The 72,089-nt window shown below is 45.8% G+C and overlaps 1 protein-coding gene across 1 annotated transcript; it reads left to right on the top strand.

The window, feature by feature from the left end:
- The first annotated feature begins 44,514 nt into the window (after positions 1 to 44,514).
- Positions 44,515 to 64,544, top strand: LOC119861520 (carcinoembryonic antigen-related cell adhesion molecule 5-like). The gene is made up of 6 exons (XM_043492171.1): positions 44,515 to 44,644; positions 49,123 to 49,222; positions 54,492 to 54,824; positions 57,323 to 57,607; positions 59,482 to 59,607; positions 61,291 to 64,544. The coding sequence occupies exons 2-6, from the start codon at positions 49,156 to 49,158 to the stop codon at positions 61,380 to 61,382; spliced, it is 903 nt and encodes a 300-aa protein (XP_043348106.1). The 5' UTR covers positions 44,515 to 44,644; positions 49,123 to 49,155; the 3' UTR covers positions 61,383 to 64,544.
- Positions 64,545 to 72,089: the final 7,545 nt, after the last annotated feature.

Genomic DNA, 72,089 nt, shown 5'->3' with positions numbered 1-72,089 from the left:
TCTTCTCTTTTCCAAGACAAAAAGTCCCAGTCTTAATCTCTCTTCACCTGGTAGCTGTTCCATACGGGTAATCATTTTTGTTGCCTTTTCTGAACCTTTTCCAATTCCAATATCTCTTTTTTTTTGCTGTGGGGCAACCACATCTGCACACAGTATTCAAGATGTGGGCGTGCCTGAGGGAAGAGTTTAGGGATGCTATAACGAAGAAAGAAGATGTGTGTTTCCAGCTTAGGGAAACCGAGAAACAGCGGGATAACCTAAAGGGGCATCTCAGAGTAGGGCAGAGCATGAGACCTCCCTAGCACTGATGGTTGTAGGCTTGAGGGGAAGGCTGTGTGATAGGGCACCTGCCCTACACTGGGCTCTAAGGGGTTAAGAGAGCCCTACGGAGGCTGCACAGGAGGCAGCCAATCAGGGCCAAGCAGGCCCATATAGAAAGGGAGCTGCAGAGCAGAGGAGGGCAGTTCTCTGTTGGGAGCTCAGTGAGGAAGGACTGTGTCTCTGGAGGGCTGAGCAAACTGCCAACACCCTGGACAGAGAAGTGATGCTAGCAGAGACCGAGGGAGTGAGAAACAGCTTCTGGCTGCCTGCTGGGGTTTGCAGGCTGTGGCCCTGAGACAAGGACAAAGAGGATGCTGGGGTGTGATCATGTTGACATAATCTGGGACTGTATAGATCATTGTTGCAACCAAGGTCCTGTAGTGGCACCAAATCTTGTATAAAGGGGGTGAAATAAGGTGTCTAAGATAAGGTTATGGTTTGCTGGTTATGATTATGCTCTTTATGTGTGTATCATTTTTGTAGTTAAAGTTATGAATATTAGCTCTATGCTATCTGTATTTCAAACTTATGTTATGCTTCCTGCTGACACCCCAGACAAGTTGGTGTCAGCTCTGCCTAGCCTGCTTGCTGTCCCATTAAGGACCAACAGCATACAACTGACTCATTGAGAGAAGGCAGATACACCTTGTGACTCAGCAAGTTATGCAGGGACTTGCCCATGAGACTCCAAACTCCATTTTGCTGTAATTTTCCACAGTAAGAAGAAAGAGGGGTTCTTAGCCTTGGAAAAGGCTGATGTCTCATCTCCATCTTGTCTTCAATCTGGTTTCATACCTCTGGAGGAACTTTGCTGTGCTGAAGCTTTGAACCAAGGACTGAAAGACCCATCCCAACTGTGGAGGTACTCCAGAGACTTAGAATAAACTGCAGGTTCAAATCATCACTGCTACAAGCCTGAACCAAGAACTTTGCCATTACTTATGAAATTTATTCCATTTAATCAATTCTAACTCTCATCTATCTTTTTCCTTTTATGAATAAACCTTTAGATTTTAGATTCTAAAGGATTGGCAACAGTGTGATTTGTGGGTAAGATCTGATTTGTATATTGACTGGGTCTGGGGCTTGGGCCTTTGGGATCAAGAGAATTTTTTTTTTCTTTTACTGGGTATTGGTCTTCATAGCCATTTGTCCCCATAACAAGTGGCACCGGTGGTGATACTGGGAAACTGGAGTGTCTAAGAGAATTGCTTGCATGACTTGTGGTTAGCCAGTGGGGTAAAACCAAAGTCCTCTCTGTCTGCCTGGTTTGGTTTGCCTTAGAGGTGGAAAAACCCGAGCCTTGGGCTGCAACTCCCCTGCTTTAAGCAAGTTGTCCTGCATTGCCACGCTCAGTTGGATCTCGCCAGAACCAGCATTGTTACATCGGGCCACAAGGAAGCAGCAAGAAAATTTGCTGCAGTTGCCACTAAGGGAAGTGGCTGAACGTGGACTGTAGGTCCCCTGGAAGCAGGGAGTACAGCGTGTGGCACGGCCGGAGGGCTCTGTCACTGAAGAGGATGTTGCGGTCCTTGGAGAGACATGGGTCCTAGAGCAGGAGTGACAGCAGCGAGGCACCACCCAAAGCGGGCGCACTAACATGCAGCGCAAATTCCCATGACAGACAACAGGTGGCGCCAGAATGGTGCATGAAGCCCATTACACTTGGGTAGTTCTGAAAATCCCACAAGGACCTACCTGCAACTTGAGGTTCCTAAAAACCTGGCCCCTATTGCTTTTTCTCAGTATCAGTTTGTTCCAGCTCCTGTCCCCCTGCAACATCTGATTCTCTGAGAACCTCATTTTTATTACCAGAAAAGAGTGAGTCTGGTGTAATATCTGCCTAGCACCCTCAGTATGAAGAAATCCTGTAGCTTCTCAGCAACATCTTTATTGCTCCTTTAACCCCTAGTGATCCAGTGGGCTCACCAAGTCTTTCACGGGCTCCCTGCTTCTGATGTACTTAAAGCTTCTCTTATTGTTTGTCATTACATTATTTGCAGGGATTTTGCTTCAAAATCCATTCTGCTCTTTCTAATTTCCCTCTGACGTAACACCTGCTGTAATTTATGTCCCTAGTTTCACTAGGGTTAGCACTACAAATTTTGAAGGATTTCTGTCTGGCTCAAATAACCTCTCAAACCTTGCCATATTCTACCCTTGTCTGGCAGGTTTTCTTTTTGTTCAGTGGTATACATGGCTTTGGAGATTCTCAATACAAATAGGTTTCAGAGTAGCAGCCGTGTTAGTCTGTATTCGCAAAAAGAAAAGGAGTACCCGTGGCACCTTAGAGACTAACAAATTTATTAGAGCATAAGCTTTCGTGAGCTACAGCTCACTTCAATGCATCCGATGAAGTGAGCTGTAGCTCACGAAAGCTTATGCTCTAATAAATTTGTTAGTCTCTAAGGTGCCACGGGTACTCCTTTTCTCAATACAAATAGCTGGTGATTAGTCAGTGCTGAGGAGTTAAACTGAGAGAGAATTCCTACGAACAGCTACTTTAGTAGTTTGGATTTAAAATATTTAGCCCGTAGCAAAAAAATAAAAGTACCCACTGAAGATCTGACAGTATTTTGATTAAAATTGGGCCCTATATTGCAAAAATACTTACCTGAATACTCATTACCCATTGATTTCAAATGCACTACTGGTTGTAAGCTTTGCTGGAGCCCTAGGCATAACCAACCGTGTGAACCAGATTTCAGAGTAGCAGCCGTGTTAGTCTGTATTCGCAAAAAAAGAAAAGGAGTACTTGTGGCACCTTAGAGACTAACAAATTTATTTGAGCATAAGCTTTTGTGAGCACCGAATGCATCTGACGAAGTGAGCTGTAGCTCACGAAAGCTTATGCTCAAATAAATTTGTTAGTCTCTAAGGTGCCCCAAGTACTCCTTTTTTCTTTAGTGTGAACCAGAGTAGCCCTGGCCTTGACAGAATAGCTGACTGCAGGTACGAGCTTGTTGTTAACACCAAGTAAGCACATTCTTGATTAGAGAGGAGGGTACAAAAACACACACATCTCTCAAGTAACTATGGAAACACATTCCTAAGGAATGGTACAAGAACACACCAAGCCCTAAGGATGTTTTGTTCAAACTAGCAAGTACAAGGGTAGTAACTAACACCACCTGGAGTGTAATATTGTACGTAACTTCTTTGTATCAATGTATAAAAGGATGAGTCATAGATGGGGCAACTTTGTGTTCAAAGAGGGGGCTGCAGCGTGGGGTGCGGCGTGAGCACGTACCTTGTCGCAGGCATACATGGTGTTAGTGTACCTGTAACTCCTATGGGACTCTCGGACCATGCTCTCTCAATGGAGGAACTAAAACCTAGTCTAGGCACCACCTATGCCAGGGACCTGAGTCTGCATGCATCAAGCTATTGGCACATCGGTGGCTCTGTGCAGGGCTGCTGCCTGATGTGCCATGGAACTGAGGTAGCAATGCTGCAGGAGTAGAGTCTTATGTACTGATAATGTCTGGGCAAATACTGTCTTGACTCCCATTCCCCCATACTACAGGCTCCCTGTGCAGCCTGCTTTACTGCCTACTTTTCCACAGCCTCACTTGTTCCCTTCCCCCACTCAATACCCCAGTGACTTTCTTTCCTTCTGCATCTCCCTACTTCCAGTGTCTCCCAAGAGCCCCCTTTGCCCTTTATTGTCTATTTCATCTCCCTGGATCCCCAGAGGCCGGAATGAGAATGTATGTGAGGAACTGAGGTGGGGACTCTGATGTGCTGAGCAGTGCTGGAACGTGGAAATCAAAGGGCTGGCAAAAATGACAATTCAGCTGTCTCTTCTCTAGGGAGATGGATAAGAAACCCAGTTCTTCTACTGTTCAATCAGATTAAGGCAGACTTATAAAGGGCATGTCACACAGGAGTAGGGCGATCTCCCTTCTCTTCTTCCTGTGCTACGTTTAGAAAAGGCTTATGGGGATGGCTGGGGAACTACAGAGCAGTAAGCCCAGCATCTGTTTCTGGTGAACAAGTGGTTGAAACAATAGTTTAAAATAGTATAATGAAACACCTGGAAATTGTGATATGACAGAGTCTAACCAAGCATGATATTCTGCAGAGATTCTGCAGAGATATTTATTGGAATTTGTTGAATGTGAGAAAAAAGAACCATTTGATGTAATTTATTTAGACTTTCAATGGGCTTTTGCCATGGTCCTTATCAAGAGGCTACTAAAGTACCTAAGTGTCAAGAGTAAGGACCCACAGCTAGCCTGCTTACCAGCTAGCTCCAGGGTGGGCAAACTTTTTGGCCCAAGGGCCACATCGGGGTGGGGAAATTGTATGCAGAGCCATGAATGTAGGGCTGAGGCAGGGGGTTGGGATGTGGGAGGGAGTGCAGAGTGTGGGAGGGGGAGTGGTGTGCAGGAAGGGGCTCAGGGCAAGGGGTTGGGGTGCATGAGGGGTACAGGAGGGGGCTCAGGGCAGGGATTAGGGTGCAGGAGGGGAGCAGGGTGCAGCAGGTGACTCAAGGCAGGGGGTCGAGGGCTCAGGGAAGGGGACTGGGGTGCAGGAGGAGATTGGGGTGCAGGCTCTGGCCTGGCGCAGTTTACCTCGAGTGGCTCTGGGGTGGCAGTGGCGCACAGTGGGGTAAGGCAGACTCCCTGCCTGCCCTAGTCCCGTGCCACTCCCGGAAGTGTGCAGCATGTCCAGCACCAGCTCCTGGGGGTGGGGCAGGTAGCTCCACCGCACGCTATCCTTGCCTGTGGGTACCACCACCGAAGCTCCTATTGGCCGCAGTTCCCCGTTCCTGGCCAATGGGAGCTGCGGGGGGCGGTGCCTGCAGGCGAGGGCAGCACATGAAGCCCTCTGCCCCCCCAAGGGGCCCCAGGGATGTGGTGCCGGCTGCTTCCAGGAGTGGCACAGGGCCAAGGCAGGCAGGGAGCCTGCCTTAGTCTCACTGTGCCACGGGGCTGGCAATCCCGTGGGCCGGACTGAAAGCCCTGATGGGCTAGATCCAGCCTGTGGCCCATAGTTTGCCCTCCCCTGAGCTAGCTTAACCCTCAGGCACTCTAACAAGTGCAGTGGGGCCCCAGCTCAGCCAGCTGATTGCCCAAACTGCCTGATTGGCTGAAGAGATCAACAGACCTGCTGTTAAGACCAGCAGCACCGTGCTGGCTGCTCTAAGCATTTGTCCACGCCTGCTTGTTCCCAGCCCTGTCCCTGCCCTGCCTCACTCTATGTAACCCTGCCTCACTCTGACCCTCAGCTCCAATTCCTGACTTCTGATTTTCGCTCTACCCCTTGGCTCTGGCATCAGGTCTTACTCCACTTCTGAGCCTCTGTTGTGAATCCTGACTTCTGCTTCCAGCACTGACCCTCAGCTCCGATTAGTGAGTGCCTGACCCGTACTCTATTCACAATACCAGATTTACCATGGTGCCTGGCCCACTCTTCTCTGTCCCCCACTCTCTCCTCTGGGGGCAGAAGCTTGCCGCTGCCGGCTCCTGCTGCAGCAGGGCAGGCTCCACCCACAGCCAAGCTTTTCCCCCACCTCTTCCCCCAGCGTGCTGCGTTCCCTCCCCTCCCACTCCCTGCTGCTGATCAGCTGTTTGCCAGCAGGAGGGAGGGGGAAGAGCGGAGCCTCAGCATGCTCGCTGCTCCAGCAAGGAGGAGGAGGAGGAGTGACGAGGGTGGGACCTTGGGGAAGGGCTGGAATCGGAGCTACCTCTCCAGCCCCTTCCCGCGAGCACCCTCAGGACCCTAGCCCACACCCCCTGCCCTGACCCCTGTACCCCCGCACACATACCCAGCCCCCTGTCCTGACTCCTGCACCCCTCACACAGCCCTGCCCACTAGCTCCTCTCCACTCCCTAGCCCACCTACCACTTACTTTCCCCCCCAACCCACCGCTTAAAAATGATTGCTTCCCCCGCTGGTTTTTCTGGCAGCCCTGTTGCCAGGTATCCAGTTTTACACTGGAAACTCCAGTAAAAACAGGACCTGAGTGTCCGGTTACCAGTGCTGACTGGAAACTAAAAGTCCGGTTATAGGAGTAACCACATTAGCCTCTGCTCCTCCCACTCCCAAAACTCACCCCAGAGGACTGGAAGAGAACCTGTCCTGCTGCTGCGGGAGGAGGGGCAGCTCAGTGCAGAGAGAGATGAAGAGAATGGGCTAGAACCAGGTAGGTACCTGCTCTATGTGGGCAGGGGTGATGGTGGTGGGGATCCTGTTTACCCCCTCCCCAGCCCTGCTGTGCTTGCAGTTTACCCATGCCCCTGCCCCCCTTGCTCCAGGGACCAACCCTGAGACAGCTGTTAGTGGTTGCTGTCAGAGACAGTATTGTGTGACTTGACTCTGTGTCAGTCTGGCAATTCCTGTGTTCCTCTCTGAGAACTTAAGTACGGCCATACTGGGACAGACCAATGGTCCATCTAGCCCAGTATCCTGTCTTCGAACAGTGGCCAATTCTAGGTGCTGCAGAGGGAATCATCAAGTGATTCCATTCATCCTGTCATCTATTCCCAGCTTCTGGCAAACAGAAACTAGGCATACTTCAGAGTATGGTCATACATCTCTGCCCATCCTATCTAATAGCCATTGATGGACCTATCCTCCATGAATGTATCCAGTTCTTTTTGAACTCTATTATAGTCTTGGCCTTTAAAACATCTGCTGGCAAAGAGTTCCACTGGTTGGCTGTGCATTGTGTGAAGAAATACTTCATTTGGTTTGTTTTAAACCTGATGCCTATTAGTTTGTTTGGTGACTCCTAGTTCTTGAGAAGCAGTAAATAACACTTCCTTATTTACTTTCTCCACACCAGTCATGACTTTATAGATCTTTATCATATTCCCCATTAGTCAGAAAAATCCCAATCTTTTTAAATCTCTCCTCATATGGAAGCTGTTCCGTACCCCTAATAATTTTTGTTGCCCTTTTCTGAACCTTTTCCAATTAATCTTTTTTGAGATAGGGTGACCACATCTGCGCACAGTATTCAAGATGTGGACACACTATTGATTTGTAAAGAGACAATATGATATTTTCTGTCTTATTTATCTCTTTCCTAATGATTCCCAACATTCTGTTTGCTTTTTTGACTGCTTCTGCACATTTAGTGGATGTTTTCAGGGAACTATCCACAATGACTCCAAGATCTCTCTCTTGAGTGGTAACAGCTAATTTATCCCCATCATTTTATATGTATAGTTAGGATTATGTTTGACAAGGCCAATTCAGTCAGGGTGGATGCGGTCCACCCCCAATAATTGAGGAGGAGGTGTCAATACCAAGAGAGGGAAAATTGCTTTTGTAGTGAGCCAGCCACTTACAGTCCCTATTAAAGCCCAAATTAATGGTGTTAAGTTTGCAACTGAATTGTAGCTCTGCAGTTTTTCTTTGAAGTCTGTTTTTGAAGTTTTTTTTGTTGAAGGATGGCTACTTTTAAATCTGTTATTGAATGTCCAGGGAGATTGAAGTGTTCTCCTATTGGCTTTTGTATATTACCATTTCTGATGTCTGATTTGTGTCCATTTATCCTTTTATGTAGAGACTGTCCAGTTTGGCCAATGTACATGGCAGAGGGGCATTGCTGGCACATGATGGCATACATCACATTAGTAGATGTGCAGGTAAATGAGCCCCTAATGGTGTGGCTGGTGTGGTTGGGTCCTATGATGGTGTTGCTAAAGTAGATATGAGGACAGAATAGACAACAGGGTTTGTTTCAGGGATTGGTTCCTAGGTTAGTGTTTCTGTGGTGTGGTGTGTAATTGCTGGTATCTGCTTCAGGTTGGGGGTGCTGTCTGTAAGCAAGGATTGGCCTGCCTCCCAAGGTCTGTGAGAGTGAGGGATCGTTTTCCAGGATAGGTTGTAGATCACTGATGATGTGCTGGAGAGGTTTTAGCTGGAGGCTGTACGTGATGGCCAGTGATGTTCTGTTATTTTCCTTGTTGGGCCTGTAGTAGGTGACTTCTGGGTACCAGTCTCGCTCTGTCAATCTGTTTTTTCACTTCCCCGTAGTTTTAAGAATGCTTGATAAAGATCTTGTAGGTGTTTGTCTCTGTCTGAGGGATTGGAACAAATGCGGTTGTATTTTAGGGCTTGGCTGTAGACAATGGATCATGTGATGTGTCCTGGATGGAAGCTGGAAGCATGTAGGTAAGTATAGCGGTCAGTAGGTTTCCGGTATAGGGTGGTGTTTATGTGACCATCACTTATTTGCACTGTAGTGTCCAGGAAGTGGATCTCTTGAGTGGACTGGTCCAGGCTGAGGTTGATGTTGGGGTGGAAGTTGTTGAAATCCAGGTGGAATTCTTCAAGGGCTTCCTTCCCGTGGGTCCATATGATGAAGATGTCATCAATGTAGCACAAATACAGGAGGGGCGCTAGGGGAAATCTATAAACTTCATGAAAAAACTCGCGCAGATACAGACAGATATCATCTTCCTCTCAAGTGCAAACAGATGGACATCATGCCAAATGGACTGAAGATAAAAAATCCATTGCAAACGACATACTACACTGACTAGGGTGAGAGATTGTGCCACATGCTCTCAAAGAAACTGAGGAACCACCTGATCAGCATCCTGTACAGCAAACAGGAGAAGATCAAGAATGAACTCTCAAAACTGGAGACTCATACAAAACCAACCTTCCACACAAACTTCCATATGGCTGGACTTTACAAAAATGAGACAAGCCATTTACAATTGCACACTTCTCTACAGAGGAATAAGGACAGTAAATCAGGAGCTGAGGGAGGGCCAGCCGCATCGGTCACTGCAGAAGTCACAGAGATCCTGGAAAGTCACTGAATCTATGACTTCTGTGACTTCCATGACAAACTTGCAGCCTTATCTATGAACCCTGGCCCTTAGGCAGAATGGGGCACCAACCATCAGGGGCTCTGGCCTGCAGTCAGGGGAGAGCAGCAAAGGTACTGTGAGCCCAGGCCCTCAGTCATGGCAGGGCAGCAAACAGGTAAAGGGCTCTGCCCTCAGAGAGGTCAGAGCAATAAAGGGTCTACCATCCTATAATTCCGGTGGATGGTAGACTAGCAGAGAGCTCCTGGCCTCTGGTGGGGAGGCTGCCACCTCAGCAGGGGGTAGAGGGACTTGGGTCCACCCAACTCCGCCTGGTCCCAGCCCAGGGCCCTAACAGTAGCAGTGTTTCGCCCCTGGGGTCAGCAGGAAGTCCAGCCACAATACCCTGACCTATCAGCAGGCAGCACCACAGCCAGACTACAGTCAGCTGTCCCTGGGCCACTTCTTCCCCTTCCCTTGGGGTGTACCTGCATGTAGGGGTTGCCTTCCTTCTCCGCAGGATACACTGCCAATGGTAGTCCCAGCAGCTTCTCGGGTGTCTGTAGTGGCAGGGTGCACTGGAAGCTCAGGCAAGTCCTCGGGACAGCAGCAGTCCTCCTCAGCATCCTGCTCCGGCAGCAGGGGAGAAGCATCTGTCTCCCTCAGAAAGAAAAGGAGTACTTGTGGCACCTTAGAGACTAACAAATTTATTTGAGCAAAAGCTTTCGTGAGCTACAGCTCACTTCATCGGATGCATTCAGTGGAAAATACAGTGGGGAGATATATGTACTTTCCACTGAATGCATCTGATGAAGTGAGCTGTAGCTCACGAAAGCTTTTGCTCAAATAAATTTGTTAGTCTCTAAGATGCCACAAGTACTCCTTTTCTTTTTGCGAATACAGACTAACACGGCTGCTACTCTGAAATCTGTCTCCCTCAGCAGTTCCAGCCCAACTGAGCTGCAGGGCTCACCTTTTATACTTCCACTTCAACATCCTGTCCCATTCCTTAGCTTCCAGCAGAGCAGGCGGGGCTTCCCTGGCTCTACAACCCAGGGAGTGGGTTGTGGTCCCTCCTGGTCCATCTCTGAGGGAGGCCATGCCTCTTCTCTACACTTTCCCATAAGTATTCTTTTAATATTGGTTTAAAACTGTTCACATGAACATTCCTGACAGTAAACTGGAATATTTAAGCAAAAGAGGAAAAAAAAGTGGGGAGGGGGGAGGACATGAACACAACCAAAACAAATTCGGTATTCAAGACAATATTCACAGAAGGTGAAGTTCACCTCTGTGCAGAAGGGCCATTAAGGTTTACACACTACTTAAACCTTCAAAACTGAGCTTGTGAAGAGCACACATGGTGCAGGCTTTGTGCAGGCCCATGTTGCTAAATGGTAGTGAAGAGCCTCCTCCCACTTAGCCAGAACCTGAGTAGGGGGAGTCCTGGCATGGAAAACATCGTGAAACTATGGATAGACTTGGAAGGTTTATATTGTTATTGATACATGTTAGTTTCACTCTAAGCAACACAAGGTGGATGAGGCAATATCTTCCTCACCAACACAAGTTGGTCCAATAAAAGAAATAACCTCATCCACCTTGTCTCTCTGATACCCTGGGACCAACCCAGCCACAACACCACTGCATGCAACAATGGAAGAGATCAAATTTTACCTCTGAAATGGTAATTTCACTGTACCTACACAAACTGACCCAAAATATTTCTATCGCTAATCACTGAAATTGACAGGTAGGCAAAGTCAGAAAAATGCTGCTTGGGAACATAGAGTCTGACTGAAGGATGTTTCCTTTGTATATTTTCACATGTGATTTGACAATTTGTGTTTGAACGGTTATAAAGCGTTAACTCTTTGAATCTCAATATCTACGCTCATTAAATAATTATCTGACCCCCCTCCCTAATTTCCCACAACAGCAGGAGTGTTGTAAGCCAGACATGAGACGTAATTCTTCCGCTCTACTCAGGCCTCAGCTGGAGTACTGTGTGCAGTTCCGGGCACCACATTTCAGGAAAGATGTGGAGAAAAGTCCAGAGGAGAACAAGAAAAATGATGAAAGGCCTAGAAAACATGACCTAAGAGGGAAAAAATTGGATTTGTTTAGTCTGGACAAGAGAAGATGGGGGGGTGGACATGATGACAGTTTTCAAAAGACATAAAAGCTGTTACGAGGAGGAGAGAGAAAACTGTTCTCATTAACCGCTGAGGACAGGACAAGAAGTAATGGGCTTAAATTGCAGCAAAGGCTGTTTAAGTTGGACATTAGGAAAATCTTTCTGTCAGAGTGGTTAAGCACTGAAATAAATTGCCGAGGGAGGTTGTAGAATCTCCATCATTGGAGGTTTTTAAGAGCAGATTGGACAGACATCTGTCAGGGATGTTCTAGTTAATACTTAGCCCTGCCTTGAGTACAGGGGACTGGCCAAATGACCTCTCAAGGTCCCTTCCAGTTCTATGATTCTATAATTGCAGTGGAGAGGGAGGACTTGATTTAGGCAGTACGTTGATATGGCTGGAGGCAGGACTCTTCTGAAATCCCTGGGACTCATCAGTGGAGGTCTGGAGCATCATCAATGAGGACCAAACCATCTACCAGCACCAATGCCTTGCTCCCTGTGCCAGCCCCCGCCATTCCCTAAGGAAGTTTGACCATACAAAGTGGAATAACATTGGAGTTAATGCTCAGAGGATCAGTGTAGCAGACTAGCATTTGCAGAGGGCTGTGCCTATGGAGTTCTTTCAAAGAAAAAAGAAAGAAACCAGGAGTTTTTCTTCATGGGCAGAGATTGTGGGGGCATGTATGGGCATTCTCCCCCCCCCCAAAAAAAAACTGTATACCACAGATTTTCAACCTGTGGTGCATGACCCCTAGGTGGGTTGCAGAGGAATGTTCATGGGGACCAGCCCCGCATGGCAGGGCTCAGGGAGGAAGCATCAACTCCACCCTGACTCAGCTCAGCGGGCCACCCAGACTGTGGGTCAGTATCAATATCCGCCACGGCCATGCCAATTTCCACTCCCAGCAGCCTCCGAGCCCATGCTGGCTCTGCCCCCCAGAGACCATCGCACCCTGAAAAATTAAGGGGGGCAGGTATTGGGGAGGTGCAACCCCCAATATAGAAGTCAAGCTACATCCTGCCCCCTCCCCCTGCCAATATAGAAGTCAAACTATTCCTATGTTTTTCTTTCTCCCAGACATAACTGCTGAGATATTCAGAGTCCAAAACAAATAAACTACAGCCTGACATTGAAGTTAAAAAAAACCCTCTCCCACAAGCCAGTTCCTTTGTGACGTTCCTGCTGGAGTTACAGACTGACCCCAGAGATCTGGCTGTCAGTGTTCAAAATATAAATAGAATTGCCTTGGCTCTGAGAGAATCTGTCAGCAGCCCCAGTTCTTACCATCATCTCTCCCTGTCATGAAGAAGGACTCTGCCTACATCCTGCCCTGGTGTGGAGGCCTACACACTTTTACAGCCCTGTGACCCCACTTTCCAAGGGTTCCTTCTGGCTGAACAAATAGGGGAACTTTCACCCACCCACCCACTCTTCAAGGCTCCCATTCCTGATCCTAGATAGTCATCAGCCTAGGTTTCTTCACAAACTACAAATTACTAGTCCCAGGCCACTTTCTTCTTCTAGGTGTTTGCTTTCTTTTTCTGATGCATCTAACTTGTCCGTACAACCCGTGAATGGGATAGCATGGCCCTAGATACTTCCCCTCTCCGCCCGTATGTCACAATCTGCATTAGTTCTCACTGGAATTTCCCCACAGTTTAGCTAAGGAATGTTTTTGTTGAGTTTCTACTATTTCCCGCCCATTTCCTGCCCCACCTTGCCAAACTCTCTCCTGCCCATTTCCTGCCACCTTTGAGTAATCACACAGAGTTCATACAGAGAGTTTTCCAGAGGGTGCAATGCCATTCACTCATTTCCCTGCCCTTCCGTTCCCCTCCCCCACAAGACACTTAGGCATTTGAGTAGATTTTTACCATTGTTTCATTCCCTTTCAGTTTCTCCTTAACAGCCTCCTTTGATTTAACTCTATGCATTCAGGCAGGATAATATCAAACAGGTAAACTGAGGGGCAGATGATATTTATAAAAAATAATACCCAGCACTCTGTCATTCTCCATGGGTGCTGCAAGGAGTTAACTAGAAGCAATAGGATTAAACCAAAAATGGATAATCAAAACTTAAAGAGCAGGAAAAGTTTTTGGCTGACAGTTGTCTGTTCCACAGCCCAATGAAGAGAAGAGTCAGAAGCCCCATTGCTTGGTACACTTAAAGTAAGGCTGGACCATGTAATAGTGAGTGTGCTGTAGGGACTACTCCTGCACCGGCAGGGGGACAGATGAGATGAGATGACCTCATTGTTATTTCCAGCTTTATTTCCATGTGATATAATCATAGATTGTTTTGATAACTGGTGCGGATCTGGTACCGTTTCTCTCTTGGCAAGGTTTGCTCAACACCCCAAGATGTTACCCTAGGCTCCTCTCTAGCAGAACATCAAACCCTGTCTCCTGTCCTCCCAGATACACCAGAACAAGGATGTAAAATCAGCTTTGCCTCACTAAGCATAGGTGCTACTGAAACACAGTTAAAGTTAAACACTAATAGAATACCATTTATTTAAGTATTTTTGGATGTTTTCTACATTTTCAAATATATTGATTTCAATTACAACACAGAAAACAAAGTGTACAGTGCTCACTTTATATTTTTATTACAATATTTGCACTGTAAAAAACAAAATAATAGCATTTTTCAATTCACCTAATACAAGTACTGTAGTGCAATCTCTTTATCATGAAAGTTGAAATTACAGATTTAGAATTATGTAAAAAAATGCATTAAAAAATAAAACAATGTAAAATTTTAGAGCCTGCAAGTCCACTCAGGCATACTTCTTGTTCAGCCAATCGTTCAGACAAACAAGTTTGTTTACATTTGCAGAAGATAATGCTGCCCGCTTCTTGTTTACGTCACCTGAAAGTGAGAACAAGCATTCGCATGCCACTGTTGTAGCCGGCATCGCAAGTTGTTTACGTGCCAGATGCACTAAAAATTCATAGATCCCTTCATGCTTCAACCATCATTCTAGGGGACATGCATCCATGCTGATGATGGGTTCTGCTCAGTAACAATCCAAAGCAGTGCGAACCGATGCATGTTCATTTTCATTATCTGAGTCAGATGCCACCAGCAGAAGGTTGATTTTCTTTTTTGGTGGTTTGGGTTCTGTACTTTCCACATTGGAGTGTTGCTCTTTTACGACTTCTGAAAGCATGGTCTACACCTCGCCCCTCTCAGATTTTGGAAGGCACTTCAGATTCTTAAACTTTGGGTTGAATGCTTTAGCTATCTTTAGAAATCGTACCTTCTTTGCGTTTTGTGAAATCTGCAGTGAAAATGTTCTTAAAACGAACAACATGTGCTGGGTCATCATCCGAAACTGCTATAACATGAAATATATGGCAGAATGATGGTAAAACAGAGCAGGGGACATACAATTCTCCCCAAGGAGTTCAGTCACAAGTTTAACACATTATTTTTTTAAATGAGCTTCATAAGCATGAAAGCATGTCCTCTGGAATGGTGGCTGAAGTATGAAGGGGCATACAAATGTTTAGCATATCTGGCATGTAAATACCTTCCAATGCTGGCTAAAAAAGTGCTATGCAGATGCCTGTTCTCACTTTCAGGTGACATTGTAAATAAGAAGCGGGCAGCATTATCTCCTGTAAATGTAAACAAATTTGTTTGTCTTAGTGATTGGCTGAACAAGAAGTAGGACCGAGTTGACTTGTAGGCTCTGAAGTTTCACACTGTTTTGTTATTGAGTGCAGTTATGTGACACACACACACACACACACAAAATCTACATTTGTAAGTTGCATTTTCACCACAAAGAGATTGCACTACAGTACTTGTATGAGGTGAATTGAAAAACACTATTTCTTTTGCTTATCATTTTTACAGTGCAGATGTTTGTAATAAATAATATACACTTTGATTTCAATTACAACACAGAATACAATATATATTAAAATGTAGAAAAACATTCAAAATATTTAATAAATTTCAATTGGTTTAACATTGCAATTAATTGTGATTTTTAAAATTGTGATTAATTTGTTTGCATTCATCGGGTGAGTTAACTGTGATTGACAGCCCTAATTGACTTAGCTCTTTAAGAGTTTTTCCATCGTCAAGCTATGGGAGAAGTTGATTAGTATTGTTATCCACATTTTATAGCTGGGGAAACTGAGGCACACATCAGTGAAGTGACTTGCCAAGGTTCACACAGAAGGTCAGAAGCAGATCCAGGAATAGAACCCAACACACCAGCACTCCAGTCCAATACCGTATCCACTAGATCTGTGTAGTCCTGGCATGTGCATCCTTCCCCATTTGACATACATTACTTCCACTCCACCCAATTGTGTTTCAAAGGACTGAAGGTTGTCATGAGTCATTTGATTTAAACAGCATCAGCTCACTACCAGTAACACTTTAGGATGACTGTACATCTTTTATAAGAAAACATTAATGTTAAAATGTGTTTACATCATTCAAATATAAATACAACATATCAAATACATTTGTGCACCTCCAGCTGCAGGTCATATTATTTTCCAGAGAAAAGTTATGATGTAGAAATGGTGCCTTCTCACTCAGAAGATCTACTTGCTATTCAGATGTAGGTCTGCTGACTTCAATGACAGATGTAAACTATTTTAACTTGTTTGCCCTGCAGACCCAACATGCTCAGAAAGAGAGATCTGGAGTCTATCCTGGCTCGTGCATCCGCAGCAAAATTATTAACTAAGTGCCAGATGCAGAACTTTTACTGCTGGGGAAGATAGGCTAGCTAGGAAGAATCAAACTAGAATCTCAATCCCTGGTTAGTTTTTGCACATTAAAATATAAAAGAGATTCCATTTTTAATGTGTATACTGATCAAATATCAGCTGGCTGGAAGTCTAGAGATCATCAATAATCAAGCCCCATGATGTGCAATTTTTGTTTCTGTGTCCTTTGAAGAGCAGTTTTATAAAAAGGACATGAAACGTGGCTGAAAAACCAATGGTACAACACAGCCATGCTAGCGCCTGTTGCACTGGTTTAATCGGGGCAGATGTCCAAACGTGTGTAAGCAGGGGAATAGTCCCGCTATTGTGGGGAACTTTCCTGGCTTCTACACTACCCCAGTGAAGTGGGCTAGCGAAAGGATCCAAGTCCTCGCTCCCACTTCCTTTACCTAGTGGCCTCCCTGCCCTTGAGGACTCCCTTCCACTCTGTCTGGCAGAGTCCTTGCAACCTCAACAAGGCTGGGCCCAGGATTCCTGGGGGGCTCGACCCCCAACCCTGCTGTGGTCACCTAGGACAGGGGCTAGGGTGTCCCCACTCCGGGGTACTCTCTCTGCACTGGGCACTTCTCTGACCCACTGACCATTACATACAAGTTAAAGCAAATGCAAGTTATTTAATCAACAATTAATTTTAAAAAAAATAAGGAAAAATGGGAAAGGTTAAAGGAAACACATCAACCCGCTCTGTGGCAGGGAACATCACAAACAGTGTCTCTGCAATGTCAGGGCAGTTCACAGTCTGTTCCTTGTAAGTCCCAGGCCGCCTTCTCAGGCCCTGGCTGTGCTGCAGGGATGCTGTGGGTTGGACACTTGCTCTGGTGGTGGCCACACGCTCTCAGGCTCTAAGTGGCAGGACCCTTCTTCCCAGTGTCACCCCCACCCTGTCGGGGTTATGATCCAAGCCTGGCCTGCAGAGCCTCTTGGCTGAGGCGTCTCCCTGTGCTGGGCCCATTGCCCAGGGTCCCCCTTGCTCTCCCCAGCTGTTCACCGCACGCAGCTCCAGACTGCTCCAGCCCCAGCTGCACCACTCTGTCTCTGCGCTGCTGCTCCTCTGCCTCCAGCTCCCTGGGCTGCTTCTTTGGCCCCTCTGGCTCTGGTTGCTGCAGCTCTGCTCCCAGGAAAGGGTCTGCTCTCTCTGGGCTGCTTTTCTGATCCCTCTGGATCTGGCACAGCTCTGCTCCCCAGCTTAGCTTGGGCCCCTGCTTTCTCCTTAGCTCAGCCCCACTCTGTCTGACCCAGGCAAATCCAGCTCACACGGAAGACAGGACCTCCCGGGCCTCCTGATTAGCCTGCCCGCCCTGTCATTCAGGCTGACCTGGAGCATTGGCCTCTCCCCATTGTTCCTGGGACTATCAGTCTCAGGGTCCTGGTTTCCCATAGACCCTTCCCCTTTTAGTACTGGGAGCTAGCCAACCAAAACACCCCCACTGATTGTTAGTAAGGGGGTAGCAGTCCCCTTACACGTGGTAACAATTCCTTAACAGGATGTAGGAACAGGTGCTTCTTGAGACGTTAAAAGAAAAGGAGGACTTGTGGCACTTTAGAGACTAACAAATGTATTTGAGCATAAGCTTTCGTGATGCATCCGATGAAGTGAGCTGTAGCTCACGAAAGCTTATGCTCAGATAAATTTGTTAGTCTCTAAGGTGCCACAAGTCCTCCTTTTCTTTTTGCGAATACAGACTAACACGGCTGCTACTCTGAAATTTATTAGAGCATAAACTTTGGTTGGCTACAGCTCACTTCGGCGTACAACAGCTCAACATTTGCGGAGGAATGTTGCGGGCGGGGCTAACCAGCTGTACCCCAACCTCTCCTAAATTCTGCGGGTACCCTGTGGGGTCAGGGGGTGTTTGCTAGTAAGAGGAAGAATGGGGCGAGTGGGGGGGGTTCTGCTATAGTAATTTTCCAGTCATGACACCTGCAATCACTTGCTTAACCTTTCAAGTTCGGAAAGCTTCGGGGCGGGGGACTGACCAGCTACCTGACTAGTCCAGTCGCTGTGCTGGTTTCTCTCCGGACGCACACGGGCTGGGAAGCTCAGAATGCCCCTGGCGGGGCTGCGGGCTGCGAGGTGCCGGGCGCTGCCCCGCACAAGGCTCCTACTCTCCTCCCAGCGCCGGCGGGACCCCACTCCGGCCGCGCCCATTGACTCCTCGCTGCCCCCGACGGCAGGTCTGCAATGGGCGGGGGAGGCCTTGCTCGACGCAGTCAGTCCCAGCCTTTGCGCCACCTGCTGCTGGGAGTCCCCGCGCCCGGAGCTGGCAGGGGAGCCCGGATCCAGGCCAGCTCGCCCAGCACCGTTGTGGGGCTGCAGCCTGGCTCCCAGGACAGCCTCTGCCAAGGGCCTCGCCGAGTGCTTGGCCACCAGCCGGATTGCGGCTCGTTCGCCCCGGGCCGGGCGGCCCAGCACCCTGGGGGAGGGCAGGGGAGACTTAATGGGGCTACTTCTGCTGCCCTGGGTGCGGTTACCCCCTTTTGGGGAGCAGGGAGTGTACTGTGCTCAGCTCCTGCACGGGGAGGAGAGCCAGGCTGCCTTGCCCCCTACTGGAGCCATAGGTGCTGACACCCCCCCTTGCCTAAAGTCCCAGCCCCACCCAGCCCTTTCCCATCCTAGCCCCGCCCCCTTCCCCCAAGTAACCACCCCTGCCCTGACTCTTTTCCTCCTCCCCCCCCAAGTCTTAAGCCTGCCAAACAGCTGTTAGGCAGCAGGGGGCAAGAAGCACTGGGAGGGGGAGAGGAGGAGCGGGGACTGGGCGTGCTGGGGGGAGAAGGCGAGGAGGGAGAACTTGGCTGCTGGTGGGTACAGAGCACCTGCTAATTTTTCCCTGTGGGTGCTCCAGCCCCGAAGCACCCATAGAGTTGGTGCCCATGACTTGAGCTGTCCTTGATAAGTACAGCCCTGGAAGTGTTCGCCCTGCAAAGCTATAGCAGGAGAGAGAGCCCCAGGCATCTCCCCCAGCCAGGCAGGGTCTGATCTTCTCAACCCTCACTGCTGGTTACAACCCTGATCATAGTTGTTCTTGGCTAAGACCCTTTACAGGGTCCAGAATAGTTAGGGAGGGGCAGGCAGCTCATCTAAAAATAGGCACACAGGTAAAGTTATCTATTTTAGCAGCTGAAAAGTACAAATAAGAATGATTGTTTTTACTGGGCACAAGGTGATAGTTTATTAAAGGCAGCATTCAAACCTGGAGAGAAATGTGAAGAAGAAGAAAAAAAAAGAGAAAGGGGGGGAGGATTTAGCATAGGTATAGTTTGACCTCTATATTTTTTTGGAGGGTGGCTGCAGTCAGGCCAAGGGGACTGTTTGTGGGGGGGGGGGGTGTACCACAGGGGCACCATTACAGGTGGGGGGACAATTTTAACTGGGATTCTAGGGCAACTTAGGCAACTGAAAACTCTAGGGTTTTTTTAGATGATAACTTAGAAATTACCTGACAGGAGCACTGTATCTAGTTCCTATATAAGGAAAGAAACATAAATAGATACTAGACCCACTCAGCTCTAATACTAACAAGTTCTGACATCTTGTGGCAAGTCACTTAACACAGTGGCTCTCAAAGCCAGTCCACTGCTTGTTCAGGGAAAGCGCCTTGTGGGCCAGACTGGTTTGTTTACCTGCCGCCTCCGCAGGTTTGGCCAATCGCGGCTCCCACTGGCCACAGTTCACCGCTCCAGGCCAATGGGGACTGCGGGAAGGGCAGTCAGCACGTCCATTGGCCCGCGCCGCTTCCCACAGCCCCCATTGTCCTGGAGCATCAAACCGCGGCCCGTGGGAGCCGCGATCAGCCACACCTGCGGACATGGCAGGTAAACAGTGCTTTCTCTTAACCAGCGGTGGACCGGCTTTGAGAACCACTGACTTAATGGACACAGGTTAGGTTTAAAATTGTAATGTATATTCCTACTCAGATACTCTTACTAAAAAGTCAGAAGGCACCATTGTGATCATCTAGTCTGACCTCCTGCTCGTTACAGGCCACAGAACCTCACCCATCCACTACAGCAATAGACTCCAACCTCTGGCTGAGTTACTGACATTCTCAAATCATGGTTTAAAGACTTCAAGATAGGGAATTCACCATTTACACTAGTTTAAACCTGCAAGTGACCCATGTCCCAGGCTGCAGAGGAAGGCAAAAAAAACCCAAACTAGGGTCTCTGCCAATCTGACCCAAGGGAAAATTCCTTCCCAACCCCAAATGTGGCGATCAGTTAGACCCTGAGCATCTGGGCAAGGCCCACCAGGCAGATACCTGGGAAAGAATTCTCTGTAGAGAACTCAGAGCCCACCCCATCTAGTGTCCATCCCTGGCTGTTGGGGATTTTTGCTACAGGAAGTCACTGATTGGCCACACGCCACTGTAGGCGGTCTAGTCCTACCATTCCCTCCATAAATTTATCAAGCTCAGTCTTGAAGCCAGTTAAGTTTTTTGCCCCCACTATCCTCTTCACTCCTCTGATGGTCAGAAACCTTCATCTAATTTCAAGCCTAAACTTGTTGATTGACAGTTTATATCCATTTGTTCTGGGGTCTATATTGGTACTTATCTTAAATAACTTCTCTCCCTCCCTGGTATTTATTCCTCTGATGTATTTACAGAGAGCAATCATATCTCCCCTCAGCCGTTGCTTGGCTAGGCTAAACCAGCCAAGCTCTTTGAATCTCCTCTCGTTAGGTAGGTTTTCCATTCCTCAGATCATCCTAGTAGCCCTTGTCTGCAACTGTTCCAGTTTGAATTCATCTTTCTTAAACATGGGAGACCAGAACTGCACACACTATTCCAGGTGCGGTCTCACCAGTGCCTTTGTCAAAGCGGATTCCCCACTCTGGCACTTCAAGTGCAGAAGGTGGGGGCCCTCAAGGACTCTAAAAAATTAATACTGGCCACTCCAGCTTGTATTAAACTCCCAAGGTTACAGCTTTTCTCTGACCTTGGATTGGTAGATGCTGCCACCACCCAAGTGCAGAACCCCTTGGAGAACCCAGAAAGACGCACTTGGGAATTCCTTCCTGTGAGGTACCCTCAAGCCCTTACACACACACACACTGGGGAAAAGCTGAGAAAGAAGGAAAAAAAGGAAATCAGCTGTTGCCACCAGCTAATTAAAGTACATGCAGAAACCTCTTAAGACACAAAAATCCAATCCTGTTCTTTAAAAAGGTAAATTTTATTAATAAAAAAAAGAAGAAAATACATCTGGGAATTTAGGCTTTAGCTAGATTAGAAAAAAACTACAAGGATTAAGCATCAAGAATAGCTCTCTTGAGGTCCAGTTTAAAGGTTACAACCAAAACAAAAGCACCTGGGTTAGCACAGAGGAATCCACAAGGCATAAAGAAATAAAAGGGATAAACCTAATCACGTCTTCCTAGACATTTCCTGATCTACTTACATATCTGGGGTTTTAGATGAGTAGTTTCTAGGTATGATACCGATGATTTTTCATACCTGGCCCAAGCTTCTCACAGCATAACTGCTCCCTGTCTGCCTCTCCCCGAGAACAACAACAGACAGACAAAAGTGGAGTCTTGTTTCAATTTTAAAAAGTTCTAGCCTTTCCATTGGCTCTTTTGGCCAGGTGCCCACTCACTTCCTTTTACCTATGCATAACAGTGAGACTTTTTAACCCTTTACAGCTAGAGCAATTAGAGAACAGCTACTAAGAGGGATTTTATAGCTACTGGCTGGTTGAGTGTCCATAAAAGGGAGCTACCCCAACCCCTTTCATTTATCACAGCCTTTTAGAATTCCAACTTCCCTGTCTCTACTGGAAATACCTCACCTGATACATCCTAGGACTCCATTAGCCCTTTTCACAGTTGCATCACGTTGATGGCTCATAGTTAACCTGTGATCAGCCAACACACCCAGGTCGTTCTCCTCTGTCTCCAGTTTATAGCAAACATTCTTGTTGTTAGTCCCTAAATGCATGACCTTGCACTATTAAATATCATCCCATTTCTATTATTCCATGTTACAAGGTCATCCAGATCTTCTTGTATGATATTCTGGTCCTCCTCCATAATGGCAACACTTCCCAGCTTGGTGTCATCTGAAAATTTTATTAGCACACTCCCACTTTTTATGCCATGTTCAGTAATGAAAATATTAAATAAGGTTGGTCCCAAGACTGATCCCTGAGGAACTCCACTAATAACCTCCCTCTAGCCTAACAGTTCACCTTTCAGTATGACCTGTTGTACTCCTCTTTAACCAATTTCTTATCCACCTTTCAGTTCTCATATTAATCCCCATCTTCTCCAAATTAATAATTTCTCATGTGGAATTGTATCAAATGCCTTACTGACATCCAGGTAGATTAGATCTACTGCATTTCCTTTGTCTAAAAAAATCAGTTTTCTTCTCAAAGAAAGGTATTAGTAACTCTGTTACTACCTCTTAAATACAACAATTGAAACAATTGTAGAAAAATCTACAATTACTTTCTATCATTTAGGCTACTTACTTTTTGCAGTTCACCAAGCTTGGAACAGGTCATTTAACTTTAGGAAACATCTTAACAGCCCTTTCTTATCTTCATCATCATGTTCCTATTACGCCTCTGGCATTTAGGGCAGTGACAAAGCTGCTCCAGTCCTGTCTATTTCTGGAAAGTCTTTCAATATTTCCCCAGCTGTACCCCAGGTTTTTCAGGTCGGTTTCCACAGCTCTTCGCCATGTTGTTTTCAGACAGCCTCGTTTTTGTTTGCCTTCAGGTGTCCATCTTATTGCTTCTCTGATGATGGAATCAGTTTCCATCTGAAGCATATGACTGATCCATCTCCTCCTGTCAATGATGGTGCTCAGATCCTCTTGGCAGCACTGTGTCAATAGATCTTGATTTGAGATTGTTCTGGGCCAAAAGATATGGAGGATTTTTCTGAATCACCTATTAAATTACTCTGTTTATAAAAACAAAATTCTGACTCCCTGCCTCCGGGGGTGCAAGCTGAGAGCAGCCCATCTCCTGTCTCCTCTGCAGAACTCATTACACTGCACACTCAGGCTGCCTGCCTGAGGCTTGCAGTTTGGGGTGGGCAACGCCCGCTCCTCTCCCCCCCCCCGCCATATCCTCCAAACCCTGCCTATAGGATTTAGGAAGATGAATGAAATAATTGATTTAATTCAACCAGCTTTCAAACTGATCTTTCACCTCGTAAATCCACTCAAATGATATATTTATACTCTTCAAACAAATATATACTTTAATGTCTTTAGATTTGGCTTCTTTCTTTGCAGAAATGAATTACAAATAGCCTATAGATAAGAGCATTGTCCATTGCCAATTAAAACAGCTGTACAGTAACTAGATTTTCTTATTTGTTCCCCCACACACACACACACTGAACAATTATTTACTTTAATTTATGTTTACCTTAAGCAAAGTTCTGAGTACAAATTAAAGCCAATGATATTTCAGCTCCTAACAGTAACATACACAGTGTCTTTCCAAATACATAATTGTGGGGCTGATCCTACAGGTTTGTAGCCTCGTATGAGTAAGTCTAGGGCCTAGAAGTGAGGGGGGCTATCATATCAATCATTCTTAGTCCAACTGAAGTCAATGACATGTTTTGACTCCACTAGGGCAGGGTCCAACCCACAGAGTGCCCTTAGTTTTTAAGCAGCTCGTCCAATGGAGTTCAGCTTTGGAGGGTCATGTGTTATTCAAAGTCTGACAGCAGCAGCTCTGTCCCATACTCCCTAGGTTTCTAGTTCTCACGGACGGTTTGAATTTGCCCTTTATAGCTTGTAACATTGGCTTCACTGATGATAAAAGAAAACAGAACAGTGTCACTTTGAACCCAAAGCAGCCCTGGTGGCCTTCTAGAGAGGAGACACTGGATGTCCAGTGAACAGGCAGGGTTTTTCTTGTGGGAGGGAGGGTGCTGGGTACAAACCCTCTCCTCTCCCCTCACACCCAACCTTCCTTCAACAGCCTACCAACCAACCCTACCCCAAAGTAGTCCTCCCTCTGATTTTGGACAGTCACCCTAAAAAAAAATACCTTTCTAAATTGCAGGATATTATTGCCCAGACCCAGCCTTTCCTCCGCCACCACCAGAGACAGCCACAATTGTCTCCTTTAGCTACCAGTTCAGTCGTACTTGACTTACTCTATAACCTCAGCATAGTAAAAAAGAGACACTATGAAACAAGAAAGCTCAACCCTAGAGACTGAGAGCGAGTGTTTTCATATCCAGTGTGCAGTTTCAGATTTCACTGCCACCACCTGGGCGGGGAGGGAGGGGGGGGAGGTGCACCAGACGGGGAAATCTCAGCCCGATTCTGTTACTCTCACAGCTTAAACCCCTTCTGCTTTAGATGCTCGGATAGTTAATAGCCTCCATTCTGCATTGCTGTTCTTAGCAGCTTTCTGATCTTGTCCCCCTGCCAGAGACAGCGATCCATCCACCTGCAGCGTTTGCCTTTGCTTAGACTCCTTTATACTTTGTTCAGCCTATTCCTGCAGTGTTAGTCCATGCCCACTCCAGACATCTCAAGCTAAGCATTCAACAGGGCTCATCGAACCCCAGCTGAGAGTAGAAGTCACTTCCACAAATTTGGTCCAGATCTCAGCTCCGTTGTCAAATACTTCAGGGACTGTCAGATATTTAAAAGATTCAGTCCCCTCATCTACAAACCTTACTCCTGAGTAGTCATCTCACAGCCGTAAGCGTTACTCTCAGAATAGTGTGACATAAGTCCTGTTTTGGCTGGGACAGTCCCTGTTTTAAGCCCTGTCCCAGCTTTCCCGACCTTTTTGGATTAACTGGGTATTTGTCCCATTTGCTCTTGCCAGTTTATCATCACTGGGCAAGAGCAAACTGGACAAATGCAGTTTTGCCAATAAAGTGGAGCGCAATTCCTAGGGAGGCACGAAGGAAAGTGTGGGGGGGGGAGAGGCAACACCAGCCCTGTGTGGGATGGTGGGTTTGGGAAAGTGGCTGGGTCTGGCCAGCCCCATGCAGGCAGGTAGCAGGGGGTCTTGGGCCAGCCGCAGGTGGCAGGGGGTCTTGGGCCAGCCCTAGGCAGGTGGGGCTTGGACCTGTCCAATGCATGGGGAGAACAAGCAGGCCCCACAGGTTTGGGGGGGGGATGAGGGGGCCTTGGGCTCGCCCCCTGTGGTGTCCTGTTTTCCCTTTGGGAAAACATGGTTACCCTATCACAGAAGCAACCCTTGGGGTTTCCTCACTGAAAGGCTTCCACATATATCCCAGTACAATGCTGCCACCTGATGGTCATATTAGTTGTCAGGCGTTTGACTAGGGGGAAAGTAGTTCAATGTATGTCAAAGCTCACAGCACTTTTTTATAAAGTCATCTGTACTCACACGTCTTTGAGTCATCAGTTTTTAACTGAGGTGCAGAATTTAAGTGGATCCTTCCCTTCTCTCGGGGGGACACTGTAGAACTTAGCAAGCTCAAGATTTGAAACCCTTTCCTACTCATTAGATGTTTGAAAATCCAATGTAATTATGTTGTTTTCTGAAGGGCCAAAATCCATTTGCTGTGGATGTAAGATCTTAACTGCAGTTTCTGCTAAGAACTTTTCATATAGGCCCAGAGTCCACAGCTTGGCCTGGACATGAGAGCTAGCTAATAGAGAACAATACATGGCTGTGAGAAAGCTGGAGTAAACAGATAACCTTGTGTTTGTTTCAAGACAGTGAGCAGAGTCAGCATAACTCCGAATGTAATAGGGCATCCTTATCATGAGTTATAGACACATGAAGCACTCAGAAAGGCGTCAAAGTTAACTCCCTAATGCAGGGAGGAGATAGAGGTTCAATACCCCTCAGATCCCAGACAGAGGCCTAATATGATTGACATAAATTATGACACCCTCCCCTCACAGATGAATGCTAATCCTAGCCCACAGAAATGCAAGGGTAAACTTATAAACAATTGTTATTGTTATGTACTAATTACTGCCTTCTTGCTTTAAATCTCCAGGAATGCACCTATTGGTCAACCAGGAGAGCTGCTACCTCATTGCCCTGGACCCCAAAATTAGGATTTAACCTATACATTTTAATAGACATAGTTTGGGGGTAATTACCTGTGTGTCAGCAATATGTTAATTTGGGCCATGGGTGGAGCCATGATGTAATCTTTTAGACCATTGGCTTATTGTGCTTATCTTGTTTTGCTGCTAGAACCTATCCCAGGGCAGGGGAAAAACCATCCCTGTTTCTCCTCTCCGCCCAATGAGCACCATATATAACTTATTGTAATTAATTATTCTGCAGTGTCTCTGAGCCTAATAAGCAAAGTGACAGTCCGCCAGCACTGTGCGTAATAAACTCCTGTGCTTGATTCTACACAGTGTGGATTACAGTTCCTTCATTTTCCCCCATCAAAGTTCTATTAAACTAGCTTACTTAATGGTCCAGTAAAGGATTTACATTTTAAGCAGAATGACAGAGGGTTTGTATTGTTAGCAAGACTTTGTATTACACACTATTGAAAAAAATGTGACTTTTCCTCTCATGGAACTGTGGTATAGTAAAATATGGACAGTCCTTGTAATGGAAAATCTTTCACACCAAGTACGCACACAAGAGAAGCACCAAAGAGAGGCTACATAGCTAGAAATTTGGTCATCCTTTTCAGCGTACTCAGAGGATAATTCCCCACCCAGCAACCAGAATCACTATTCAGGTTCTTTGAATATTAATTGGATCCTGAACAAGTAGTAAGTGATGTACAAAATAGTGTGTTAGATTCCATCTTCTTATTAAGGCAAAGTTACAATAAAATTCTGAGTCTAAGGCCAGAAAGGAATATAATGATCATCTGACTTCTTGCACACTTCAGGCCACAGAACCTCACCCACACACTCCTGTAACAAACCCCTAACCTCTGGCTGAGTTACATGATTTAAAGACTTCAAGTTACAGAGAATCCACCATTTACTCTAATTCAAACCAGCCAGTGACCCATGCCCCATGCTGCAGAGGAAAGCAATCCCCACCCCCCAGTCTCTGTGAGTCCGATCGGGGGGAAATTCCTTCCTGACACCAAATATGGCAATCAATTAGACACTGAGCACATAGGTGAAGACACCTGGGAAAGAATTCTCTGTAGTAACTCAGAACCCTTCCCATCAAGCATCCCATCTCCAGCTGTTGGAGATATTTGCTACTGGCATATGGCCCATCTTCCTCTGCTAATCTCATCATACCTCCCTCTTCATAAACTTCTCAAGCTCAGCCAGAAGATCTCTGTTTCTACTTTCCAGTGAATGACTATCAGCCACCAAGGGGCAGGAAAATTTAAAATATTAAATACCCCACTCTGATTGCTCTTGGAGGCAAACTGAGAACAAATTATTTGTGATCAAAGTAAAAAGTCTCCACATTTGAAAATCCAAGTATTCATTTTTCACTATGATTTCTCCAAAAATCGTGTGAAAATAACTAGCTGTAATGTAGGTCATTAAAATGCACTGGATTAGTCAAGCCATTGGTGCAGTGCATAGATTTTTCACATCTCCCAAGGCAAGTAGTCAGACCACACATAGGAAAGGGATTAATCTGATAAAGGAAAGTGTCTTTCTGGACCTGTATAGTATAAATTGTAGATAGAGGTAAGAGATCAGAGGAAGGCTTCCTACGTGTCAGGTCTTGCCTATATTAAAAGTTGCTGCAATATAACTAGAGGTGATATTTAAACAGGTACAAAGTTCTGCCTGTACACTCTTAATTCGATTTAAAATAAAGTCTATTTGTCAAAACAGATTTAAATCAAATTAAGAGTGTCCAGGCAGAACTTTGCAGCTCGGTAGCTAAGTTGTTTTGTTAAAGAGCTTTAAAGTTAAACTGGTGGAACTGTGACTATAGATGAGGACTGGAAGTTTTCCACATGTAACTTACAGTATGCCAGCTGGTGGGGAAACTAGTTGTCAGCTTCTTGCAGAGGTCACCAATTCTATTTTTAAATGATTTTCATCGAAAAAAAAAAGAAAGAAAGAATTGGGTTCTCCTCTTTGTGTGATCATACTACTTGCTTCTGACTATTCACATCACTCCCAGGTATTCATGAAAATGTAAGTAAGGGAAGAATTCAAACAATTTGTATAGGAAATGCACTATTCACTATTCCTCATTTATTATTATTTTAAAAGTTTACCACCCTGTGACTCAGGGGAACAAGTCAATAGCACGTAGTCAAAGGGAACAGTATTCAAGGTGATAGACAGAGCCTACAGACTAGAGGAAAGTCAGGGGCTTGCACTCCGTCTCTAATAGTAACTGCATTTTTCAGCTCGATTCATTTCTGCAATAATTCTACCAATACAGAGAAAGATGCCAACTAAAATAATGTGTACATTCTAAGTCTAGGTAACTTAAGTGTCTGCCAGTAAAGTCTGTTTAAATTTAAAAGGTTCACAACCACTGAGTGATTTGTGTACAGAAGTACCAACCTCGTGATTTATATTCAACGACATACAGCAGCAGGGTATATAGCTAGAATAAGTGTACCTAAATGGCCTTCATTTAGTGTGGCTACATAGGTCAGAATAAGGCTCAAGCTCTCATTTACACAGCTGTAATCAAGGGCTTGCAAAGTCAACAATGTTACGCATGTGTAATCAAGAGGAGAATCCAGCTCCCTAGTTCTAAAATTAATCTAGATGCTTTGTGCAATGGTGATTGCCTCCAAGAATTCCATACCACTTACTCTACTGTTGATTCTCAATAGGCATTTTGCCTGTATAAGTGGGAAAAGAGACTGCAAAATGGGAGCATTTATCACATTGTTACACCTACCCACTGTCATATCCCAGGATCATTAGGTTACAATTGCTTCTTCCTCCTCATTCAGAAAAGATCACTCCATCTCCACAACAGAACCAGGTACTTAATTATTTTGCATCAGCAGATAGTTTGAAAGAACTGTATTCTCTTCCATGGAGAATCTACTTCAGTGGAAAAGCTTCTTCCATTGTACTCCACAAAGCAGCTCTTAAAGCATAACCACACAGACTTCCCCCCACAAAACTTAGCAGCCAGAAAGACCTTGAGGAGAGACCTTTCTCTGGCCTGTATGTACTCCTTCAGTGAATAGGCTCCAGCTTCGTGTTTCCAGAAAGTAGTGGGCAAATTAGAATCATAGGACTGGAAGGAACCTTGAGAGGTCATCTAGTCCAGTCCCTGGTACTCAAGGCAGGACTAAGTGTTATTCTAGACCATCCCTGACAGGTATTTGTCTAAGCTGCTCTTAAAAGTCTCCCATGATGGAGATTCCACAACCTCCCTAGGCAATTTGTTCCATTGCTTAACCACCCTGACAGCTAGGAAGTTTTTCCTAATGTCCAACCTAAACCACCCTGGCTGCAATTTAAACCCATTGCAGAAGCCAGTTGTGAAACTGGAGCATGAAGCCAAGAGCTTGAACAATCACATTCCAAATGACTCAGCAGGGCAAGTGTCAGACACAAATGGTGGACAGGAGATGGCACTAGATGATGCAAGAGCCTTTGGCAATATTGGTGTGATAGTATCTAGTGTCATGTCTCTTCCAGAAGCAATCTCTCTCAATTCCTGCCATGTACACCCTATGCACAGATCTCTCAGTTTGCTGGCATTCACACCCCTAACAAGGCCTCCAATCCGGCTTTTGTTTTGACAATGCTGTCATTAGCAGCAAAACAGAAGTTGCAAGTGCCATGTGGAATGGAGACAAGTGGCAGGCTCCAATCTTCCACAGAGCCCAATAATGCCACCTGTTGTGGGATCAGACCCTCCACTGGGGTGACACTTCGTACTCTTCTACACTTGAAGAAAGGGCTGTCAAGCGATTAAAAAAATTAATTGCAATTAATCACACAATTAGTCTGCACTGTTAAACAATAATAGAATACCATTCATTTAAATAGTTTTGGATATTTTCTACATTTTCAAATATATTGATTTCAATTACAACACAGAATACAAAGTGTACAGTGCTCATTTTGTTTTTTATTACATATATTTGCACTGTTAAAAACAAAAGAAATAGTATTTTTCAATTCACCTAATAAGAGTACTGTAGTGTAATCATGAAAGTTGATCTTACAAATGTAGAATTATGTGCAAAAAACCTGCATTCAAAAATAAAACAAAGTCCACTCAGTCCTACTTTTTGTTCAACCAATTGCTCAGACAAACAAATCTGTGTACATTTGCAAGAGAATGCTGCCTGCTTTTTGTTTACAATATCACCTGAAAGGTGAGAACAGGCGTTCGCATGACACTGTTGTAGCCGGCATTGCAAAATATTTATGTGCCAGATGCACTAAAGATTCATATGTCCCTTCATGCTTCAACCACCATCCCAGAGGACATGCGTCCATGCTGATGATGGGTTTTGCTCGATAACAATCCAAAGCATGCAGACCGACACATGTTCATTTTCATCATCAGTGTCAGATGCCACCAGGAAAAGGTTGATTTTCTTTTTTGGTGGTTTGGGTACTGTAGTTTACTCATTGGAGTGTTGTTCTTTTAAGACTTCTAAAAGTATGCTCTACACCTCGCCCCTCTCAGATTTTGGAAGGCACTTCAGATTCTTAAACCTTGGGTCGAGCGACGAAGCTATCTGTAGAAATCTCACGATGGTATCTTTTGTGTTTTGTGAAATCTGCAGTGAAAGTGTTCTTAAAATGAACAACATATGCTGGGTCATCATCCGAAACTGCTATAACATGAAATATATGGCAGAATGATGGTAAAACAGAGTAGGAAACATACAATTCTCCCCCAAGGAGTTCAGTCACAAACTTAATTAATGAATTTTTTTTAACGAGCACAATCAGCATGGAAGCATGTCCTCTGGAATGGTGGCTGAAGTATGAAAGGGCATACAAATGTTTAGCATATCTGGTATGTAAATACCTTGCAATGCTGGCTACAAAAGTGCTATGCAAATGCCTGTTCTCACTTTCAGGTGACATTGTAAATAAGAAGCGGGCAGCATTATCTCCTGTAAATGTAAACAAACTTGTTTTTCTTATCAATTGGCTGAACAAGAAGTAGGACTGAGTGGATTTGTAGGCTCTAAAGTTTTACATTGTTTTCTTTTTAAGTGCAGTTATGTAACAACCCCCCCCATATTTGTGAGTTGCACTTACACAATAAAGAGATTGCACTACAGTACCTGTATGAAGTGAATTGAAAAATACTATTTATTTTGTTTGCCATTTTAGTGCAAATATTTCTAATAAAAAATAATAAAGTGAGCACTGTACACTTTGTATATTGTGTTTTAATTGAAATCAATATATTTGAAAAAGTAGAAAAACATCCAAAAATATTTAATAAAGTTCAATTGGTATTCTAAAGTTTAAAAGTGTGATTAAAACTGCGATTAATAGCGATTAATTAATTTTTTTGGGTTATTTGCATGAGTGAACTGTGATTAATCAACAGCCCTACTTGAAGAACAAGTACTCTCAGCTCTGATCCTTCCCTCTTGTCACTGACCTCAAAGCCTCTTCTTAAATCCTCCCTTCTCAGACTTGCACTCCTTCTTGGGGGTCATCCAGCTCTGCAAGAAGCTTTCCTCTCATCCTTGGCATTGATGAGCAGCCTCAGGCACAGGTGACAACTCAGAGCCTGGGGGGGGGGCCTATGGTAAAGAGAGGCAGAGCCTGTTGCAAGGGCTCAGCCCAGGACATGGGGGTACCTTCATAGATGCGTCGAGTCTGACTTGTAAATTCAGCTCTGAAATTGCAGCTTTGTTTCATCCAGGACATCTCAATCCAGGAATGGAGTGGGGGGAGGGAGCGGGAGAGAGAGGGAGGAGAGAGAAGGTCGCAAATATTACAGCTACACAAGCTGCTCTCTGTGCTTAGACCAGAGACCATGGGCTTGCCAGTGGGGATAACCCAGAACTAGCATTGCCAACAGTCCATTATTGGAAGGGACAGCCCTTATTTTTTCATCTCTGTACAACAAGATTGGGAGTTGCCGAGTGGTGCTCTAACTTACACCCAGCTGCCTGAGGCCCTAGTGGTCTGTTCCAGTAGCTGGAGAGTACAAATACTTTTCCCCTGGCCACACCCCACCAGTGTTTTCCCCAGGAATTGAAATGGGGGCGGGGTCAAATTTACAGGGTGAGGGTCAGGGCTGATGAGGGATGAGACTGTGAGGGGAAGGTGGGCTGTATGGCACCATAGTAAAAACTGAAAAAAATGTTTCATGACCATTTTATTAGATTTAACTCATGTTTTAAAATCATCACACAAATTAAAGTTGGCTACTCAAGCCTTCTATGAAGCACTACATCTACATCCTTCTTGGTTTCTTGTTATCATTTTGCACAACTCTGTTAATGAACTTCTTGAATGTAATGTGTTCATCTTTGGTGGCTTCTCGTGTGTCCGGTACTTCCATTCCTTCAATTGATATGCTCATTAGTTCATTCACATGATCAGGCAGAAGGCAACTTCTTTCAGAACACAAAATTCAATTCAATGATGAAAACGAACACTCAACTGTAGCTGTTGTGACTGGGAGAAGCAAAATGATGAATTCCTACTTCCTTCATCCCAGGAAACATAGCATAAAGATTGGGTTGAGCCACTAGTGATGATAAAAAAAGAAGTTGAAGTCAAATCTTCATTCATTCATCGTATGGTATTCCACTCTGTGTTCAAATTCTCTATTTTGTCCTGAGCACATTGCAGCCCCATTGCTGCTAGTGCCTCATTCCACTCAGCTGTCGGTGTTTTATAGGATAGGGATCTGTAAAAGCTACATAGAGATTGAGTAGAATCTAGAAGTCACTGTTGTAGATTTTTAAGAATCTAGTCTGTGTACTTTTTCAGTTGTCTTAACAAACACTTCTTGTCCTCTTCACTTAAGGATTTAATATAAATACCTTCACTGGTCAACTTCTGGACTGAAGTCTTTGCTTCTTCAAGTACTTTTTCAATGGATAGCTCTCTCATTGATCCAAATGTAGCTTCTATTGCTGGACAAAGATCTACTACCATTGTAGCAGATGCCTGGATGGCACTGTTTAATGACCCAAGTGGTTTCAACAGTAGACTTACAAGACAGAGAATGGCAATAGTCTTCTCTGAACGTAGTCGCAAAATTAATCCCCCAGCCTCACTACTTAGATCCATCCCATCTTGGTAGATACTTTCCAAAGTCAGTAATAATGGCTGGAGTAATTTTAAGACAACAGCCAAAGATCACTCATGAGAAAGCCAGAGGGTTTTCCCAGCTTGGACTAATTTGAACTTCAGTCCCAGTGTATCTTCTATATTTTCCAAGATATTCAGTCTTTTTGGACTTTTGCTGAAAAAAGAATATAATGAAGACATTAAATTTATAGCTTTTTAAATGTCTTTTGAAGAGTATGTAGCTTGTACTAGCGCTAGTTGGAGTAGATGGCATCTGCAGTGTGTATAGGAGAGATTAGGGTTACACTTTTCTCTGAGCAAAGCTTGTACTCCACCATGTCTTCCAGAGAAGTTTGCAGCTCCATCAAATGCACAAGCAGCCATCTGTTTGGGGTCCAACTGATAAGCATTTAACTCTTCTAAGATGTGGGTTGTCACAGATGCAGCCGATCTGTCTTCTATAACTTGAACATCTAGAAATGCATCTACTGGTCTACCACTGACACCAAGACAATGTACACAATGACTTAAAACTTGATGCCCATTTGCATCGGTGCATTCATCAGCCATGTATGCAAATTTTTTGAATGTGGTGAGAGTGTTCTTCACTTTTTCAACTCTTGAGTCTTTCACTGTTGCACTACATGCTTCTAGCCAGTCAGCTGAGTTTCTTGCAAAAAGATAGTGGCATTTGCTGGTCTTGTTCAGAACCAGTGTTCAACTTCAGGATGAACAAGTGACAATGCACTTAACATTGGCCTCCAGTTTGTAGTGTGTGGTATCTCTTGCTTAAATAGAAAGTATGATGCCACAGCCATGTTTGTTCACATGAACTGTGTTGTGTCTCCAGTATTCTTAACAGCCTCATTAACACTCACCGGTGTTGTCCTTGGTCAGTGGAGACTCAGAGTTCAGAGGTGCTTTCACATGAGTTCACCTCCCAGGTGAAGAGCAAGAAGGCACTTTGCTCGTTCCTCCAGCTGCTCACTATTCGCTCTGGCCACTGTTGTTCATTGTGCTACCGTTCACTTCATTGCTCTGTTGCCAAAGGTCCTGTGCCGTCACCTTCTGCTGCCACCTGCCACTGTTACCTCTGCGAGTTTGTCTCTTGAGGTTCCACTCAGCTCTCAGTGATTTCAGTTGAGCTCTCAGTGGAGGAACCTCGCTGCTAGTGCAGACTGGGCCATCTCTTCCACAGAAACCCTGTCCCACAGCAGATCTAAGCACTTAGACCTGATTATCATTGATTTCAGCTGAAGTAGTCACTTAACAAAACAAAAAACTATCTATGGAGCCTAATCAGCTCTGTCTTTGAACAGTGGAGAGGGGCAGGTCAAATAGTACTTGTGACTCAGACAGACCATCAAACAAAACACCTGGCCCCACCCTCTCTCTTGATGCCCTCAATCAGCACAGGCTAAGTACAGTTCTACTGCCCTTTACTCATACAATAAGAACAATATTTCATTACCTCCACATTCAAGTGATTTGTAACCCAACCCCAGCCAAAATCTATCACTTGGGCAACACAGCTTTGTTTGCTGGATACCTAGGTAGATTAGTTGTGAATGTAAATACAATCTGGTCCTGAAGCCTTTCCCCCCAGCCCTCAGCTCATCACTAGCTGTCAGGGAGAGCTCATTTAGACTTTGCTTACCAGGACCAGCTCTAGGCACCAGCAAAGCAAGCATGTGCTTAGGGCAGCACGTTTACAGGGGTGGCATTCCGGCCAACCTTTTTTTTTTTTTTTTTGAAAAATACACCAATGTATGGGGAAAAAAAATACATGACTATCAATAAAATCTCCAGTAGTGTGATAAGAGCGTGACGTGAAAAATATCATGTCACATTGTGACACAGTCACTCATAATGTGAACGTGTTTAAATGTGTAAACGTTAATGGTTATTAATTAAATCAGGAATCATGATTACTTGTGTGCACTGTGCCGCTCTATCGGCGTCAATTTCTGTGTCGCGTCAGTGCCAGAGGCTATAGGGTTAAAATGCCAAGAAAAAAACAAAAACGACTTTCTGGTGCTGCCTACCGGCAACAAAGAGAGAAACAGCAAAAAGAATTAGAAAAACTCTCTCATACTTCAAATAAGTATTTTTAAAAAGTCAATAATCAAGGAGAAAGCTCTAAGCAATGCATCGAAAATGATTATTCATCAACTGATGAAGACCAATTGAACCAAAGATTATCTTTATCAACTGATAAAGATGAACAACAATCCAACCAAAGCTTATTTTCGCTAACTGGTAAAGATGAACAAATCACAATCCATCCAAAGATTTTCTTCTTCAGCTGAAGAGTCCAGAAACGAAGAACTGTTATCCAAATCTAAAACTGAAGAACAATTATTGAAAGGTGGAGAGACTGACATAGGATCGGATCCTAGTATATGGCCGACAATAATTACTGATGCAATACTAATGTTTATTGTGAAAAAGGTCCTTCAAAACTAGATCCTACATTTGATTATCCATTTAATGAGTTGAATTGTCAATTTATGCCATCCAGTATGAAGAAAAAAAAATGAAAAACGGGGAACAAATTAATAGATGGTGGTTAGTGTATTCAAAGAGCAAAGATGTAGTTTTTTTGTTTTTGGATGTAGCTATAACTTCCATTGAAGAAAGATTTTATCAGTTGCATGGTCATTGTGAAACTTTTGAATTTTTATATGATATTGGAAATATTAAAAATCAGTTTTCCAAAGAAGACCTCATGAAGCACTGCCAAAACCTACCTGATAACGCTGCTAACATTGATGGAGTAGAACTGTATGATGAATTAATAGCTTTATCGGAGCTAATAAGTCCTAAAACTTCTCCTCTAAAAGTATTAGAATTTAAGCAAGAAATGATTTTTTCACTCCAAACACAGTTATAGTATTACGCATTCTTTTAACATTACCAGTATCAGTGGCTTCTGGTGAGCGCAGTTTCTCAAAACTGAAATTACTAAAAAATTATTTGAGGTCCACCATGTCTCAAAATCGTTTGTCAGGACTCTCATTACTTTCAATTGAAAGTATCATTGCACAAAATGTAGATTTCACTGAATGATTAAAAGACTACGCAAGTATAAAAACCAGAAAAATTCAGTTCATATAAATTCTTTTAATTTATGAGAAACTGGGCACACTGGAAGACTCTAACGTTTTTCATTACAGTGTATAGTTGAACCCAAATTGTTTGTAATTGTGATTTTGTTAAAATTAAATGAGTACATTAGTAGGAAATTGTTTTATTTCACTAACTAAAAGTTCTCTGTTTTCATTTTTTTTTAAATTTTAAAGTAAAACCAAGCCAAACCAAACCAAACCATTGCAAATTGCAAACATGTGTAAAAGCCCCCCAAAAAAAGGGGGGGCAAAAAACCTAGAGCCGGCCCTGGGCATAGGAATCAGTCTTCGCCCCCTCTACAGGCGCTTGCAAAGTGAGAGTGTCTCTCTCTCTCTCTCTCTCTCTTCCACACACACACACTTACTTGTTTGGCAGCAGACAAAAAACATCAACAAGGACCTTGTTCTGAGCAGTGCTGCGAAGGTTTCCAGTCAGGAGAACTTCAGAACTGTCTAAAATGATTGCAAGTCCCTGGAAATGCCTACACCATTATTCCCATGGCAGGTATGTGGTTGCGTGATAACCGGCTGCTAAACACATTGTAAAATAAGTTTGTCTGAACCATACACAACAGTTTCAAGTGTGACTCCTCAATGGGAGAGATGATCTGCATGAAGCCCATACCAAATGACTCCTCCTGCTTCATAACAGCCCAGCACACTTCCAATGTGCTCCCAGACACCCATGTTGGCCTCAGGGGAGCGGGGCACTGATTCTATTCCATCCCAAGCATGACTTTCAGTATCATACCCACAGTTGTGGCTATGCTGCTTGTAAGCTGTGCAGGCTGGCGTCTCTCTCTCTATCTGTTTATGTCATACTACTTATTCAATAGCTGAGGTTGGCATTTTTAAACAAGTGTCTATAAAAGCAGCCAGATTTTCACAAAGGGGTGGGGGAGAACAGACAACACATACATCTATCTGCATGGAGTCTCCCTGCTTTGACCAGCTGACAGAGAGCCTTGGTTTGGCTTAAATGGGACGGTGTCACTGCCACAGTCAGGCAGCCTCACTCCAGTCAGGAGCAACCCAGACTCTCGTAGCTTAGAGGGGATGTGGGAAGAAGGCCAGTCTTCCCATAAGGGCCAGGCAGGCCAGTCCCTAGGCTCTTTGTACCCGGCAGCCTCCTGCTGTCATTACCCATCCTCAAGAGGAAGGTAGAAAGACAAGTATAGTCTCTTCAGATTCAGTATCTGTACTTCCCATGTAGCACATTGAACTATGCAAAAGTGGACAGGTGCACAAGATGGTTGATAATTTGCCATAAAAACAAGCTACTACAAGCTGAATTCATTGATTGTTTCAGGTACCTCCTGGGACTTGCAGATCTTGTGAGGGTCATTGGTGAAAACTGAGTGCCCAAGATCTTTCTGTACAATCTAGAATTATTGAGCTATAAAATAATTTTAATCTAATTTTCAATATATTTCCCTGCTAGCAAAGTAGACAGGCTTATCTCTCCCACTGTGAACTATAGCCAGGAGTGTTTTCTCCGTGGGAACCATCTTTATGTCCAGAAATGATATCCTACCTTCTCTGATGTTCAGATGAACTGAAATGCATACAGCAGACAGAGAATCAAGAACCAGATTTGCTAGGCAAGTTTTGGAGCAAACTTTAATCTTTACAATTGACTTTGACCCTCTCTTCATTCATGCACATGGGCTCCACATAGTCTGATGAGAAGAGATGCTGGATGCCAATTGTGAGAAGGAAGTGTGAATGGTGTGTCCATTATAATGAAGTCAGGACCAGACAGACTTATCTTTACCTAGTAGGTAGCTCACCCTTGGTTATCACTGTGTGCGTCTTTACTGACTCTCACATTGGGTCATCAGGCAGGTTTGAACATCAGGCCTTGAAGGCTAAAGCAAGAGCCTCTGTGATTTGAGCTTAAGATTAGCCAAAGGCTGTAGTAGACTCTTATCTTCTTAAGTGGAGAAGCCACTAGAGGTGGACAAAGATTCACATACTGCCTGTGCAGGTTACACATTCATATAAAAACTGCTCACACCACACAGCAAGACAACGAGAAAGCCGGTGTTTGATGCCCTTAATAAGGTCTGGTATCCCATAGGAGGAAACCCAACACTCAGGCTAGTCTACACTAGAAAAGGTCTCTTGCTGTAGTTATACTGGGAACCCCTCCTACTGTAGGTACAGGTTATGCTATCACAAGCGTGCTTTTGCTCATAGGCCATGAAGCTGGGGGTCCAGCCAGACCATGACCTGACCAAATCCAGGGGGCACCGTGACCCCGTGTGCCAGGTCTCAATGCCACTCACTTAAATTTGGAGGGGGTGAATATAGGGGCACATGGGCTAGGGGGCAGGAGAAGGGGGCAGGCTACTGGTGGGGGGTGGCAAATCTAGCCCGCCTTTCAATGGTGCTCTACAGCCCTGCTTTTTCTGGTATAACTGACAGCAGCTCCCCAAACACAATAAGCTATACTGGCAAAAGCACTTATGTCAGTATAATTATCTATGGATATTACCTCACCCATCTTGTCTCTGATATCCTGGGACTGACACAGCTACAACACTACTGCATACACCCCTATGTGACATTACTATACCAGCAGCAGTTTTAAGTGTAGATCTAGCCTCACTGTGCATGGATGGAAAGGCCCCTGTTAACTATGAGCAGACATCAGCACCATAGAGAGTACAAAAGCCATATACCATGGTCAGGTAGCTCATCTTTCCATTACATTAACCAGTTTTGATAGCGTGTAGCAGTGCTTCCCAGACTTCTGAAAACTGAGCTCTTCCCAACCTCACCTGGAAAATGAAGCCATTTACACCTCCTCCCCACCCCCACCCCCACCACCATGTGTTGTTAAAGGCCTAAACATCTTAATGGATACATCTTCTGTCCCCTCACTTTGAGAAACACCTGTGTAGATCTTCATAATAAACTTCATCTTCTCTCTTACCTCTGTTGATGAACAGTGAGATATCGTAGGTGTCAACACTGTTAACTATCACCATTGGCATCTGAGTTAGCATCCATTGATGTAAAGTGGGGGAGCTCACACCTCAGAGCTGTTGTTCCAGGCTCTCTGAAAATCCAGGTATGTCTCTCTAATTGGTTACACTCAGGTCACGTTTTCAAGATTTTCTTTCCCACCATGACTAGAGTTGGTTTTAATTCTTTTTTAACAGCTGAGACTGGAGGACAACTGAGAGGCCTGTCTGTACCCACTCAGCGAGTCCTCCACCACCTACAAGTGGGGACATTCCCCACTTGGGGGAAATGGAGGATAAATAGCATCTCACCCTTACATTCCAGTGCCTTTTTTGCCAGTGTCCTGTGTCCTTTTTGATATGATGAGAGCTGGGTTTTGGAAGGGAGTATAAATTTCATCCTCAGAGGTGCATCCTCTCCAACAAAACAAGTTTGGGATTTGTCACTGTGATTGTTTGAGTGTTATTGCAGATTTCCCAAAATTCAATGGGGTTATGCAGGATGTGACTCAGCAAAGAAATGTTTTATGGCCTCAGACCTATTTACCATTTCATGTAAAGCAGTTAATTAATCTAATGCATCTATGCTACACATACAGCACAGGTCCTTAAGTGAGCGCTGCGTATCAGCCATTATAACCTACATGGATTGAAATTCATAGAAGAGAGTATTACGACAGGTCATAAATACCAATTGTCAAAGTTCCTTCCCCACTCTGAACTCTAGGGTACAGATGTGGGGACATGCATGAAAACCTCCTAAGCTTACTTTTACCAGCTTAGGTTAAAACTTCCCCAAGATACAAATTATTTTACCTTTTGCCCTTGGACTTTTGCTGCCACCACCAAACATATAACCGGTATTATTTTATTAGGAAAGAGTCCGTTTGGAAATGTCTTTCCCCCCAAAATCCTCCCAAACCCAACACCCCCTTTCCTGGGCAAGGTTTGATAAAAATCCTCATCAATTTGCATAGGTGACCACAGACCCAAACCCTTGGATCTTAAGAACAATGAAAAAGCATTCAGTTTCTTAAAAGAAGAATTTTAATAGAAGAAAAGTAAAAAGAATCACCTCTATAAAATCAGGATGGTAAATACCTTACAGAGTAATTAGATTCAAAACAGAGAATCCCTCTAGGCAAAACCTTAAATTACAAAAAGACACAAGAATAGGAATATCCATTCCATTCAGCACAGCTTATTTTCTCAGCCATTTAAACAACCAGAATCTAACGCATATCTAGCTAGATTACTTACTAAGTTCTAAGACTCCATTCCTGTTCTGTCCCTGGCAAAAGCATCACAGAGAGAGAGAGAGGCTTTGTTCCTCCCTCCCCCCAGTTTTTGAAAGTATCTTGTCTCCTCATTGGTCATTTTGGTCCGGTGCCAGCGAGGTTATCCTAGCTTCTTAACCCTTTACAGGTGAAAGGGTTTTTCCTCTGGTCAGGAGGGATTTAAGGGATTTTAAAGGTGTTTACCCATCCCTTTATATTTATGACACCAATACAATGGGAAATTAAGTATCCAGTAACATCCATATTGGCCAGTAGAAGTGACCCTATTATCTCTCCTTCTTTGTGCTACTTAAAGTGCAATTTATTTACACCAACACTGTCAAGCCAGGGTTGGACACTACTCCAGTCATGCATCTTGTAAGAAATACCTGGTCTGAACCTTCAGCAAGGTAACCTACTCAGTTTTCCTACAATTGTGTGAGGACAAGGAATCCTGAGTCAATGGTACTAGGTTAGTGAATAGATGATTAGCTAGATTTAGTACAGGCGGTTTTGTGGTTAAGGTACTGGATGGGGACTCAGGAGAACTGGGTTCCATTCCCAGCTCTGCCACACACTCCCCTTGGGCAGCCATGTAATCTCTCTGGGCCTTGCTTCCCCCATCTGAAAGATAGGAATAATATTTCCTCACCTCACAGAAGCATTGTAAGGATAAAGCCCTAAATACTGAGGCAGTGCTCAGAGCCTGCAGTGATGGTGACCGTGTCAGATGCTTACACTAATAGTTTTTCCAAGTCATCCCATACTAGCCAGTGAGACATCCAGGAAAGAGCCCTCCTGAGCCCCTGAACTACCTTTCCCTCCCTCCTCCCAGTTACAGGGCACAATCTCTGATGGAATTATTAATATCTATCTCAGTCACCATTGTGCAATTTTGGTGCAGGGCTTTGTGGCAGGGTTCATCTTTGTGATGCCCCCTGGTGGCCCAACATGGCATTACTCACTCTGCCAAAAGCTCTCTCAGAAGGTCAGTCACCGCCTCTCACAGGGTCCAGGCTTGTGGAACCTCAGCCCTGCAGCTAAGACACTGTGTTCAGTTCCACCCGTTCTGGGGTGTCAAAGACCCCAAACAAGGGAAAACAGGGTGTGACAGTTATCTGACAAAATACGACCATGCAGATCATTGTTGCGATCACTGTTATATAATTGCAACAACTCTTGTACATAGTATGTCAAGTAAGATGTCTATGGAAAGGATACGATTTACTGACTGTGATTATACTATTTGTATGCATGTATCTTTTTGTATCTGAAGTTATAAATATTAACTATATATCTGTATTTCAAATGTTTGGTCATGTGATAACACCAACAAGGTATTTATCCAGGACACTGTGAAGGAACTATTCAAGTTGAGTGGCCCATCAAAGAACACTTACCTCACAATGGACCATAGGAGATGCCTATCTATGCTTAATGGACTTTCCTGTGGTGGCCTCTGCTATGACTAAGCAAAATCATGCATGGACATGTGACTTGCCCACGCGACCCCAAATACCAACTTGTCATCTGTAATTTTCCACAGTGAGAACAATGGGATTCCCTTCATTTGGCAGAAGCTATAAAAGGCCCTGGAAACACCTCTTTCTTGCTCAAACCTCTGGACTATGAATTTATACTAATTGGAACATTCTAACCAATGGACTGAGGACATTTCAATGATTTGGAAGCAGCCAGAGACTTAACAAGCCAGCAGTTTATTCCATCACTGCTACAAGCCTGATCCAAGAACTTTGTATTTATTGTACGTATTTGATTCCTTTAACCAATTTTAACTCGCAATGTTCTTTCTATAACTAAACCTTTAGATTTTAGATACTAAAGGATTGGCAACAGCATGATTATTGGGTAAGATCTGAGTTATATATTGAGCTGGGTATGTGGCTGGTCCTTTGGGATCAGAAGAACACTTTTGTTTGATGAACTTGGTTTTAAATAACCAATCATTAAGTTTAGTGTCTCTGGTGGTGATACAAGGACTAGAATACCTAAGGAGACTGCTTTTCTGACTTTTTGTTAACCAGTGTGGTGAAACAGAAGTTTACTTTTGTTGCTGGTTTGGTATATCCTATGGGAGAATAACCACCAGTTTTGGGGTGTGTTTGCCCTATTTCTCAGGGGTTTGTCCTGAATTTGGTATTCTCAACTGTGACCCGCAGAGGCACAGGGAACTCAAGCAGGTGGTGTGAGGGGGCACCATTCAGCAAGTCTTCAGCAAAACCCTGCCTTTCACTTTAGGGCCTGTGTTACAGGTTCACTCACTGCTAACAATGCCTCCTGCTGGCCATGCTGGGAATGAGCTCTGCCAGGCATTGCTCTCCCCCTCCAGTGGGGTCACACTCCGTGCTGTCTCAGCACGCAGCCCTTCTCACTTCAGGGACTGCAGTCTCATCTTTGTGACTTGGCCCTCCAGCCCAGTCGGTAAGGTCTTCCCCTTCCAGGGAATTCGAAGTCCTTCCAGACCCACTGTCTGTCTGGCACTTCCAATGCCCTTGCCACTTTCCATTGGCTGGTAAAGGAACATAGGCCCGCCCTGTACTCTGGGTTCAAGCCTAGAGACCCTCAGCTCCGCAGTTCTGGACTCCTCCCTCTGCCCTCACTGCTCCTTCCCTGGACTGCTTCCTACATTCTGGTTCCCCTTATTTCTTGGGGTGTACCAGCTCCAAGAACCTTCTTCCCAGGGAGGGACTGCTACCTGCCTTCTTGCAGTCTTTCTCAGCTCCCCCAACCTGTAACCAGCTTCCTGGCTTTTTATGCCCTGCCTGTTCCTGCACAAGTGAGCTGTAGCTCATAGAAGCTTATGCTCAGATAAATTTGTTAGTCTCTAAGGTGCCACAGTACTCCTTTTCTTTTTGTGGATACAGACTAACACAGCTGCTACTTTGAAATCTCTCTAATTAGCCACTTCCGGCCAAAAGCCCCCCTGTTTGCAGCCTAATTAGCTGATTGGGCCTACCTGGCCCAATTCTGCTCTTGCAGGGCTAGTGTGGGGATCTCACCCCATCACAGCCTGTCTTCAAACACCCTATCCCCAGGGCGGCTTGCCTTGCTGGCATGCAGACTCAGTTCCTGGCTAGCAACCAGGCTTCTCTGGATCTGCTCTCCTTCCTGGTTAGCTCTCAACTTGTTAGGCTCTCTCCTTTTTAACTCCCCTCTCCACACCTGACACTGGAGATATAGGTGGGTGAGGTGACTGGGCCCAGACTCCCTCCTTACCCTTCTTCTGGCCAGTGTGGGGTTTGTACATTCCATCACACCTGCTTATGCCAGTATAGCTTATTCGTCTCTTTATACCAATATAACTGTGTCCATACTACAGGTTGGACCCATTTAACTATATTGGTTTAAAAAACAAACAAACCACACCCCTAACTGAGCTATTTAAACCACACAAACAGTGTACAGAGTAGGCCTTAGTCACAGAGATTTTAGTTGTGTTCAAGTTCTTTTTATGTCTTCAGTGTTCTCTGTATATGAGGTGCCCTGATGCCTTTGGTTATGTTCACAGCCTACACTTAGAGAAGTTAGGTAAAAACACAACACTCTAGGTGGAAGGCTGCAATGTAAGACAACTTTATTTCTTCCAATCCAGAAAGATGGCACACAAGAACCAAAACCAGAGAGAGAGAAAGCAGGCTGCTCCCTAAAATAGAAAGGCACAGCTCCCCCCATCCCACTTGAGGCTGGCTGGCTGCAGACTGCAAATCCAGATTTTACACTTCCCTACAGAGCCCTCTGCTTGAAAGCAGAACCAGGAAACCCCCTGAGAATTAAAGTGAGAGTTTAGAATTCTAAATCATCCACACTGCTATTTTTAGCCATGCTAGCTCAATTAAAGCCAACATGGATTTGCCAGCCCAAGCTGCAATCACTCCTCTGATAGCAGGTAAAACATACCCTTTGATTTCACTAATCAGCATTTTCTCTGCATTTTTCCACAGACAATGGTGTTGCTCATATGTCACTGTGGGGGCTTTTTTTTGTATTGCATTATGGCTCATACTGCGAGACACCTCCAGAGGCAGGAAGTAGACGTGTCATTTCCCCTCTCTCCATGTACCCCCCTTATCACTCTCCTCTGTCACTCAACACACGAGTCCACGCAGTCCTGAGCGGGAGGAAGGTAGGTTAGTGTTTGTAAAAGTTTATTTCTTCTTCACTCAGAATATGGGCAGAATGAAAAAGCTGTGTTAAGGATGAGTGTGTCTGTCCCCCCAGCACATTGGATCTAAGTCCCCTGGAAGGCTCTGCTACTGCACCGTGATTAGAGAATAATCACTTAGGATGATTCCTTTAGGAGCAGGGATGTGGTAGTTTGTAAGCTCTAGTGTGGGTCTATCCATTCAAAGCAGACCTCTCGTTCGCTTCAGTAGGAGTTTTGCTTGCAGACTAATAGGTGGGGAAGGCTCTATGTTGTACTCCCTATGGTACCTAATTCTGTTTTTTCTCAACCTTTTGCCAGGGACTCAGGTTCATTTTAGTATTTTTACTCTTACCTTTTGTTTCCCTTATTCCCACTCTCTGCCTCACATCATATTATCTTCTTCCACTCCTGCCTGTCTTGAGCACTGCATTATTTTTAAACTGCTTTTGAAATACATCTGCTTATCGGGCTAACATTTCACTTTGCCTCCAAGGCTGAATGGTCCTCTTCCATATGCCTCCTGCATGCAGATCATTTCTAACGAAGGCTCCGATCCTTTATTAAGAAGCATTTGTGTGGATCCTTGCACCCCTACTTCCTATTGAAGTAAACTGGACTCTCTCCAGTTGCAAGGGTCCATGGTAATTGAGCCCAATGCAGGATCAGGGCCAAAAGTAGGGTTCTATCCTATCACACTTTGGAATTCATAACCTAAAGCTAAACAAACTATTCATAACCTAAAGCTAACCATAAGCTAAACAAAATGAAGGTCACTTTAATTCTGAATAAGAGCAATCACACAGCAATTTCACTAATCCACACCTTTAGCTAATTCAAATTCATTTTCCTGAATGTCCTTGGATAGCCAAGCCCTTAGACACATGACTGCTTGGGCGAGTAAAGATTACTCATGTGGGTAAAATTTTTAGTCAGCCTTTATAGAGGAATTTCTCTGTCTGAATTATTGTGTTCTATGCTACAGTATGTGCTATATGTTATCGTGATCTCTTTCTTCATGGAGACAAGTGTATACTGATTAATAAAGAAAGGGGAACAGCCATGTCTCTAAAGGTTATCTTTCTGCAAGGCTATTAACCATTCTCCACAGCTCTGCTTCTCTAATCTGCTTCCCCCTCTTTTAACAGAAGATGTGACATACTTAGCTGACACTTTGATATTGATTGTTTTCAAGATGGAAAGGCTGAGTTCATTGGGGCTTGTTTTTCCTTCTGATTTGTTAACCCTTTATGGGCCTAATCCTGCCTGAATGAGGACTGTAGGATCGGGCCATGGAAGTGTGTGGTGTGCTGCTTTGATCTTTAGAGGCTGTAATGGCCAGGAAGCTGAATTCTGGGAAGCTAGTTTCTGGCATTTTTGTTCTAGATCATGTGTGTTCTAAAATGAAGAACTGAAAGGAAGAAGTGGAGCTGCCCCAATCCTTTGGGAACTTTTCCTCCACACACTGAGTTAATGGGGGAAATTCTTTAATTAGAGCTGATACATACTGTCAGGCTGCCTAGGGTGGCTCACAGGCATGAGTACCAACCTCCAGGCAGATTGTCAAGAAGCAGGGCAAAAAACCCAAACTGGGTGTGAGTTCTATAATTAGATTTCACCAACCATGTATCAAGTGTGAACTCCTAAAGCACAATAGCAGCCTTACCACAGAGTCACAGACAGTCCCGTTCAGCACTCCGATCTATCTGGTCACAAGGCTCGTTCACCTGCGCATCTACCAAAGTGATATATGCCATCATGTGCCAGCAATGCCCCTCGGCCATGTACATTGGTCAAACTGGACAGTCTCTACGTAAAAGAATAAATGGACACAAATCAGATGTCAAGAATTATAACATTCAAAAACCAGTTGGAGAACACTTCAATCTCTCCGGTCACTCGATTACAGACCTGAGGGTGGCTATCCTTCAACAAAAAAACTTCAGAAACAGACTCCAACGAGAGACTGCTGAATTGGAATTACTTTGCAAACTGGATACAATTAATTTAGGCTTGAATAGAGACTGGGAATGGATGAGTCATTACACAAAGTAAAACTATTTCCCCATGTTATTTCTCGCCCCCACCCCACCCTGTTCCTCAGATGTTCTTGTTAACTGCTGGAAATAGCCTACCTTGCTTGTCACCATGAAAGGTTTTCCTCCTTTCCCCCCCCCCCCCCCCGCTGCTGGTGATGGCTCATCTTAAATGATCACTCTCCTTACAGTGTGTATGATAAAACCCATTGTTTCATGTTGTGTGTGTATATATATATATATATCTATATATCAATCTCCCCACTGTATTTTCCACCAAATGCATCCGATGAAGTGAGCTGTAGCTCACGAAAGCTTATGCTCAAATAAATGTTAGTCTCTAAGGTGCCACAAGTACTCCTTTTCTTTAAGCCTGCCTGTGTGATAGATGATCCTGTACACCTATAGTTCTCAAATTGTCAGTCACAACCTCATTTTAATAGGGTCACAAGGGCTGGCTTAGACTTGCTGGCGGTCAGAGCTGAAGCCAAAGCCTGAGCCCCACTGCCTGAGGGTTTCAGCCCTGGGCGTTGGGACTCAGGTTACAGGCCTCCTGCTTCAGGTTTGCCCACCCCAACTCCGGGCAGTGGGGCTAGGGTGGGCTTAGGTCCCCTCTCCTGTGGTCGTGTAGTAATTTTTATTGTTAGAAAGGGGTCGCGGTACAATAAAGTGCAATAAGCCAGAGGGAGATGCTAGCAGCTTTCTGGGAGTCGCATGGAGCCAACTGGATTTTTAATGGCCCAGTCAGCGGTGCTGACCGGAGCCACCAGGATCCCTTTTCAATCAGCCATTCTGGTAGAAAACCAGATTCCTGGTAATCCTAGTCCCCTCTTCGTAGGTCTGGGAGAAGCAATTGTGAAGTCCTTTGTCCACTGATGTTCCACAATGGTTTCTCTGGTGGCTGCAATTCTGTTTTTTCTGTGCAGCAGCCAATATTTCTTCTGGTAAACTAGCATTTCACACCTGGTAATGCATCTCTGATTGTATGGTTTCACAGTTTAAGCAAATCCATCTATAGTTACAGAGCAAACACTTACATATTACCTTAAAGTATAGATACAAGTAAGAATAATATATGCAACATCCTGCAAGCATTTCATAAAGTCTAAACATTAAACACAGTCTTATAATAATTCTAATATCTATTTTAGATATGCTAACACCAAGGCGAGCCAGACTGGTTTCCAGTTATGCATATGGCAGTGTTCAATGAGGCCCAAAGATCCTGACATGAGCTGGCACCTAGTCTGCCAGCATCCCACACATTACGAGCAAAACCCCTTTTTCTGCCTCTGGAGGTGTGTTAGGAGGAGAAAGCCAGCAAGGAATGCAAAGTCAGGGCCCTTTCCTGTTCCCAGTGGAATCCACGACAAACCCCCATTGATTCAAGTGGGAGCAGGGTCAGGCTTATATGCATTACAGTAAAGGGAGGCAGTGTGGCTTAGTGGACTGGACTAGGATGCTGAAGGCCGGGTGTGTCTCTCCTGTGTGCTCAATGTTCCATTGCTGGTTCCAAGGCAGAATGGAGGAGGAAGAGAAAGCATCCTGACTGGGACACAGAGGGGTGAGGAATGGAGAAGGGCAGAGGGGAAGAGATGAAGAGGGGTAGAGAGAGGCAGAAACTGGGGATGGGGAGGATAGGAGCAGAGGTGGGGGACATGGTCAAGGGCTGGGGACACAGGTGAGAGCAGTGGGAATGCAGCAGAAGTTGGGAGGGGGAGGATGGGAGCAGAAGGGGACAGACTGGTGAAGGCACAGAAGATTTGCCACCACTAAAGCACACTCCCCTCCAGAACCTGGAACTTAACCCATTATACCTGAATCTCAACATTCCTTTGCTGTCAAACACATTTAGCTGTGAGACCCATTGACAAAGTCCACGGCTCATCGCCCTGTAGTAACAGGTCTATATAGAAGATGACAACCTCTTATTGCTACCAGTTACTCTGTTAGCTGAAGTGGTAAAGTACCATGCTGTGGAACTAAAGTTCCCCACCTGGCTGATGAATCACACGGGGAGTCAATTTGTTTTTTCAACTTTTAATTTTTTTTTTAAAATGTAAGAAATTCCATCCCAAAGCTATATGAAAAGGACACTAAGCTTACAAAGTCACACAGTGGAAAGTTAGGAAATACCAGAACTGAGGTTGGCAGTGCAACCTGAATTCATACACCCCCCACCTCACCCCACTCTTATGCATATGCATTATGATACAGTTTAATTACACGAGCACCTCACAGATTAAGTGATTTGTCAAAGTTTACATAGACTATCTGTGGTAGAACCAGGTTTTAACTGAAAACACTCAGCTGGGACCCAGGAGGCCAGCCTTTCTATCTGATAGATGCAAAGATAGATTTGTCCAAGAAACTGCTGTAAAAAAAAAAATGTTTATGAAAGCAACACTTCTCACTCCTTTTATCTCAGGCTCTAGATCTTCTGTAACTTTCCAGCAAGAACATGCCCCAGGAAACTCTGCATGAAATGCTGCTTGCTCTTCTGCTCTATCTTGCTTGCCTTCTTCCTGGTAAGTGAAGTGATATCTGTGTCTGATGTTAAAGCAACTTTTGTGACAATAACCATCCAGCAATAATCCCTTTATCAAATGGGCTTAGTTTTCAAGGTTAGCGTGATGAAGTTGTGTGTGTGTGGATGTTTTGAGGACAGAACTAGTCTACAGTTGTGTGATAGAGAAAAATGTCTTTCGCGCTGCTATTGTTCAACAAATTCTTGTTTTTGCATATTGCTCCATGCCTGGAGAATGTACTGATGGGCACTCTTATACACCAAAAAATTAAATTAACAGAAGCAGGCGTATTCTGCCTGCCATCACCACCAGTTACTTCTGGGCTATGAAAGTCAAGCTGTATTCACTCTGCAACATATACATCATCCTTGTCAATAGAGATTGTGAAACAGAATTGGGTGAATATAAGGTGGGGGGGAAGCCAACCCAATATTAATATTCTTGTACACAAAATCTGCTGCTCTGTTTTACAATTATTCACAAACCCTTTTATCAACATTCATCCACTTGCAGGATCAGGACCTATGTGGGTGGACACTCAACCATGCCTAGAGCCCCCTGAAGTCAGTGGGATTCAGCCGGGGCACAAATGACAAACCCCCATCCATGTGAGTCAGGATGAGGAAGGTTTATTCTCAGAATGTTAACAGAAAGAAAAGTATCCCGAATTCTAGTGTGAATGATTAATAGATTCCAAGGCTTCTCTGAATTAATTCCTGTTTGAACTGAGCAGATCTTTTAGAAAAAGCAGTTGCTGGGTTATTTGTTGGAGTATGTCTGTCTGATCTGTTATGCCACACTCATCACTGTGGAACAGGAAATGGTTAAACTAGACACCCAAGGTGCAGAGAGAGGCCTGATCCAAAGTCCATTCGAGTCAATGGGAGTCATTCTACTGACTTCAGTTGGCTTTCCCTATGGCCCAACTGCATTGGTCCCAAGGAGCTCAGATTGTATCCACAGGTTCCATTTCCCACTTCCATCCTCATCATACAAAAGCAAATGTGAGGCTGCTTCCTCCTTTCCCATCCCCACAACTCTGGGAAGCTGCATGGGAGTGGAGAGATTGGATTCAAGAAGCAAGTGAAAAAGTGGGGAAGCAAGTGGAAATTGCCCATCGAGCCTTCTCCATGAATCTACTGATGTGCCCATGTCCTGCAGTAATGACTGGTTTAGTAAGGCTGATTCTGCCGTGAACCAGTGTCACACCAGCCCTATAACAGCTTGGAAGAAAGTTTTTAAATTTAAAAGAAAGAAGTTTCCCAAGAAAACTCACCATCCGCTGATGGAGGAGATAACAGGAAACCACGCACCAGAAATAACTGAACCGCTTTCAGTCAGATAGATCACACAGGGCTGAACTGTGACCCTAGATGCAGCCCTGAACAAAGGGTAGTGAGAAAGCAATGCCAAGTTAGGAGAAGCCCCGGGACCCATTGTGACTCAGAGACACCCCTCTGAGTCGCAGTTCTACCCGTGCTTCTTCCTGGTTTCTGGGGAAGGGGAAGGAAATGCAGTAGTTTGCTGCTTCCCTATACCAGCAACAAATTAAGATATCCCCTATGCCAGTAAGCAGGTGAGGGAAGTCATGTCTCTGGCCTTTTCCCATCCACAAACTCCTCCCAGTCCAATGTGCAGTTAGACCCATAAGCAGGATTCTTACTTCCCCTGTATGGGCATGTAGTTAATCAGCATAGATATTTCTTTTAAAACGTCTGCTCTTCAACCCAAAGCCATGTCCAGCGTGCCCTGCCTTCTCCCTCGCTCATGCTTGAAAATAAAAATTCTTAAACAATTGCGATGAATTTAGTCCCCATGAACTTGAGTGACAGCCTGGGAGCAGAAGCCCTCAGTGTGGCCACAGAACAGGGAATGATCATGTGATAGATGAATGTAGGGAAGTTCAATGTGGGGGGGGGGGGACCATCTCATTGCAGTATTGCCAGCCTGAAAGATTTGAAACTCATAAACCAGGTCCCCCCAAAACCATGAGATTTTTGTAAAAGAATGAATTTGGAGTCTTTTGTCTTCTCATTTTTGATCCCAAAGAGATCATGTTTTCCAACTTTCCTCTGCAACCATGAAGGTTGGAAACTTACTTTAAGCTCAGATTCTCATACACACAACACCAGGAGTTGGGGCTTTCAGAACACCCAATATCACAAAACTCATGATTATGTCACAGGAACTGGCATGTCTGGAAAGAAATTCTGTTGTCTCCTTGTCTGTCTAGGGTCTAATGCTACAAACATTGACTATCTTGTATGCACTATGTCTTTGATCTGAAAGTCAGACTGTCTCCTCTCTGCAACATACATCTCAATTTAGGAGCAGAGTTGGGTGAGTGCAGCAAAATAAAAATTCTGGCAAATAGGATGTGCCTTTTCTTGATCTCATTTTGATTCCTTTATTTAAATCTGGGCATTTCTACCCTTTGGTGAAGTCCAAAAGGCAGTTTGGTAGTTCAGTGTGGGGAAAAAGTTGTGTGTCTGTTACCCATGTTGTGCAGAGCCTTTGGACAAGCAGAGGATTTGCCCTCCCAACTGGGAGATCAGGTAACCGCTTTCAGCTCTCCAGGGGCGGCCGATGCAGGAACTCCAGTGCACTTCTTTGCATCTGTACTTAGGCTAGATAGTGCTTCCGCTGAAGCCAATAACAAACTCCCACTGGCTTGCACTGTCCAGGATCAGCCCTTTAGAGAAACATTTAAGCTCTGTGATGGCCCAGGGCCTTAGCTGTTAGCTGCAATTACCTGAGTAATTCAAGGGGTAACACCAGAAGAAAAAGCAGCTGTAAAATGCATCACACTGTACTATGCCATGTTGTTGTAGCTTGGTCAGTCCCAGGATATTAGAGAAACAAGGAGGGTGAGGTCATATCTTTTACTGTGTATCTCAAAAGCTCATCTCTCTCACCAACAGAAGTTGGCCCAGTAAAAGGTATCACCTCACTCACCTTGTCTCACCCCGTATTGACAGCTGTGCCAAAAATAAAAATTCCCCACAGGGGGTCAGTGGAGTAGCAGCACCCAACTATTGTTGGCATATTCTATACCAGGGATGGCCAAACTTACTAATGCTCTGAGCCACATCCAACAATCTTCCAAAGTTTGAGAGCCAGGGCACACCTACCGGGGCTCGGGGCTTCAGCCCAGCAGAAGGCACTTGCCAGGGCTCGGGGCTTCAGCACTGCTCTTGCTGAAGGCTTGAGCCCTGGCTGCCACACCCCATGGGTCTGTGGCCCCAAAACACCCCTCCCTGCTGGGCAGAAGCCCCTACTCCACCACCCCACTGCAAGGCAGAGGTCTGTCCCCCATCCCTGCAGTCTGGTAGGTGGAGAATGGGGGTGGGGTTCTGTGAGCCACACTTCAGCTGTAAAAGGTCCGCATGTGGCTTGTGAGCCACGGTTTGGCCACCCCTATTCTAGACCTTCTCAGATGCTAAGCCTTAGGAACACTGTGGGCATGATGTGACGTTTGTCTCCCTTCCCTTGTCTTTGCATATTGCTCTGGCCCCAGCACAGTGTCAACTCCACTCCTTGGTGCATGAGGTGCCGACAGCCGCTCGCCCACCATTTGCCCTTTGCAGAGTCTGAAAGGTTGGCCCTTGTTGTCAGAGCCAGGAAGTAGGATCAGTTCTGAGAAACACAGGTTGCTAAATGGCCGTTGCCTTGGGTAAGCGGAGGAGGAAAGGCAAAAGAGGTGTTAAGCCACAGGTTACTTGAACAGGAGTAGGGTTATATGCTTCTTGAAATGGCTCCCAGAGTGACCAAGTTAGGGAACTAGTGCCATGCAGGCACATCCTATACAGGCAAACAGCAGAAATGGCTAGACGCTGAGTGGCCCTTGTGCACAGGGTGCTCAAGAAGTTTTTCCTCTTGCATGGCTGCTATGGAGCACAGGGGATGCTCTTTCCTGCTTCTAGTGGGGAGCAGAGTGCTGAGAAAGGGGGGAAGCAGGGTGGGGTCTAGGACTGTGGGCCTGCACTGATTTCCATCTGTTTAATTCAGAGAATCTGGATACAGATCTTTCCTCTGTTCCATATTTATAATTACTACAGCTGCTTTGACTTGGGATCTGCAAGTCACGTGCAAAGCAGTTGAAAGGCTTGTCTAATTTTGTGACAGCTTCTGTACATGTCTCTGCTGAAAAGCAGTTGTGCCACTTCTCGCGTTGCTCCTCCTCAGTCAGCAACAATACCGCAGAGAGAATATTTTCCCATTACTCCATGATGGAATCACAATACTGTCACAAGTGCAACAAGATCCAGTTGAACTCAATACTGAGCTTCAACCAGGGACAAATGTTGGTGTCCAGAGCAGTGTGGAGTATTTGCATTGCATTTACATTCATGTTAATTAGGTGGAGTTAAATGGCAGCCAATTATCTCAAGTTACAGCAGGATTAAAAACTCCAGTCTAGATAGGGCTACACAGACACTGAAAATATGGTGCTCTCTCTTCTGTCTGTTTTAATTCTTGGGCATTTAAAACATACCTAAATATCTTTATTAGGTGCTTTTAGGAAAGGAGAGGCTCATTCCATGTTCTGCGCCATCTGTCTTAGCTATTTCTAAGGCATCTCTCACTGTGGAATCGGTCTTTCTGAGCTGGTCACATGTCTGGTCCTAGATTTGCTACAGCAAAAGAAAACACACCTGAATCAGTATGAGATCAGGACATACTGTGGCTTCGGTATCTTGCCTGAGTTCTTGCTGTCAAAGGTTAGAATAGCTCAGCAGGTGGATGAGGCTATTTCAAACAGTTTCCCCTTCTCTAACATGGTCTTCAGCCCAACAGTGTGGCAGTCATTGGACATAATAGCGAGCAAACCTGCTGGGCAAGGAAAGCATGATGGTGGGCTTAGAAGAGCTTCCTCTTAAATCCCCCCAATTTTTTCACTGGAGCAAACATTTCACTGTCATGCTCCAAATTTTTTGACTCCCTGGGCTTTTCTTCCTATGCACCTCAGAATAAACGCTGGGCTGGCTGCTCTTCAAACTCCAGAGTCCCACCCTACCCATGGCAATTGTGTACACTCAGTTGGAGTTGTGCAAACACAAACGATGAGGTGATATGGGCTCTGGGTTAAAGATAGAGTTCCCCACTTCTGAAGGAGGCCCAGGCGAGGATAGTCCTTGCCAATGCATCCCAGAGCACCGATAATATTCCTCCTCCCAACATGGCTTCTGACTTCTTTGAGCAAAATGTGTGTTAACTTCTAGCCACCTTTCCAGCATGACTAATGCTGTTCTGCTTGACTTCTCCTCAGAGGTCACGATGGACCAAAAGACCAAAGAAGTCTATGGGCGCTTCAACACCACACTACTGCTGATGGGGACCAATCTGAATGCTTCTTCAGCCTTTAATGTGGAGTGGTGTGCACAGCTGAACAGGAGAGAAAAGGTCTCCATTCTAACATACTCACCCGGCTCCAACAACATCTATATTAATGAAAGTTACAGGAAGAGAGTTGACTTTTCTCATACAAACTTTTCCTTGATGATTCATTGTGTGACTTTCAGCGACGAAGGAGTCTATACACTGACTATCCAGCTGCATGACAGGCAGCAACAGATTGACAGGTCAAGAGTCACAGTGATCAGTAAGTGGCCTTTTGTAAAATCCATGGCAGTCCAAGTTGCATGAGCCACCTCCGCTGATTAGACAGTGACAAATTTCCCAGTACACACACCTACCCTCATTTGATTAGAAAAGGCTGAAGTGGGCAAAGGGAGGCATTCAAGAGAACGTACAGAGAGCTGATAAACTGGTTCTGTTTAAAGCCAGTTTATTGACCATGGAGACTAACAACAGACCAAAGGGTGGCCCTGTGGTTAAGGCATTGCACTGGGACTCAGGACAATTCCTGCCTCTCCTACATATAAAATGGGGATAATATTAATACTTGCTCTTTCCCACCCTTTGTTTATTGTGTCTATTTGGAGCATCTTTACTATGTGTTTGCATAATGGCAAGCACAATGAGGCCCTGATCATGGCTAGGCTCTCTAGGGGCTGCTACTAATACCGTACAAAAATAAATACCTGAACCCAGCCTGTTACTGAGGTCTATAAGACTCTGGTGCTTGATAATGCAGTATAAATGGGGTAGGGAGGGTATGGTTTAATGAAAACATGTCCAAAATGTAAAAAGATCAGAAGATTTTCTTTAGGAAGCAAGGAGAAGCCAAATCCTGTTCAGAGAGAATGTGTGTGTGGAGAATGTTCTAAAAGAGTGAATTCTAAAGAAACCCTATGGAACCTTCATGAACAGTGAATTCTGAATTTGTGGTCACAAATATTTGCACCAGAAACCTTATTCTAACAATTATGGTCATCCAATCTTGGAACAGGTGCATACCATATAATATATCAGTCCAATCAAAATGGCTCAAATTTTGAATGTCAAGTAATGAATGCTCACAATGAACTGCTTATAGAAGAGCTACAGACCAAGAATTATCACTGAAAAAATACAGAAATTCAGTATTAAGGTAGCCAAAACCTCTGAACCCTGCTCCCATAGCAATACTATGAGACAATCAGAAACCTATACTATTGTATCCATCCATGGCAAATGTTATCATTTGCTCAGTGACCACAAAAAACTAGAATGACTTAATCTTAATCCTAGAGTGGTTGGGTCACTTTTCAGCCTTCTTCACAGTCAAACCAGTGCACTTCAAATCATTGTATGATTTCTTGACAGGCGAATGGCAAAATAAAAGCAGTCATACACCACTTCTCATAAAGACCCTGATCCTACAAAGCACCAAGAGCACACAGCACCTTGCAGAAGGTGCTCAGCACCAAACAGCATTGGGCTCCAATTCCACAAGGCAGATAATCACCCACAGACACAATGTCTCCATATACAAACCTCACATACCCAGATCCTGAAACTGCAGCACTTAGATGAAAAGGGCAAAGATTGACATGTGACAAACCATCATGCTTAACATCAGAGGCATGAGTGTATGTAACAGATTAATAAGCCAAAGTTGTGTGGTGCACTGTCATAGGGCAGGACTTCTCCCCAGCTTCCAACTGTGCCCAGTCCCCTTTAAGAAGGTTTATTGTTCAAACAAAGCAAAGCAAATTAAACAAACAGAAACCGTCCCTTAGCTCACCCTTTGTCTTTGGGTTTCACGGACACCTGTCCCGGGGTCTCTGGTGATCCTGCTTTTTGCAGTTTCCCAATTCCAGCCAGCTCTTTCTGGAGCACCGGGCTGCTTGCTCCAGGGACCCACCACAGCAGTTAGCTCTACTCCACTGTGGCTTCTCTCTCCCAGGCACTGCCTGTCCCAAGCACTTCTCCCCTTCCTGCCCTCTGGAAGGGGAGTATAGCACCAGGTGTTGCCACACCCACTTTTAATTCACTCAGCTGGGCCCACCTGCTCTGACATAGGAGCACTGGGTCTGCTCTACTCACAGGGACCAGCTACCCTGTGATGTGTACGTTTTTGATACTTTGCATGCAAAGGGAATATATCGTTTGGCAGAGTTAATGTAGCTTGGGTGCCTTAACTGGGGATTTCCAGATAGTCAGAGGTTTGAGTTTCTTGTAAATTTAAACTTAATGGATAATAGACATTCAAACCATTGATATGTACCTACAATCAGAGCTGGTTGGAAAACCTTTTTCCCATCCTGTGAATATTTTCAAAATATTCAATATTTTCACCTTTTTCCCCCATCTCGAATTGGGATGAAAAGTTGAAATCTCAAAAATATTAATGAACCCAAATCTGATTTTTGTTTCCATTTTGGGCCAGTTGAAAGGTTTTGTTTTGAATTTGATGTTTTTAAAAAAACATATTTCCCAGTCTAATTTGCTTCAATTTCTAAATAAAAAATTATTTTGAACCAGAAAACTGGAAATTCTTGCTTTGAAAACATCAGTGAAAGCATTTCTGATTAACAACTTTTCATGAAACATATTCTGCCCAGCTCTAAGGTAGAGACTAGAATGCAGATTTGTTATGCAAAGCAGTGAGGCTTTGCGGGAATGTACATAATGTTACCCACAAGCCCTTGCTTTCCCCATTAGTCTGTGTTTGGAGGTCACCATAACTTGACAGCTCCTCTTGCGGTTTTTCAGTACCTGTGTCAAATGTGCACATCACCAGACAGACATCTGCTCCTCATCAGGGGAAAAACATCACCTTGAATTGCCTGGGGACAGAAGGAAATGCCATATCCTACTCCTGGCAGAAATGCAACCAGCCTTTGCCAATTGGAAACCGCACCATCCTGTCTAAGGACAATGCATCCCTGACCCTCATTAACATACAGCAATCCGACATTGGGAACTACAGATGTGTGGCCCAGAATGTACTCAGCTCTGGGCATAAAGACTTCATCCTGCAGCTCTGTGCTGAGACTGGTAAGAGGGAAACTCATTATGAATTATTGTTATCATAATTCTAGCCTATGCTATGACATAGAGATTGAAAGCAGCGAACAAAGACCTACACTATCACTTCTTGAAACCTATCTGTGTTTCAGACACTATGTGGGCACAGACACAGGTGCTGGCTTTTATTTTTCCCACTGGGTGCCCCATAGGGTGACCATATGTCCGGTTTTTGACTGGGTGCCTGGCAGCTCCAGTCAGCACCACCGACCGGGCCATTAAAAGTCCAGTCGGCAGTGCTGCAGAGCTAAGGCAGGCTAGTCGCTACCTCTCCTGAATCCGCACTCCCATTGGCCGGGAACCGTGGCCAATGGGAGCTACAGGGGCGGTGCCTGAGGGTGAGAGCAGCGTGCAGAGCCATCTCCCGCACCGTCGCCTAGGAGTTGGACCTGCTGGCCTCTTCCGGGGCGCAAGCGTGGTGCCAGACAGAACGGGAACTTGCCATAGCTCCCCAGCACTGCTGACCAGGAGCCACCCAAGGTAAGCCTGTGCCCCAACCCTAGCCCTGAGCCCCCACAAACCTGGAGCCCCCTCTTGCATCCCAACCCTCTCTTCATCTGCCCCACTCCAGAACCTGCACTCCCAGCCAGAGCCCTCACCCCCTCCCGCACCACAACCACCTGCCCCATCCTGGAGCCCCCTCCCACACCTGAATCCCTCATTTCTGGTGCCACTCCCTTCCACACCCCCCAGTTAGAGCCCTCACCCCCTCCCGCACCCCAACTCCCTGCCCCAGCCCAGAGCCTTCTCCCACACCCTGAACCACTCTGCCCCAGCCCGGAGCCCCTTCCTGAACTCCAAACCCTTCATTTCTGACCCCACCCCAGAGCCCACACCACCAAACAGAGTCCTCACCTCCTCCTGCACCCCAACCCTCTGCCCCAGCCCAAAGCCTCCTCTCACACCCTGAACCCCTCTGTTCCCCCAGCCTGGAGCTCCCTCCTGCACCCCAAACCCCTCACCCCCAGCCAGAGCCCTCACCCTCTCCTGCACCCCAATCTCCTGCCCCAGCCCGGTGAAAGTGAGTGAGGGTGGGGGAGAGCAAGTCACTGAGGGAGGGGGAATGTACTGAGCAGGGGGCAGGGCCTCGGGGAAGGGGCAGGACTAGGGTGTTCAGTTTTGTGAGATTGAAAAGTTGGCAACCCTAGTACTCCACCCCCGCTGGGCTCCAAGGCCCTCCCCACTCCACCCCTTCCCTGAGGCCCCTCCTTTGCTCTGCCTCTTCTGGCCCCCATTTTGCCCCCTCTTCCCAAGGCTCTGCCCTCACTCTGCCTCTTACACGCTTGAGCATTCACACTGCACTGTAAACTTGGGTATACAATTTCTGGACCTGGGTCTCACAACCATGCTAATGTGTGCATACTGCATGATGCAGATCTTCTGACTCAGGTCTGCAGCTTGAACTGCGTCCGCACTGCAAAATGACAGGGCTTGGACCAAGTCCCAGTTGGACTCAGGCTCTGACCCACCCCTCTTAGCAGGGTTGCTGGACCCAGGTCCTGAGTGCTTGCAGACCTGAATCAGACTGATTTCTGGGTGCCTGGAAGCATGGTTCTTCCTCAAACCTGTGTCAGAGCCCGGGCTTAGTGTGCAGTGTAGACATACCCTCTGGGGCCCTGAAGAGGGAAAACAGGGGAGGCTTGCTGCAAAGGGAACTCTGGCCATGAGGGACCGCTCATAAAGTGGCAGCCAGGTTACAGTTTCTCTCTTACACCCCCCCAAAAAAACCCAGGTGTCAATGCAATCACTAGGTTCAAACCTAGAGACATTTTTGTGAAGCACTTTGGATCATTTACCCTGAAGATGTTTTGTTTGTATTCTGTGTTTCCGTCAACCCAAACCAGGTGTCTCTCCTTGGTGGAGCTATGGCATTTATGGGTACCCTGGCTATCTGGGCTACGCTATTGTCATCTTCTACATCTTCAGCTGGGTGAAAAGGACCAGGAAAAGCAGCTCCAAAGGCCAGTCAGGTACCAGTACCTCCACCTTACCCCTCAACTGCTGAGCTTCCCTCCCCTTTGCCTTCCACCAGCCATTACCAGGCTGGCATAGAAGCATCTGTGTGCAAAGTGTAATTAGATATTCCTGATGCAGTCATTTTTTTCTTTTCTAAGGGGCCAATGCAGGGACTGGTTACACTTTAGCTTGCCAAATAAATGCAGATTTTTGAAGTTTCAGCAATGCCTTTCACCACACAAGCTGGAGGTGAGGCACAAGGCTGATAGGAAAGAGCTGAAAAACGCTGCTCCCACGGGGAATCAGGGAAGCATTCTGATTTGGAGGTGTTTTTACCCTGCTTTGCGCAAGGCTGCGGAGATGAGGCCCATAGCCAGCGGAGTTGAAACACAGAGGCCATTACAAAGATAATGCTGATAACCAGACAACAGTTAATGCAAGTTAAAAAAAAAAATGCAGGAAGAGGAAACCCACAGCCCAGGTCTTAGTCCCATGACTGTGGGCGTGTAAAGCCTCACTTCCCACAGCCATTCGCCACTTCGGCCTCCCAAGTACGTCTTCATAGTTCACCCCCTGAGCACCTGTGTTTAGCTGAGGCTTAACTTCTTCCCTGAGCAGAGTCCCACATCCAGGGCCAATCATCTAGGGTTTTCATCCAGGCCCATATCTAGGGTTTTTGCTGACCCAAGCAAAAAAATATTTGGCCGCTCCTGCTTTTTTTTGTGCCCCCCCCCGGGGCTCTGCCCCTTCCCAACCCCTTCCCCAAATCCCCGGCCCTGGCTCCTCCCCCCAGGCGTGCCACATTTCCCTGCCCCCCACCCCCGCCCTCGCCCTGCCCTAGCTCACCTCCACTCCCCTGAATGCACCACCGCTCTGCTTCTCCCCCCTCCCTCCCAGGCGAGGGAGAGGCAGCGCGTTCAGGGGAGCAGGCGGAGCGGGGGTGGGGGGAGCGCAGGAAGTAACGGGGGGGGGTAGAGAAACCGCTCCCCGCCCCAGCTCACCTCCACTCCACCACCGCCCCCTCCCCACAGCGCGCCGCCGCTCGGCTTCTCCTCCCTCCCTCTCTCGCAGGCTTGCCGCGGCAAGCCAGGGAGGGGGGAGAAGCAGAGTGCCACCCCTAGAAATGTGCCGCCCCAAGAGTGCCTAGAGCCGGCCCTGCCCACATGCCATCTTTCCCAGCCATTCAGGAAGGGACGGGCTCCACCCCAGTACCTCAAGAGAGCTAATGCTAGGAAGCAGGGTTTTATCTAAAATGTGCAAAACATCTGCAACGAAATTACTGCCCAAATCAGAAGTCTCTTTGCCTTCTGCTACGCACACAAGGATGGAGCGGAGCACTGAGAAATGCCCACTTTGATATGACAGGAGGTGCCGGGGAGGGGCAGAGCAGCCATGGCACAGAGATACACTTTTACACTCTGCTCCATACCAGCTGCAGATATTCCAATGCTTTCCTTACCCCACTGGCTCTGCTACCACCTCTGGAGCAAACAAGAAGTTGATGGTAGGGTTCACTCTGGTATTTAATAAACCCCTTTCCTCAGGTTTTGGCCATATCTGGTTATCAAATGTGATGGTAGTGCTATCACTTTTTCATGATCTGCCCCTGAAGCTCACCTGGCATCACACATGGAAGCTGCTTGATCCATGCAGAGTCATCTTGGAGACTCATGTTTTATTTTCTGCTTTTTAAACAGATACCATTTATGAAAACATGACTTTTGAAACAATCCCCCCAAAGAGCTGTAAATGCGTTTCCCCCATCTACACAAGTCACGTCAAGAAGTAATCTTAAAGGGTAGGAGAAAGACTGGTTTCTATTCAGAATGGCTTTGTTTTATTATGTGTACAAAATACTCAGCCTGTCCTGCTAGTGTGCACGTCCCAGTGTAGATGGGAAGAGATGGCTTCAGAAAGAAGAAAGAAAGAAAGAAAAAGCTCTACGGATGGAGTAAAACTGCCTTTGTGCACATTAGCTGCATGCACCTGTTTACCTACCTGTGGTACTTACATGAACTCCTGCTTCCAAAGTATCTGAGCACATGACAATCTTTAATTATTTACTTAGCTTCACAACACCCATTGGTTTCCCCATTTTACAGATGGGGAACGGAGATGCTAAGTGACTTGCCCCAGATCACACAGAGTCTGTGGGTTTGTCTATACCACACAGCTTTTAGCGACAAAGCTGTGTCAACACAGCCTTGTTGCTAAAAGTCAGCGTATGTAAACGCTCTTTTTCAGTACTTTGTCGGCACTTTTGCCAACAAAATACGTCCAGCCCAGTGAGTGCCCCTGCTGACAAAGCTGCGTTCACACTGCCACTTGTGTCAGCAAAACTTTTGTCTTTCACTGAGGGGGGGGCTTTTCTAAGTACCCATGAAAGACAAAATGTTGTCAACAACTTCGCAGCGTAGACCAGCCCTCAGGCAGAGAAGGAAATTGAATCCCAGTTTCCCAAGTTCCAGGTTAGCCCTCCAACCATTGGACCACCCAGCACCAACCAGTGTTGGTGAAGATATGCATTGTCCTTCTGGGAGGAGTCCTCTCCAATGTTTCCATTTTTATGCATATGCATTACTTCATTTACATAAGTGACACCAAGCTACAGCATTGCAAAATAAAAGCACTGTGCTCAATATCTCCCCAAGTTGCCTCGTTCCCTGCCATCTTGTAGATCATTTACCTTCAGCTCCGCTGCCATGCCCACAGCACCCTCAGGAACAATCTGAGTCCTGGCCTTCTTGAATGGGCAGGATCTTCTCCATGAAGTGTGATGACAGTTCTTCACAGCACTTAGTGCTGGGTTCTGCCTAGGCTTGAAGAAAGTCTTCGCTTCCTTCTGTCTGTTTCAGCTTTTGTTTTCCCATGATCGACACTCCCATTTCTACCTCTCCCTCTTTGTCTGGCACAGGGTGTCAGAAAACCATGGAGATTTATGGGTGATAGGGAGGAAGGGGCAGTTTAGGGGCCAATGCATTGAGGATAGTGCACAAGGGTAATAATTCACGAGATCCTTGACTCCTTGTCTTTTGCATGGATTGCTGCTGTCCTATTAGCAGGCTTTGGAATTTGGTGGGGTCTTAGTGGTCAAATAAGACTTGTGGGTCTTTCACAGAAAGTGGGAATGCTCTGACCACTATCTTCATGAGGTGATGATCTAAGAAAGGGCTTGGGCTGTGATGTCCTCCGTATTGACATCTAAACCAAGGACCAGGTCCAAGGTGCGACTGGCTGTGTGGATTCGACCAAAGAGATGAGAATCATAGAGAGGCAAGTGAGAGGAGTCAATATGCATGTTGAAATCTTCCAGGACAAGTCTGAAATATTTCACCATCACCATGAGCAAGGTATCTGTGAGCTCCTTTATGAACTCTAACAGACTATCAAAGGCTAAAATCAGCATGACATTTCTAAGCTTGGTTTCTCTTTACCTCTGACCTTGCTAAATCAAGTTATGAGCTGACAATCTTAGAACTATTGGTGGCTCCTTCTCAGACTTTAAAATTAATTTGGCTAAATCTCCTGGTTTCTCTTCAGCACTCCAGCCCAAACCAGCACAGGTGCAAACAGGTTTTCTGTCAGACAATGCGGGGATGTGTGTGTTATTTATCCATCTGTTCACATGTAAACTGAGTATTGTCTGATTCTCAGTGGGCTTCCTATCAAGTCTGAACTGTATAGAAATGAAGGATGCTGTGGGGAGGGGGACTTCAGACATATCTAATGGGAAGAGAAGACCAGAAAAGGGAAGGGAACCTTATCTGGGGGGAGCACTCTGAAGGTTTGCTTGACTGTATTTGAGGGGCAGAGATGATGCTTCCCCCATGAAAGGTGCTCAGGCAACAAGCTTGATTGAAAAGTGCTGAAGAGAACATTGAGTAAGATCAAACTTCTTTAGACAGGAAGTTAACCTCTTAATTAAGTTTAGTCTCTCGAAAATGTGTTGTGATTTTGCTTTACATGTAAACACCTGTTCTCAGTATTCTCACTCACTGTTACCTGGATCTCTAAATTTTGATAATATATTTATACTGAAAACAAGAATAAGTTTGTCTAAGTGCTGTGCAAAGTGCTGGTACTGAGCTGAATCTTACAAGCGGGTGGGTACTGTCCCTTTGGGAATAACAGGCCTGGTAGTTCTGGAGTGTGCACTGGTTCAGAGGCTGGAAGCTGCAGGGAATGATCTGAGGAGTCGGGGATTGATGTGTGCCTAGCGCTACCTGTATAGACAAAGCCAGGCCTGCAGGGGCCTGAAAGGCAGGGCTTGTGTTGGCAGGGGCTAGTGGACTCAGGGAGCTGATCCCACAGCAGGCACAGACAAGGCTGTCTCCTGTGAAGGCCAACCCTTCAAATTGTCCTGGAGTTTCCAGGAATTACAGATTAATCTTTAATTAAAGATTATGTCCTGTGATGAAACCACCAGGAATATGTCCAACCAAAACTGGCAACCCTATGAGAAGGGCAAGTGGTTGTGAGGTGCCTGATAATCCAGGGTACCCCTAGGGAATGTCATTCCAGGTCAATCGTACATGCACACCCTGTGAGACTACACTATAGAGACTGAGAAGACCAGAGAGGAACCTGTCTGCATGTGTTGGGAGGTCAGACTAGATCAGTGGTTTTCAACCTATTTATCACTGTGGGCCACATCTAATACTACCTATATGGCCCTAAGGGTGTCACATGGGCCACAGCTGTGTGCTGATTGGGCTGCGAGTGGCCCATGGGTTCAGAACCACTGGACTACATGATCACAATCGTCCCTTATGGTCTTGGAATCTATGAAACCCAGTATTGAAACATATGATAGCAACTAAATGGATCAGTCTGTATAAAGAACACCAGTAGGCTTACTGGCTAATAGCTTTGGTTAAGAAGTTACTCAAAAGTCTTCCAAAATCTGTTTGCAAATGTTTGTGTATGTATTAAATATTTGCTCCCTAACAAATTGTGTGGTAGTCTCTCTCTCTCTCTTCAACACTGACTGACAGCTATTAACACCTACATTCAGAGTTTTGCATACCACAGCTCTGAGGTTTAACGCTGGGTAACACTTTGCTGACAAGTAATGAACAAACCAAACTCTGACCTGTGTTTCAGCACAGAGGTAAGCTGATGTGAAGGAAAAAGGGGAGAGTAAATTAGTCCTACATAGTATAACCTCAGTCAGCCCCCCTCTTGCTCATTACATTTACAGCCTAACCAGACACAGCAGAGCAAGGGCTGGGGAACGGGGCATAACCTACAAGCAGAGCAAGCACAGGGATGGTTGGCAAATGGCATCGTAATGCTACAATTGGTTTTTGGAGGGTGGGAGATGGTTTTTAATCCTTGGGGAGGGCTTAGTTAGGAGACTCGCTAAAACAGAAACACAAAGGAAGGGCAAGGGGCCATGGAGGGGATGGGAGGAGACTAGAGGAAGGGCAGGAAGAAGGGAAGCCCTGGGGGCAGCCAGAGGAAGGCTGAGGTGAACTGTGAGGGAAGCGCAGGAAGGTGCCAGAGCAAAGGGCTGATCAGTCCAGGGAAAGATGTCCAGAGTGAACACTGCAGTGAGCAGCCTGATGACAACATCAGTGTCCAAGGGTCCCACGTGAGGCTGGACCTTGCATTTTCTCCTGTCACCTGGAATTTCTCTGGCCCCTGGTCTGGTTCCTCCCTGGAATATCTTTCTTACCGGGCACACATAGCTCAGGGAGTCACCACATGCGTGCTAGTACCCCCAGAGGGCAGGAGGGACAGCCCTGCACAGGGAGCCCAGGGAGGGATGCCAGGAAGAGGGCTGGTTCAGGCTGGGCCCCACCTCCATCGCTCAGCTCCAGCAATCTCGGTCTTTCCTGTGTAAGGTGGGTCTGGGGAAGAGTTGCATTGAGGCATGCACCTGCCTTTATGACTCTGTACTCCTCCATCCTTTCAACCCCTCAGGGGCTTATGGGCATGAACCACTCTGCCAGGTTGGGAGCCTCTTCCCTGGCTATTCCCTGCACCCAGATCCTCCCATCCTGGGTGTTATGCAGCACAGAATAATCTCAGTTTCAAAGATGATCAGGTTTCTGTAGTGGAATGCATAGGCCCAGTACATGTGCTGATTCCCCCTGCTTCCAGTCTGGATAATATAGGGAAAGTTCACATCCAGATCCATGCTGGTGACAAGGCCTCTCCCTCCAACAGCACAGAGTTCTTGTGGAAAGCACGCAACCCTGGCATGCACCGGGGACTATTTAAATAGTAATTTCAAAGCTTCAGCTGCTGCAGTCAGGGGTCCAATACTGACAAATGAGCACAGAAACCTCTTCAGTTAGCCTGTTCCTGGCACCCTGGAGCCATAACCGACGTACTACAAGCTAGTGACAGAGAACTGACTTTCTTATAAGGTCCTCACAGACTTTGCCCAGAATCTTGGGACGGTTGCACCAGCTGTCCCATCTGCACTTACGCTGAAGCAGTCACTACCCCAAGAATTTACCACATCTCTAGCTGGCCACTTTAGATGCCTAGAAGTCAAGGTGAGATGGGGAAGGGTTGCATAATGGAGAATAGGAAACAGTGAATATTGTCCAGCTAATAAATGACAATGAAAAGCCAAGCGTCTAAGGTGGAAGTTTGAGGGACCATCTGGTGCAGACGTCTCCAGTCCTTCAGGGTCCCCACTGGTGCCATTAATGGACATTTGGACCTCTTTCATAATAGCTGCATTGGAAGTGACTGATGGAAGCCAGGAAATACCCACTCCTCTGTACTGTCCATCCACACAGGAGAACGTGGGTGAGGTAAGGGATGTTGCTATGGAAAGTACATCTGAAGATCAAGCTAGCGGGAGAAGCTGTGGAGTGAGGGTCTGTCATGCTGGGGAGAGAACGACAGTGGGACTTACCCTCACCAACTCAGGACCTGGTCCTGCAGGAGCAGAAGCAGGGGAATCATTCACAAAGTGCTTCTCCTGCACTTTAACTGCTCCTGCAGCAGAGCGCACCTCCAATCTCACCTGGGAGGGACACCCACAAGGAGAGGGTGAAAGTGCTGGGGCACCTTGTAACAGCAGGGATCATTCTGATAGGGATTTACATTCCACTTGCATAATGATCTCAGTGTAATGTGAACTTAAGGCCAGGACTGTATCGATAAGTAACTCTCCTGGATGCAAGTGCTGATAAAGGGCCAGACTCTGCCAGACTCACCTTGTGCAATGCTTCATTCTGAGTCGTCCCATTGGAACGATTGGGTCTAGCCCTGAAGCAAGGTACTACTCAGCATTAGTAAGAGTGGCTGAATCTGGCCTATAGTGTTTCCTTTGACAAAATTCAGGTTTCAGAGTAGCAGCCCTGTTAGTCTGTATTCACAAAAAGTATTGACAAAATGACTGGCATAGAACTGTCCAGCATGTGCAGCAGTCCTGTGCTGGAGCTTCCTGCTTCATGCGGATGTTGGCCTGTTGATGAGTAAATCCACAACCACACACATCCTGTGATACGTAGATATAGTGGGGTAACAGCTGGCCCAGGACTGTACAGCTGCACCTAAGACATGCTCCCAAAGACGATAAATGATCATGTAATGAAAAGTAGGAGGAGAGGGGTTGTATTGTGATGTGCTGTCTGATCAGTCAGCTGTTAGTGTCTGTACGTTACCTTGACAAATTCAGTACCCATTGGTTTGTGGTCAGCAAGAATGGCTGGGGAAATTCAAGATGGCGTGTTAGAAGAAAACAAGAGCATTTAAAAGACAGAGGGTATTGAAAGTCCCTTTGTTCATATGATCCCCTTAATTGTGTGCCTGAGGCTTGGTGGGATGTGGAGTCCCAGGGATGTTTTGGCAGGGCCTGCACCTCTGATAAATAGATGGGGCCTTTCTAACTTCATGGGGCTACAGCAGGTTTGTGTCTGATACACATGACACCAGGTCTAATCCTACCAACACAGCTATACCATGGTCTGTACCTCCACTACAGAGGACACAAATCATTATGTTTAATGACACGGCACTGACAGAGCTGTGTGGAGGGACACAATAGCAGTGTACAGGAAACTGGCCAACGAACGTGAAGAGAGGTGGCGGCAGGAAGATCATAGGAGGCATGAGGCAACGCTGGGGCTACTGTGGGATCAAATGGACATGCTCCAGCATCTGGAGGTTCATGAACGGCAGCAGGATCACAGACTGCCGCTGCAGCCCCTGTTTAACCGCCCTCCCTCCTCCCCAAGTTCCATAGCCTCCTCACCCAGATGTCTAAAAACGCGGGGGGGGGAGCGGGAGAGGCTCTGGGCACCCAACCACTCCACCCCAGTGAATAGCCCAAGCAGGAGAAGGCTATCATTCAAGAAGTTTTAAAGTGGCCTTTTCCTTCCCTCCTACCCTCCTCCCACACCCTACCTGGGCTACCTTGTGAGTTATCTCCCTATTTTTATAATCAATTAATAAAGAATACATGTTTTTTAAAAGATAGTGACTTTATTTCTTTTGCAAGCAAGTTGTGATCGAAGGGAGGAGAGCGGGTGGCTTACAAGGAATTTAGAGGCAACCAAGGGGGTGGGTTTTCATCAGCGAGAAACAAACAGAAGTGTCACACTGTACCCTGGCCAGTCATGAAACTGGTTTTCAAAGCTTCTCTGATGCGCAGCGCGTCCTCTGTGCTGTTCTAACCGCCCTGGTGTCTGGCTGCGCATATTCAATGGCCAGGCAATTTGCCTCAACCTCCCAACCCGCCATAAACTTTTCCCCCTTACTCTCACAGAGATTGTGGAGCACACAGCAAGCAGCAATAACAATGGGAATATTGGTTTCGCTGAGGTCTGAGCGAGTCAGTAAACTGCACCAGTGACCCTTTAAACGTCCAAATGCACACACTACCACCATTCTGCACTTGCTCAGCCTATAGTTGAACAGCTCCTTACTACTGTCCAGGGTGCCTGTGTATGGCTTCATGAGCCAGGGCATTAAGGGGTAGGCTGGGTCCCCAAGGATAACTATCGGCATTTCAACATCCCCAACAGTTATTTTCTGGTCTGGGAAGTAAATCCCTTCCTGCAGCCATTTAAACAGACCAGAGTTCCTGAAGACGTGAGCGTCATGAACCTTTCCCGGCCATCCCACTTTGATGTTGGTGAAATGTCCCTTGTGATCCACCAGTGCTTGCAGCACCATTGAAAAGTACCCCTTGCAGTTTATGTACTGGCTGCCCTGGTGGTCCGGTCCCAAGATAGGGATATGTGTTCCGTCTATCACCCCACGACAGTTAGGGAATCCCATTGCAGCAAAGCCATCCACTGTGACCTGCACATTTCCCAGAGTCACTACCTTTGATAGCAGCAGCTCAATGATTGTGTTGGCTACTTGCATCACAGCCATCCCCACAGTAGATTTGCCCACTCCAAATTGATACCCGACTGACCGATAGCTGTCTGGAGTTGCAAGCTTCCACAGGGCTATTGCCACTCGCTTGTGAACTGTGACAGCTGCTCTCATCTTGGTATTCTTGCGCTTCAGGCCAGGGAAAAGCAAGTCACAAGTTCCATGAAAGTGCCCTTACGCATGCGAAAGTTTCAGAGCCACTGGGAATCATCCCAGACCAGCAACACTATGCAGTCCCACTACTCTGTGCTTGTTTCCCAGGCCCAGAATCAGTGTTCCAAGGCATGAGTCTGCCCTAGTAACACCATGATCTCCAAATTGCTGGGGACCGCAGTTTTAGAGAAAACTGTGTTCATGTCCTCATCACCGTGCTTCCGTCACCTCCTCGCCTGGTTTTTCAGGTGTTGGTTCTGCATAAACTGCATGATAATGCGCGAGATGTTTACAATGGTCGTAACTGCTGCGGTGAGCTGAATGGGCTCCATGCTTGCTGTGCTATAGCATCTGCTCGGGCAATCCAGGGAAAAGGGCACAAAACGATTGTCTGCCGTTGCTCTGACAGAGGGAGGGGCGACTGACAACATGGATTACAGGGTTGGCTTACAGGGAATTAAAATCAACAAAGGGGATGGCTTTGCATCAAGGAGAAACAGAATGGCCTCCTCAAGGATAGAACTCAAAACCTCAAGGATAGAACTCAAAACTAGGTTTAGCAGGCCGTTAATTTCACGGAGGGAGGGAGGAAGGGAGGAGAAAATGAGTACAAAACAAATCTGGTCTATTTCTTGTTTTGATCCACTTCATCTATCTTTATACATCTTGCTGGCAGCAGATGGTGCAGTATGACTGCTGGCCATTGTCATCTCCTGGATGCTTGGCAGAAGATGGTGCAGTATTACTGCTGGCCATCATTGTCTCCTGGCTGCTCATTAGAAGATGGTGCAATAGGACTGCCGGCAGGACTGAATCGCCATGAGATGAAACTTAAAAGGGTAATGACCTGGCTGAGTCACTCCCATGTTTGCCCTGGCATCCCTGACCAACCTCACTGAGGTTGGCTAAAAGAGCACCCTGGAGTACCACGACGATGCCTACCAGTCATACTGCACTGTCTGCTGCCAAAGGGCAATGAGCTGCTGCTGTGTAGCAATGCAGTGCCGCGTCTGCCAGCACCCAGGAGACATACGGTGACGGTGAGCTGAGCGGGCTCCATGCTTGCCATGGTATGGCATCTGCATAGGTAACCCAGGAAAAAAGGCATGAAATGATTGTCTGCCGTTGCTTTCATGGAGGGAGGGAAGGGGGGGGCCTGATGATATGTACCCAGAACCACCCACAACAATGGTTTAGCCCCATCAGGCATTGGGATTTCTACCCAGAATTCAAATGGGCGGTGGAGACTGCAGGATAGCTACCCACAGTGCAACGCTCCGGAAGTCGACGGTTACCTTGGTACTGTGGACACACTCCGCCAACTAAATGCACTTAGAACATTTGTGTGGGGACACACACAATCAACTGTAAAAAAACACTTTCTACAAAACCGACTTACATAAATTCGACCTAATTTCATAGTGTAGACATGGCCTCATACATCCTGCTTCCTTATATCAACGAAGAACAGCAGCAGCTTGCTGTCAGTAAGTTTGATGCTGTTCTCCCAACCAAGCTCTGAAGGAGGATGCTGAGAAATCTGGGGGCCTCCATGACAGCTCTCCAAGCTGTGTCAGTCAGGCAGCTGGGCTATGACATCTTCCACATGTAAAAAGAATTTAAAAAGCCATTGATTCAATCAATGATTACAACACGCTGTTGAATCCCAGTTCTGCCTATTATAAACAACAGGGCTAAGTGCAGAGAGACTCACATTTCACTTATTTGGCCTGGTGTCTTACCTCCCACCCTTTCCTGTCTGAGACATCTATTGGCTTGATAGCTCTAGAGATTAAAGTTCTCTAGCTACAAGCTAGGTACAGTATGAGCAGCAATGACACAAGCTTTCCACACTGCCTTGTCGTCCACTGTGCAAAGAGGAATCCCTTCTAGACGTGAGAGGAGAGTTGGATCCCCATGAGCAAGTCAGTTCTCGGCCTCTCTGCTGAAACCGCCTGCACGATTCCCATTAGTGCTAGCTGTGGGGGTGGGCTTCGGGATGAAATCATAGAGGAAGCCCCATGGAACAGGGCCCTTGCTGGCTATTGCATATGAAGATGAATTATTGCTTGTATTACAATAGCCCCTACAGGCCTCAGTTGAGATCAAGGCCCCATTGTGCTCCCTGCTGTGCGTATACGCAGCAAGAGATAGCCCCAGCCCCAAAGAGCTTTCAGTGCTGGAAGCCCTACACCAAACCTGTGAGGCAGAACAGAAGTACTCACTCTCTCTCATATTAACACTCTGGTTTTGCAGTATTTGTGGTACCTCACCGGGCTAACTGAGGTGGCCCCAGCCTACAGTTCAGCCATACCGCTGGAGCCCTTGCTGTCCTGCAGGTTCTGTCCAATGTTGTGATGAACCTGCACGTGCAACAGCAGGGCAAATAGGCCCTTCTCTCCAGCCAGGGCCCTGTGCTTCTCAAGGATGCCAGAAAGGGCATAGGTTGCTTAGGAAAGATCAGAAAAAGACAAGTTAAATGTCAAATTCTTGCTTTGCCACCACACTTCACAACTTCTCCAGGTAGGGGAGAAATATGCTTTGATGCTCCCCTCCATCCACAGGCAACAGAAACAGGATAAGGAGGTTTTGGCACTGAAACGGTTTAGCAATATGCCAACTTGGTGCCTAGCGCTAATAACAGCACTGTTATATGGGAGACCAGAATTGGATTTCCAGTCCCTCTCTCCAGCTTCTTCCCGAGACCGCAGGGCTGGCAAGAGTGCTGAGCTCAAGGGGAATGAGTGACTCCCATGGCTCAATACTGCCCCGACCAGGCATACATTCAATTATCCCAGCACATCACAAAATTCCTAAGCTCTTTAATATTTTATTTTATATTAATATTTTAGCTGGAAGGTGAAATTCTATTGGCTGATGAGAATTCCACACTGGGTGATAATAATGTATTTTCAATTACATACCTAGCAAAATAGACACAGGATAAATAGATTCTTAGATATTTGGTTACCATTTATTCAAGACTCAGACAAAG

The sequence above is a fragment of the Dermochelys coriacea genome, chromosome 9 (assembly GCF_009764565.3).
Source record: "Dermochelys coriacea isolate rDerCor1 chromosome 9, rDerCor1.pri.v4, whole genome shotgun sequence".
Taxonomy (NCBI): domain Eukaryota; kingdom Metazoa; phylum Chordata; order Testudines; family Dermochelyidae; genus Dermochelys; species Dermochelys coriacea.
The sequence above is the reverse complement of the archived record's forward strand: the minus strand, read 5'-3'. Positions and strand labels throughout refer to the sequence as shown.

What these genes read in the sequence shown, in the direction of transcription:
- LOC119861520 (XM_043492171.1), top strand. Translation starts at nt 49,156, where the DNA reads ATGCCCCAGGAAACTCTGCATGAAATGCTGCTTGCTCTTCTGCTCTAT. An exon ending in GTCAAGAGTCACAGTGATCA is followed by an intron (nt 54,825 to 57,322) that starts GTAAGTGGCCTT and finishes GCGGTTTTTCAG; the next exon opens with TACCTGTGTCAAATGTGCAC. An exon ending in CAGCTCCAAAGGCCAGTCAG is followed by an intron (nt 59,608 to 61,290) that starts GTACCAGTACCT and finishes CTTTTTAAACAG; the next exon opens with ATACCATTTATGAAAACATG.